Source organism: Ascaphus truei, chromosome 5 (genome assembly GCF_040206685.1).
Source record: "Ascaphus truei isolate aAscTru1 chromosome 5, aAscTru1.hap1, whole genome shotgun sequence".
Lineage (NCBI taxonomy): Eukaryota > Metazoa > Chordata > Amphibia > Anura > Ascaphidae > Ascaphus > Ascaphus truei.
Window position 1 is genome coordinate 19,374,412 of NC_134487.1, and position 72,089 is coordinate 19,446,500.

At 44.7% G+C, this 72,089-nt stretch overlaps 1 long non-coding RNA gene across 1 annotated transcript; it reads right to left on the minus strand.

Moving 5' to 3' along the window:
• Positions 1-8,371: 8,371 nt before the first annotated feature.
• On the minus strand, positions 8,372-35,264 carry LOC142494358 (uncharacterized). Its single transcript, XR_012801390.1, has 3 exons — positions 35,125-35,264; positions 22,751-22,806; positions 8,372-8,445 (listed from the first exon to the last, which is right to left on the minus strand). It is a non-coding gene; the product is annotated as an uncharacterized LOC142494358 (long non-coding RNA).
• Positions 35,265-72,089: the final 36,825 nt, after the last annotated feature.

Genomic DNA, 72,089 nt, shown 5'->3' on the forward strand with positions numbered 1-72,089 from the left:
TTGTGTGTTTAAAATTTTCTTGGATTTTTGTCACTTTTAATTACCTTTTAAACCTTAATTTAATAAAAACTATATGACACCATAGAAGCGTTTCTTGTGCTCTTTCCTATAGAATATATATATTCTATGTATACAATATATATATATTGGAGACGTTAAACCAATTAATACTTTAATATATATTGTAGGCAGTCACACCTTAATTTGGAGAAGTTTACACACACACACACACACACACACACACACACACACACACACACACACACACACACACACACACACACACACACACACACACACACACACACACACACACACACACACACACACACACACACACACACACACACACACACACACACACACACACACACACACACAGTTCGTTATACCATGTGGTTAAGGAAGTACTTGGTTACCTTTTTGTGAACTTGCAGAACTTGGGCAGTGGAACCACTTAGCAGCAATAGTGAGGCATACAGTAGATGACCTTGCTGTGACTGTTGAAAGACAGAGGTGATAAATTGTATTGTAGCCATGTTCTCACCCCTCTAGGCAGAATTCAAGAATCTCAGGTACGTGGAATTGAAGAATGATTCATGAAGCCTATCACAGTAAAGTCACACTGTTTGTCTTATAAATAAAACTGACAGTTTTCACATGGTGACCTCCAGACTGCTCGGAGAAAACTTTTTAGACTCCAGAGATAACCACGCTTTGTATTTCTGGTTGTGCATCATTTGAACTTATAAGGACACACTATTCTTTCACCCTTTTTCTGAAAGATGGTCTACACCAGTATAGTGGCCAACTGCAGTCCTCAAGGGGCCAACTGCAGTCCTCAAGGGGCCAACTGCAGTCCTCAAGGGGCCAACTTCAGTCCTCAAGGGGCCAACTTCAGTCCTCAAGGGGCCAACTGCAGTCCTCAAGGGGCCAACTGCAGTCCTCAAGGGGCCAACTCCAGTCCTCAAGGGGCCAACTCCAGTCCTCAAGGGGCCAACTCCAGTCTTCAAGGAACCAACTCCAGTCCTCAAGGGGCCAACTGCAGTCCTCAAGGGGCCAACTCCAGTCCTCAAGGGGCCAACTCCAGTCCTCAAGGGTCCAACTGCAGTCCTCAAGGGGCCAACTCCAGTCCTCGAGGGCCATCAACAGTTCAGATTTTCAGGATATCCACCAGTGATTATGACTGAGCCACTGATTGAGCCACCTGTGCTGAACCAGGGATATCCTGAAAACCTGTTCTGTTGGTGGCCCTTGAGGACTGGCGTTGGCCAACCCTGGTCTACACTGTAAGTTTTTAATGGGGATGTCTAAATATCTTCAAATGTGCTGGCTTTCCTCCCTTAAATTTCATGTTTTTTGCAAAAACGTTTGCAAAAGTTCACATAGCTCGGGATCTCACAAAAAGAGTATTAGGTGCAATTGTTTTTTTTCCACATTTCCCATCTCACGAAAAAGGTGATGCTGTGTGAGTGCTGAAATGATTGGCATCCAGATAAACGGGGTAAAGGATCCATAACATGGGAGGAGCGGCTCAGTGAGGAAAGACACTGACTGGCACTGAGTTTGAAGCAGGGGAACCTGGTTCAATTCCTGGTGTCGGCTCCTTGTGACCTTGGGCAAGTCACTTTATCTCCCTGTGCCTCAGGCACCAAAAAAAATAGATTGTAAGCTCCACAGGGCAGGGACCTGTGCCTGCAAAATGTCTCTGTAAAGCGCTACGTAAATCTAGTAGCGCTATACAAGAGCATGCTATTATTATTATAATATGAAGTTGGCAACTGCCACTGAAGATGATGGCAGAGGTGATGGCAGAGGTGATGGCAGAGGTGGTCGAGACTAGCAGGTGCTTATGGGGTAGTGATATGCTGTTGCCAGAATGGCACTGGGTGGCAGCACAGTCAGCTAGTTTCATATGTAACATTCCCCATCCAATTTCTCCCACTAGACCACGCAGTGGCAGCAGTCACAAAACACTAATCCTCTTCTCCCTCTACCACTTGCCCTCTTGATCCCATTCCCTCCCATCTCCTAAAACCTCTTGCTCCTTCTATAATCCCTTTGCTCACACAGATCTTTAACTCTTCCTTCTACTCTGGTACCTTACCATCCTCCTTCAAACATGCAACAGTCATACCATTACTCAAAAACAGCAAGCTTGACCCTACCTGTCCTTCTAACTATCAACCTGTCTCCCTCCTGCCTTTTGCCTCCAAACTCCTTGAACGTCTTGTATTCTCTCGATTGCTACACTTTCTCAACACCTATTCTGTCCTAGACCCTCTACAATCTGGCTTCCGCACTGCTCACTCTACTGAAACAGCCCTCACTAAAATAACTGACGACCTCCACGCTGCCAAAGACAGAGGTCATTACACTCTGCTCATATTACTCGACCTCTCTGCAGCATTCTACACCGTGGACCACCCTCTTCTCCTTCACATTCTCCATACTCTTGGTATTCGGAACAAAGCTTTATCCTGGATCTCCTCTTACCTCTCCCATCGTACCTTCAGTGTCTCTTTTGCTAACACCTCTTCCTCCTCTATTGATCTCTATGTGGGGGTACCCCAGGGCTCTGTCCTGGGACCCCTTCTCTTTTCTCTCTACACACTCTCTCTAGGTGACCTAATCACATCTCTTGGGTTTAAATATCACCTCTATGCTGACGACACACAAATTTACCTTTCAACCCTGACCTTACACCTGCTATACAGACCAAAGTTTCTGAATGCCTCTCTGGAATATCATCCTGGATGGCCATCCGCCGACTGAAACTTAACATGGCAAAACAGAGCTCCTTATACTTCCTCCCAAACCTGGCCCTACTACCTCCTTCCACATTGCTATTGGAAATACGATCATTCACCCAGTAGCCCACGCACGCTGCCTAGGGGTTACACTTGATTCCTCACTCTCATTCTCCTCTCATAATCAAAACGTTTCTAAAACTTGTCGCTTTTTCCTCCGCAATATCACAAAGATACGCCCTTTCCTCTGTTACTCAACTGCTAAAACTCTGACTCAGGCCCTCATTCTCTCACGTCTCGATTACTGCAACCTCCTGCTGTCCGGCCTTCCTACCTCTCACCTGTCTCCCCTACAATCTATACTAAACGCTGCTGCCAGAATCACTCTACTCTTTCCTAAATCTGTCTCCGCATTTCCCCTCCTGAAATCCCTCTCCTGGCTTCCAATTAAATCACGTATCTCACACTCAATTCTCCTGCTCACTTTTAAAGCTTTACATTCTTCTGCCCCTCCTTACATCTCAGCCATAATTTCTCGCTATGCACCATCCCGACTCTTGCGTTCTGCTCAAGGATGTCTTCTTTCTACCTCCTTTGTATCTAAAGCTCTCTCCCGCCTTAAACCTTTCTCACTTTCTGCCCCACACCTCTGGAATGCCCTTCCCCTCAATACCCGACTAGCTCCCTCTCTATCCACCTTTAAGACTCACCTTAAGACACATCTGCTTAAAGAAGCATTTGAGTAGCACTGGATAATCATGGACACATGACACATAAAGCTTGGCCCCCTGCAGACGCACTTACTAGTATTCCCTCTTACTGTCTCTGTACGTTCTCCCTACCTACCAATTAGATTGTAAGCTCCTCGGAGCAGGGACTCCTTCCTTAATGTTACTTTTACAGTATGTCTGAAGCACATATTCCCATGATCTGTTATTTATATTATTTGTTATTTATATGATATGTATTACTACTGTGAAGCGCTATGTACATTTATGGCGCTATATAAATAAAGACATACAATACAATGCAATACAATACTAATCCGTATATGTATTTTCATCATAAGGGAACAACATGAAACAAAAATGGAGTATGTGTTTGGTCCCTCCAGTTATTGACAAACATAGAATAAGCCAAGCAAGCACTGTGCCAACTGAAATATTATGTCTGTGGCTGGAAAAGCTGTATGGGTGCTGGCGTGTTAAGGCACACACAAAATGGTTAAAAAGAACTAAAACACAAAATAATGGCACTGGCACTGATGATTGTGGTGGTGGTGTACACTTGTGAGTGCTGCTGGTAGTGGGGATATGCCATGGGCAAGATGGTACAGTGGCAATATGAGTTCAATCAGCAGCAGGTTAGATTGTGAGTGTCAGGCTCTCACTCATTCAGTTTCTGTCACTGTACCCCGCTGCTATGCCAGCAGTCACAAAACACTGTTCGGTACATGTATCAGTTTGTCACAGGGGAAAAATTAAACTATAAGAGCACGGAGGGCCGGTCAGTTAGTCAACTCAGCTCCAAGCTATCCAGTCAGTAAGTAATCATTTCACTTGGAACGTAGTCAAAATAAACAATTCCACCCAATCTGTGATTTAATTCGATTCCGGTGACAGAAAGATCGATATAGTCTTGTGAAATTAGATGTTTATTAATTTTTTGACGATGGTCAGCCTGTCCACACTAGACAGATTTCTTCTGTAATCTGTTATGATGGACCCAGCTGTGTCACTGCTAAACACTCGTTCATTAACTTGAAATTGTTATGTTGTCACTTTTACTTTGTGTCCAGGACATACTTGAAAACGAGAAGTAGCTCTCAATGTATTTTTTTCCCCTGCTAAAATATTTGATAAATTAATAGATATCACACTGGCTGCTGGACAGCTATGGCCACATTTCTTTATTTACCACCTAGTTTCTTAGAGGGTCAGAATTGGGAGATAAAGAAGCTGTCATGTATGTATGCCTCCACCATGTAAGTGCCCATGTTTCTGTTTCTTTCTGCTTTTGTGACTGTGACCTCATACGGACTATAACATAATGTAACAGCTTTTCCTACAGAGAACTACCTCAGTGACTAGTAGTAACACTACAGCCACCACCATGCCACCCTTCTCCCATGCCTTGACCTGATGTTGAAGTACAACTGGAGGTAGATGAATAATAACTACTTGCTACTCCCAAGTTATGATTGTGCTCTTTTAGAAGCTACAGGTGCATTTGTGGATTCTCCATGCCTTCTTGAATTGTGATGAGTCTGCCATAGTCCTTCACTTCCTCATCCCTTTGTCTTTCCTCCTCCACGAACACTCGCATTCTAGATGCAAGTTTTTCCTTGCACCTTGTTACTATCTGCTTCTGCCTAGGTACAAATAAACACACAAATAAAATCATATTAATACACAATAAAATCACATTGATATTATAGTACCATACATGACACAGTAGCCAATAAACACATTGATTGTTACTGTTGTAACCTATGCCCACAATGGGAGCACGGATTGACACAATGGCTATGAATTGGCAAACTAAAACAAAAAGATACAATACAAATGAAAACAAATGGTCAAACGTGCTATTAGCCAAATTTGGCTACAAGTGCTCTTGTCCATTTGTATGTGGGTTGATGGGGATATTTACCATGGCTAGAGGGGGGGTTAGGCCTCCAGGGTGGGAAGCGAGGAGGGGAGTGGGGGTTAAGCCCTTAATTACCATAGCACTAATTAAGCGCTCAGGTGATTAAGGGGTTAGAGGCCTGTAGTTAGTTTTTTAGGGTTAGGATTTTAATGTTGCTGGTCGCAGAGGACGAGGAGTCTGACGATGAGGACGGCCTTCATTCTGGCAGGGATAAGTACAACTTTAATTTACCATATGCGTACTTTAATCATACTGTATGGGTAAATGCGCCATTATCCAGATGTGGATAACAGGGATTTTGCCCAATACTGTACTGTATGTGTTGGGGGTGGGGGGGTTGACTGTTGGCGGTAAAGGGATAAGTCTTTTGGAATTCTGTGATAAAACAAAAGTCAGACCATGCCAAAACGTTGGATTTGGCAGTGATTTTATCGAAGCTACTAGAATAGGCCCCATAGACGGGGGCAATGAAATTAGCATTACAATGAAAGGAAACAGGTTTTTGGGGGTGCTTAAAGACAATTCCATGGTAAAAATTATTGAGGGACCAACCAGGAGAGGGGCAATACTGAATTTGGTCATATCAAACAATGTGGAAGTAATAGCAAATATTCAAGTCATTTGGGAAACAGTGATCATAACATTGTCTCATTTGAAATAAATGATCAAAAAACAGATTACTTGGGTTCAACAAAAACTTTACATTTTAGAAAGGCAGATTGTAATAAATTGAGGACTAATCTACAAGGAATACATTGGGATGATGTTTTTGCAGGGAAAAATGTGGAAGATAGATGGGCAGTCTTTAAAACATTGTTAACAAAGCACACTTATCAGTGTATACCCTTCCGGTAATAAATATAACACAAACAAGTCTAAACCAATGTGGCTAAATAAACAGGTAGAGGAGGAAATGGAAAAGAAGAGGCAGGCGTTTAGATTCTTATAATCAGAAGGGATAGAGGCATCGTATCAGAATTATAAGCAATGTAACAAAAGTCACAAAAGTGCAATCAAGTTAGCAAAAATGGATAATGAAAAAAAGGATTGCAATAGAAAGTGAGATAAAAACGAAAAAGTTCTTTAAGTACCTTAATAATTAAAAAAAATTAGAAAAGAAAATATAGGACCCTTTTAGTGTTAGATGGGCAGGCAGATTTTTGAAGATAAGGAAACAGCTGAGGTATTAAACAAATTATTTTCCTCTGTATTTACCAGGGAAGAATCGATTGCAATACGAAGGAGTCACAACCTCTACATTAATGAACAATTGGTTAACTGAGGAAGACGTTCATAAGCGGCTTGAAAAAATTAAAGTAAATAAGGCACATGGCCCCGATGGCATATATCCAAGAGTTCTCAAGGCGTTAAGTTCAGTAATAGCCAAACCATTACATTTAATATTCAAGGACTCCATTTCCACAGGATCAGTACCACAAGATTGGCGTAAAGCAGACGTGGTGCCTATATTTAAAAAGGGCACTAGATCACAACGGGGAATTACAGACCGGTAAGCCTGACATCAATAGTGGAGAAGCTACTTGAAGGTTTAGTACCGGATAATATTCAGGGATACCTAATGGAAAACAAAATTATTAGTAATAGTCAGCATGGATTTATGAAGGATAGATCATGCTAAATTAACCTTATTTGTTTCTTTGAGGAGGTAAGTAAGAATTTAGACCAGGTAATGCAGTTGATGTGGTCTACTTAGATTTTGCTAAGGCTTTTGATACAGTGCCAGGATAGAGTACAAAATAAAGCAAATTGGACTCAGGAAAAATATTTGCACCTGGATTGAAAACTGTTTGAAGGATAGACAACAGAGGGTTATAATAAATTGAACTTTTTCAGGTTGGGTTAAAGTTGTGAGTGGAGTACCTGAAGGATTGGTACTGTTTTTTAACGTGTTTATTAATGACATTAAGGTTGGCATAGAGAGCAAAGTCTCCATCTTTGCTGATGACACTAAATTGTGTAAGGTAGTAGAATCAGAGTAGGATGTAATTTCTCTCCAGAAGGACTTGGATAGACTAGAAACTTGGACGGGCAAATGGCAGATGAGATTTAATATAGACACATGTAAGGTTATGCATTTGGGAAACAAGAATAAACATGCAACTTACAAATTAAATGGAGATATATTAGGGGAATCCTTGATGGAGAAGGATTTAGGAGTGCTTGTAGACAGCAGGCTTAGCAATAGTGCCCAATGTCATGCAGTAGCTGCAAAGGCAAACAAGATTTTATGTTGCATTAAATGGGCAATGGATGGAAGGGAAGTAAACATAATATGCCCCTTTATAAAGCATTAGTAAGACCACACCTGGAACATGGAGTACAATTTTGGGCCCCACTCCTTAGAAAAGACATTATGGAACTAGAGAGAGTGCAGAGAAGAGCCACCAAAATAATAAAAGGGGGTGGTTAATCTAACTTATGAGGAGAGGCTAGCTAAATTAGATTTGTTAACATTAGAAAAGAGGTGTCTAAGAGGGGATATGATAACTATATACAAATATATTCGGGACAATACAAGGAACTTTCAAAAGAACTATTCATCCCACGGGCAGTACAAAGGACTCGGGGCATCCCTTAAGGTTGGAGGTAAGGAGACTTCACAAGCAGCAAAGGAAAGGGTTCTTTACAGTAAGGGCAGTTAAAATGTGGAATTCATTACCACTGGAGACTGTGATGGCAGATACAATAGAAATGTTCAAAAAAAGTTGGACATCTTTTTAGAAAGGAAAGGTAGACAGGGATATACCAAATAAGTAAACATGGGAAGTATGTTGATCTAGGGAGTGTCACGGGAGATCAGGACTTTTAACACTTTTATACCTTTCTGGGATCATTCACTAGGCAAAACAAGGTAGTGGAATAAAATTAGGTTTATTCGTGTAAACCCACGTACACACAAATGAAATTCAAAATACAGACGAAATACACAGGCGTCTGGGGGTTAAAACTGTCCTCAAATAGGTGCAGAGCGCCTGCTTCAGCAAATTCTTACCCTGTCCTCCCACCGCTGCCACCAGTAAAAAGCCTATCACGGAAGACCAGGATTTTTAACACTTTTTTTTGTACAAATATTTTTTATTGAGTTTTTCATTGAAAGTAATACAAACAGTATTCATAACTTTCTATAAAACAGTCTTCATGGGCTCCGTCGGTCGTTTGTGTTGATTTACTGCTATTTCAGATGATTAAAACAACATAAAACACAATACAAAGAAAATAAAAATAAAGAAAATAAAAATAAAACATAGGCAGTTATGGTGGAAAGGGCGTTTGTTCCAACTCACTTCCTTTATCTATAATTAGTGACTTTTAACACTTTTATACCTTTCTGCGATCATTCACTAGGCAAAACAAGGTAGTGGAATAAAATTAGGTTTATTCGTTGAAACCTGCGTACACACAAATGAAATACAAAATACAGACGAAATATACACTTGCTGGGGGTGAAAACTAGCCTCAAATAGGTGCAGGGCATCTGCTTCATTAAAAGCTTACCCTGTCCGCTCCACGTCCAGGAACACACGGTACTCTTTTTCCTGGAGCAAGTAACATTGTTCCTCAGAACTTGTCCTCAGCTAGGCTAGGCTTCTCCTGGCACCTCAATGCTTAGTGCTTTGCTATTGCGAGAAAAGCACCTTGGAAAAGCCTGCCAGCGCTTCACTGGACCGAGTCCCATGATTGCCTGTAAGTCTGAGAGATTGAGAGAGAGAGGGCTCTCTGATTGGGCAGTCCCTTACATAGACCTCGGTGTTCTATGTTTAACATGGAACAGGGACCAGCAGCCAATCAGAGCGTGGGAACTTTTCCCACCAGACAATCAGAATGGGGAGCTCATCTGGTTGCTGATGTCAGAGGAGGGGACGTGTCAAGCCAGCTTAAAAAAACCGGATGGGCGGGAAATATGAATTAGCCAATGGAAACGCGCCTACAAGCAGCATCTTCCCCCAGCTAACCCATTGCCGGCTCCACCAGGTCTGGCAGTCACAAAGGGGCCCCAGTGGGGTGACCCCTGTTCTCTGGAACTGGCACTTATCCTTTCCCTGCTCACCAAACGGTTCTCACCTCTGGACCTCCTTTCTCCTTTGAACTTCAATGTCTATGCAGACATCCTGGCACCTCTGTAGATGTCCAGGCTGACTGCTTAGACATTTATACATTCAGTGTAAAACATTATAAAACATACTTTAATAAGGTATAGACCTTGGGGAACCTTATACCTGTGAGGGAAATGGGTCTGGGATACCTGGGCTCGAAAACCAGGATTCTGGGGGACACTTGAGAGCCCCGGTGTAATTCACTTCGTGTGAACGCAAATCATGCCTGCGCATCGGGAGGAATTACTGGACCTCCGGTAACTTTGTCCCCTGAATTCCTGCAAACAAAATGAATACATTTTGACCCAGATATCCCACCTAAAACTTACACTCCTGAAGTTTCATTTCTCCAGGACACCGAGAACACGAAAAGCCTCAAAACAGGTCACTTTTTTACTCTGCTTTAACATTGGGCTGGAAATACAACTTGGTCCCTAGAGCATGGTCGCAGAGCACAGATTCCTCATATATTTCCATTGGACTTCCATAGCCCGCCCCGTCCTTATGTACAGACGGAACACGCAGATTATACTCTATTTGCAGGTAACATAACAGTACTACCGGCTACCCCAGTCAGCAACACTTAATACACTTTGTAATCCTATTTGCTCCCTAATATCCACCCTTAATCTCCTGCTCCCAAAGTCCCCGTCCTCCAGCTATTTCCTAACGGGCATCCTAGCTATACCTGGCATCCCTAGCTTACATTCCTGCAGGAGACCGTAAAATGGGAACAGAGATACAGGGAAATACATCAAAGAGCACAACTAGACCCAAGAGCTGACACTTTAGCCCTTGACATACGTTTTTGGGGGCAGCCACCCGGGCTTTACCTTTATTAATGAAGGCTGGCTATCCCCTACCGTCATAGAGCGTAATCTGATTGCCAATTATTAGAGTCAGGAAGGAATGTATTTTTCTCCTTATGAGATTTCATTGGATGATATAACACTGGGGTTTTTTGTTTGCCTTTCTCTGGATCAATATACTGTAAGTGCGGCTATAGGTTAAATATCTGTCGTCTAAATTTAGCATAGGTTGAACTTTTTTCAACCTCATCTACTATGTAACTACAGTATGTAGCTATGTATCTCTTAAACTTCCTTCCAAACAGCATTACCTGCATTCTCCTCACCTGCAATGTGTGGCTGGAAACCCACCTTTTCAAGGAAACTAGGAACACAGGAATGAACAGTGACAGTGCCGCCTTCAGTAAACATGCGTATCACCTGTGCTATGCAGCAAGGTTTTGATTGCACTTCCCCTTACTCCGACTGTCTCTATTAGTCTCCCATTGTGTCAAACATATTGTAACCATAAGGAAAAGAAGAAAAGAAAGCCAGAAGTATAACAAACGCGCTCCCAAAAGCAAAACATCTATTTTTTTTAATAGTTATAAAATCTTTTAATTCATTATCAAACACATAATTAGTAATACAGTAATACCTTTGCCCACAGATTTCACGCAGTACATTTTTTAAAGAAGTACAGCTCCAGCTTATGGAGGTATTTAACCCCTTTATGTTTAGTTACACCTCTTTTGGTGTATTGTTTATAATATGCAAATAGCTGACACTATATATAGTAACAAGAATGTAAATTACTACTACTATTAATATTATAGTATTTTATATTTGTCCATTAGGATAGATACCATCACAGAGTAAGATGGTACCATTACAGAGTAACATGGTACCATCACAGAGTAACATGGTACCATCACAGAGTAAGGCCCATATATTACTAAGCAGTTTCACTCCAGAACACACCTTCTGCCACTGGAAGACAGCTTGCAGCTCATTTTCTTGAATAGACCATGAGTTACCTTCTGGCACTGTAAGGTGTCTAATGGGGTACCACTGGTCAGTAAATATGACCCTAAATGAATAGAACATATGTGCAAAGTTTATACTGTAATCTCAGATAGAAATGGAAATATTTTCTTGACTGGGGCGCCCAATTGGCCCCTACTGCCGAACAATGACAATTGGCAATGTACTGAAGGAATAAGGCTACAGTTTTATTAATAATACAGCATGATTTATACCTCATCCCAAACTGGCCCGTACCATGTGGAGAACCCCCAGCATTGTTGTGGCTCATGACCCCTCTTGCTGTCAGTCAACCGACATAGCAACCGTAAAATGGCTCACACCACGGAGGACTCTCACCAACATCAGCAGGCCGAACACTGAGTACTAACTTGGTGATATGTCCAAACCTATAACATATGGGCGCATTCTGTACCATCAAAACCCGTGGCTAGACAATGTAACATTTTAAATTGGCCTAGTCAATGCCCACCAGCTGAGCGTCTTCTCCAAACACTACTGCAACTAAAATGAAAGAGTCCACATCTGACATGTGAAATCCATCATGCCTAGACAAACCCGCATGAGCATCCTCTAAATCATGTGGCAGACTACCACACCACCAGACACAAATGTAGCCATGGCTTTATTACATTTCTTCCTGTACCGATCAACAGCAACTGGATACCTTGCTGTCCTCCAATGTAACCTCTGAACTATTTGGGACCAAACAAACAAAACGCCAGAGAAAGCCACTAACATTACAGCTATGTCCTTCTACATGCCCTTTAATAACTCTGGAATTCCCCCCTGACCCATATCATTCCCTCCGACGTGAAGCAACACAATATCAGGAGACAAGAACACGGACTTCAGGCACATTAATTCCAGCAGGACTTGCATCCATCTCATACCTCGTCTGCCAAACCACTTCACATTAGCACACTCTGTCAAAGCCCGCACAGGAGCACCGCTGCTCTCATATCTGGCCACCAAATCAGAGAGTTTCTGCAGATCCAGATGTCGACATCAAATTTGCTCAACAAAAGTATAACCAGGTACTCAACCTCTCCCATCGTGTTCGCTACGGCAGTCTGTACAAAATCACTCCACTCAAGACACACTCTACTGTATGCGCCCCACATACCCGGAACCACGATACATACTCCATGATTCACCTACCACAGGCCTGGTGTGAACAGACTAACCATCTCCACAACCTGAACAAAGGAAACTTAAAACGGGATGAGGTATCCGAAATTAGATTTTTGGCATCTGGGATAGTCTCGGCCCTAAAGCAAATGCTTCAACCTTAAACACTGAAATACTAAGTGCCTCATCAAGAAAATGGCTGATGGGGAACGAGATTACATGCGGTCAACTACCTCAACCACCCCCATGTTATCAGTCGGAAAAATCCCATTCTTGCCGGTGAGCTCGCTGCCCCGCAATTTAATGGCTACTACGAGTTTCAACAACTCAAGCAGCATGAGGTCACCGCACATCCCCAATGCCAGACAGTCACCCAACCACCTTTCCACACACCTGAGACCATATATTACTCTCTGAAATTGACAGCGCCCGCCGCATCTGTGAATAAGTCTTTATCACCAAGTGGACACTGAATCTTGCAACCACAAATACCTACTGTTAAATTCTGACAGGAAAACTTCCCCCACCTTTAAATCCTCCTTAACCTGCCTGGAGAAGTGGACAAAGTGTGATGGGAGTGGCAGACCCCAACCGTAGCAGACGAAAGCCTAAAATAAAAAGTCATCGAAATAATGGATAACACTATCCATGCCGGACTCCTCTTTAACAGCTCACTGTAAGGAACTGAACGCTTTGAAACACTCGAAGGACATTGGGAAACACATTGCTAAACATAAATCAACAATGGAAAACCCATTTAAAATGCAAACCAATGAATGAAACGACTACAGACGCACTGGCAACAGGCGAAAGGAAGATTTCATGTCGGGCTTAGTCAATAAACAACCCGTGCCACACCTCCTTACAAATGTTGCCGCATTGTCAAAAGATGCGTAATTCACTGTACACAGCTTGTGGCTCATCCCGTCATTGACTGAATCACCGTCTGGGAATGACAAGTGCTGTGTCAAGTGAAAAATGCCCCTGCTCGTCCTTAGGGAAAATGCCCAAATGAGAGACCCACAACCCAGCCAGCAGGTAGTCCCGAAACGGACTTGCCATCCTACCAAATAACACCTTTTCAATCTTAATCCTAAGACTGTGTTAGGTAGCTGACCTTAAACTCCCCCCGCAATCCATAACTTTGCCCTCTAAAAACAGGATCCTGAAACACAGAATAAAAACCTCATACAAGAGCTAGCATAGCCTCTTTGCTCCCCGGTGTCATTGCCCTTTGCACCAACTTCGCCTTCTGGCCCCTGACAGGAAGGTGAGAAACTAGGGTAACGGGTGGTAGATAGGAAAGCTCCCTACAGGCCCAGGGAATGCAGAGTGGGATGCAACAGAGAAGCAGGGCTGCATATGGGGAGATAAGGTCAAACCAAGCCAGGGCACCCCCACAGACTCCCAACACACAGTAGGGGCTCTCCTGACTCTCTCCAATGCCAACCCAACTCCAGACCCCCATTTACAACCTACCCCCCGGTGTGTAGGGGGTAGTGAGAGTGAGAGCTGCTGGTGGATTGGGCTCCAGGGCTCAGGCATTCTAAAGGTCTGGATCAGCGCCAAAGCTGCTGCACTCCTGGAGACCCCTCTGGGTAGTCTGAGGTTTCTCCCTTTGCACCAAAAAATTCTGCCAGGTTTAGGTGGCTATAGCCTTTGCTCCAAAGTTATCTGCACCCAATGTACAAAGCAACATCAAAACTATTCATAAATTAGTTCCTGCTCGCAAATTGACACAGGTGCTTTGTGATTGCTGCATGTTTTAGGGCAAATTGCACCATTTTTTATACATATCCCCAAATGATTTTGTATAGGTTGTGATCCCTGTAATACATTTGTTTGGTAAAAACATGTTAATACCACGTAACTTAATAATATATTTTCTTTTACTGTAGAAAATGCCTGAGGAATCCAAAGTCCAAATATCCCAAAATCGACCAGCTCATCACAGGATAACGATTTCCTGTTAAGTCAGACTCCCTACATCATTGTACAAAGATGGTGACATCCCATATGCTGCATGGAAGTAGAGACTCTTTAAAGCTGAGGCACCATATGCTGTGATCATATCAAATGATGTACAACACACATTACCGCTAAGAATGTACAATAATGTCCAGATGGGACAGCAGGGTACTAAGTGAGGTTGGATAACTGCTGACAATAGCTTTAATGTTCACTTGAGCAGATTTTGTGAGGACATAGAGCAAAACACTCGTCTTCTGCTGTGACTTGAAATCAACCAAAAAAAATAAATGACTAGTTTTAATGAAACACCCAAAAAAACAATAACAATAGCAGAATGCAGCACCGCAGTAGCCATTTATCATAAAAGCAAATGGAAATGAAAGCAATATGCCAACTGATAGTCTGTCTTCTACGCTTTAGGTTGAAGTTAATGGGTGATACTCATTAAAAAAAAAAGAAAAACGTTTCAGATTTTCAACAGTGGCAGTGGTAAGAATGCCCCCTTTGGGATGGGAGCCCCCCAACAAGAGTCTCCCAGCCATGAAGGGGTTAATGTAGGAGTTCAACAACAGGGTTCTTTGATCTTTGATGATGAGTCACGTCCCTGCTGCTTTGGCCACAAGAAGTTATTTTTTGTGTCTGTGAAGCTATTTGCTTAGCAGGAGACTTAAATTGAAATGCGTTGACAGAAAGAATCTCTCGGCTTATTTATAACTTGACTATATTCCTGCTTGCTTAACCTCTGTCTAGCAGGGGAGGGGCAACAAACTAGTTACTCAGCAATGCCTCGTTCTGTTACCCATTACATTGCTGGCGCCTTTCAGCAGAATAGAGGTTAAACACAGGGACTGGTGAATCCACATTCCCCCTCTTTCATTTCTCTTCAAAATAAGAGCATTCGGTGCTAGAATCCACTGGATGCTGAACCCTATACACTGTAATTCTTCAGTGGATCTGATACACAAATTATCTTTTGTTTAGGAATAGTCTATGTAAATAATCTTAGCCAGGGGTAGCCAACTACAGTCCTCAAGGGCCACCAACAGTCAGGTATCCCTGCTTCAGCACAGGGGGCTCAATCAGTGGCTCAGTCTAAGACCAAGCCACTGAATGAGCCACCTATGCTAAAGCTGTGACTGATTTGAGCCACCTGTGCTGAGGCTGTGACTGATTGAGCCACTTGTGCTGAAGCAGGGATTTCCTGAAAACCTAACCTGGAGTTGGCCACCCCTGCACTAAGACATCAGACTTTAGGGTAATAGAAGCAGAATTCAAGAAACAATTAGGCTATAGTTTACATTTTTCTTTTACAGCCTCCACCGTACACAAAAGATATTTATAGGGTTAAATAATGTGTTCTGGTGAATGCAGTTCTCTCAAAATTCCCGTTTTAGCAATGATAAAATAATTAATCACGGGGCCAGATCTTTTTGGACAATACATTAAAATGAAATGTAAAAATAAATAAATCATATTTACGCTGTGAGAACAGAAAGGGAGAGAGACTTTCCATATAAAAACAAAAAAGAGGCGTGGGTGTAAATAAAAAAGGTGTGTGGTACATTATGTATTTAAATTAAAAAAAGTGGTTATACCCAATACTCCATGGTACCATCTCGCTTCTCTCACTGGAGAATGGTAGTGTTGTGATTTTCCCCTTTCTTTCACAAATCTAAGTGTCTATATCTTCTCATATATTAAATATTGCATAACCCTTCACCATGGTGGGAGGCTGAATTTCCCATACTGTACCTTCCAACTTGGGCAAAACCTGTTTTTTAGTTCCAAGTGATAAACTTCTGCCATGTCCTTCAGCCTCCCAGTCAGTGTGAGTAATATCGTTGGTCACTCTGTCCTTGGTCTAACTTCTATTGATCCCTAAATGGTCAGTATCATACCAGAATCCCACTCTACAGAGAGAACACTGTAAAGCAATACTTAATCGAGATATTATTAAAGGGAGTTGGCTCACAAGTTGGCTTGTGAGTGGGATTTTGTCTTGTGTGCTGGGCCGCAGACAGCTTTCCTGGGGTCTAGGACTAGTGTTCCTCCACAACACACACACACCCTTACCTGGATGCCTCCAGTGCCACACAGATCTGGCCAACCATCTTCCGGCACAGAGGCGGGGTCCACACACAAGGCCGGTGGCAGCAGGGAAGAGATGCCCACTGCAGGGATGGCGAGCTAGGGTCTGGCAGTCTGACGCAGATGTTGGGCCCGTCTCTGCCCAGCTGCCAGTGCCGGACGAGACCTCTGCAGCTGTCGGGCCTGGAACAATTTTCCCGTCTCTCCCCCCCCTGTCGCTGACCCTGCTTGGGTCTGTGGGTTTTGAGAACTGTTGTAGGTTGTGCTAATTTTTAGTGGACCAACATCAGAGTTGTTTATAGATTAAATTATAGTGTACAGAGATTTTGAAGCACCATAGGTTTACTCTGGCACTGGCAGCACAGTTAGAAGGAAAACTATATCTGAAGTGATAAGAGATTTACAGTGAATTTGACAGTGAATGGTTATTTCTGCTGCCCTAGCCTTGCCTTTCTGGACTTATCATTTAGCAAAACACGCTCCCAATAACATGCTTTTCCTTCTAAAATCTCACTTACTTTTCTTTCCCCCCATATTTCATTTTCTAAAAGTTTCTGTTCTAGAGTAATATTGATGTCAAATATTTTACAGACCCCTAAAAATGCCCACAATTCCAAATGTTGTAAGAACGATGTCATAGTATCTTACCCGAATCAGTGGTATCTGCTGTTAAAGTCAATGGCAGGTATCGCTGATTCTGGTGTGATATGGAGTATCGCGCTTTGATGACTTCGGGGCAATGTGGTATATATTATATCATAATCTCCTGGCTGCAAAACTGGGACCAAGGTGGCGGGAATTTCAACCTTGGATTTAGAAATGAGCTAATTAAAAGCTTTTCTTTCATTGATAAACCCGATGCCTTCTTTTTGCACAGTTTTTTGGACCTATTTTGATAAATACATTGAAATGGACCAACATCCTTTCTTGATTGCCTTATTGTCTTGTTCAACAATGAGAGATTTGGGGAGTGTTTAGAAAAGTGTATAGAGTAGGGAAGTGCAAAATTAAGGCAAGAAGAAAACGTCCCTTTTTTACGACAGGTTTTCTTCAAAATTACCTTTTTGGGCTCTGTTGTCACTTTTGGGCATAAAATATATGTATATAGGAATATAAAAATGTAACTACAAAAAAAAAAAAGAGGAGGATTTAAAGTAGAAAATAATAATGAATGTAGTGTGTAATTTGTGACCACTTGGCAGAGTTGGTTTGCTAGACCGGGGCATAATTATTTGATTCATGGTAATGGTTGGTATACCATGGCACTCAATAACACATCTGCTGGTCCGGAGTTCCATCAGCAGCTGGAATCATGAGCTATGGCTATAGCTATGGATGGGCTCAAGGTGTAAGGATTCTGCTCGATCCGTGATGGGTTTTTACTACGGTCCAGGTTTTCTTTCTCTCCTGCCCTTTCTGCTCACTGTGGCCATTTTGGTTACTGGCAGTCTGCTTTATAAGGCTGCTGTTCCTGGTGGGAGTCGCCGAGCAAAGTTCTGTTTGCTGCAGCTCCGTTTGATCTTCGCTGTCACACATTACCCTCTCGCCTATTTGGAATCCCTGTTGCTGACCCCGGACCGTGACCCCGACCTCGCTGCTTCTGCCTGCCCTGACCTTTGCCTGTCGCCTGGACTCTGCACCACTGCCACCAGCCCTGACCCCTGCCTGCTTACCGACTACGAATACTCTTACAAGACTCTGTCCCCGGGCTCTGGTTGGTTATTCAACATTCCTACCTCAGCCCTGCGGGTCCGCCTCCTGATTCGAGACGAGCACCGTCACACAAGGTCACGGATAGGCAGCCTGGCAAGGTCATCTAGTTGTTGATATAACACAATAAATCTATGGCCGTGTTTCCCTAAAGAAGAGTTGTGTGTTTATTTTATTAAGAAGGAGGGTAGGAGCCTTTAAGACCTGCCCAGGTTAAGTCAATGAGTTCTCTGGAATCTTCCAGTGCCGGAAGGTTTTGTTTGATAGCATTGCTCAATAAATATGGGAAAATGTGTTTATGCGAATGCAACATGTCATTTATATGAAGAACTGTAAAGCTGAACTTAGAGAGTGATTTATATTTCGAAAGAAAATTAAATTTTAGAACATGTAAATGTCGCAACAATAATAAGGAAGTAAAAAAAAAAAAAATCCTATCTAGGAGTGACACTACTGTAGAAAAGTAATTATGGGTTTTTAGTTAGCTCATGTCATATAAATATTTTCCATCTCTGATCTACACACTTCTGCCTGATTGAATCCAGTGATGTGTAGAAACGAGTATAGCTGTATCATACAGATAACATTCTGTCATGCAAGTTATTTTCCAACAAAAAGCAGAGTTTAGTGAAGCTAAAAGTTTGCTATGTCGATTGATTAAAACAGTATCTGGCAAAACAGAATGCAGCATTAGATGCCACAGAGACACGAGTTCCTTAGTGGCAAACGGAAGTAGTTGTTGAGACTCCTGGGGAAGTGGCATGACGTGTGAAACGTATGGGTTTTGCACCTAAGGGCGGTATGTAGTATTAGCTTTACAGAAGGTGAAAGACACGTCACAGGATGCTGACGATGTCTGACAAGCTTTTCACTCAATGTGAAACACAACTGCCAAAGATTTATATACTGTTATGTTGGCTTCTTACGATAAGTATAACTGGATCACTATTGCATTGCAGCTGTAAGCTCTCACTATAGCATGCTCCCATCCTGCGCTCTTTTCAGAGCAAATTTCTTACTGCCATTCATGCTTGTTTTGAATTTACGAGCCTTTCTCCCTTACTGCACACCTCGACCCCTCCGAAACTCTCAGTCCATCCGTGTTCTCCGAGTTACCGCTCTCGGAATTTTTAACGCTCAATTGAAAACAAAATGTATCAGACGCTTGGATTGTATTTTTAAAGCATACACTTTGTTATGTTTATTTCATACAGTAACTAGTACAGATGTAGCAGGCGTTATTGTTCACACTGGTACGTTGTGTGTCCCCTGGTGAGCAATAACAGTCACTATATCTGTATATGTTCATTGGGTTTTTATACTTATGTCCATAAGCCTAAGGCCTGGGACATAGTGAATAAAACAGTGCCGAGGCACGCTGAGGCTCAGGGAAAGCGGTGCTTTCCCTGGCCTTACACAGCGCGCCGTCCGTGGGCGTGTCGAGGGCGGGTCTGGGGGCGGGCCAGTGACGTCACAGAGCTGGTTCGCCCTCATTGGGCGAACCGCTCACGTGACCGGCCCTGCGCTCCGGCGAGCGCCAAATTTGAAACCATCTTGAGACCCACGCTTCCCCAAGCGTGGGGGCGCGGGCGCGAGCCCCTGCTAAAGCCGCTCTCATTTCGGCTGCAGGGGCTCAGTGCCGAGTGGGAGCGTGGCTCAGCACGGCTCAGCCTTGCTCACACCACTATGTCCCAGGCCTAACACATATTGTTATGGGATCATCCCATAAAAAATTATTTAGTAATGTGATTAGACTTTTGTGGGATTCAATGTGTAATTATGCACACACTGTGCTCATGAGCATGTTATTACCCAGAATCCCTAGCTGCAGTGGAAGCACTGTTTGCTAAGCGATAATGGGGAAAAACAGGGTTGAAGACCCGTATTATGTATTTGCTGTACACATTATGAAATATAGAAGAGGGAAATGTAAGGTAATGTATAAATAAATATCATTCAGTAGGACTGAAGTTAGCCTCACACATGGCCAAATGTAACTAACCGGCAGTAATATGCGTGAGGAGGTAAATTCGGATGAGTGATTACTTTACTATTTTTAAATCACCTTTGTCTTACAAATGTTTATAAAACACAGCACATTGAGAAACTAAAGCAATCAACTACCCTCTGACCTCATTATTATGCTCGATAAGTAGCCCCCTTGATTATTATGTTATTGGATTGGAGGAAAGACGATAAACAATGATTCACTTTTCAAAATGAAATATTTCTCTCTTTGAAAATAATTTCTAATTGTTAGCTTACCATGGGCTTGTGGATGCAGAATAATACCGACGCCATTATTAGTCAGACAGATAGACATGAGTTGCTGATAAACATGAATCCAGTGTTCCCGACATCAAGTGATAGATATTCAGTTCCAAATAAATCAGTTACTTTAAGGGGGATTTAATCTTTTTAAGGACTGTGTTGTGAACGCAGTTGCATCATAGTCAAACACTATTTGTCAGGGGTTTGCTGTAGAAGTAGACTTGAAGTCAATTTACTTCTAGTGCCTACAGGCTCATAACTACAGGTCACAACCGTAATACACCTGAAACAAGCTTTTAAGGGAAATAGCTACTTCATAGGTGTGTGTAGGATAGATGTGCATAGATAATATCAACACTGACTTGACAAAACCACAGATTCTTGTCTTAAAGCTGCAGACCAAGCAATATCCTACATGTGTTTTTTTTTAAATAAATCAGTTCAGTGCTATGAGAAAATACTTTGTAGCATTTGTTTTCTTTAAAACAACTCTGAATTACATTTTTAATGTATTATAATGTAACAAGCTTTTTTTTTCTATAGCAACCATTTACAAAGTCACATCCCCTTACTCCTCTGAAACAGGCTCTGGCACACCCCTTTTTGACCTGATAGAGTGTAAAATGGTGCGCTCAAAATTATATTGTGATACTGTATGTGACAATGGTGTTAATGAGTTAAATGGATAACCTAATTGCTAAGAGCAAGTGCGCTGAAGTGAGAAGGTGCAGCTAGTTAATATGTTAGCTCAAGAACATAAAACAGAAGTGGTAGAAGAATATACCAGCGCAAACTTCATATAAAGGTACTTTAGTAAAACATAAAACATAAACACATAATAAAACCCACACATAAGCGAGTGCTACAGGGGGAGTTAACAGTGATACGTTGTTACCAGACTCCCATAGACATCACGAGATGGATATTGGTCTCTGCAGGAAACGCCAAGCTTTAACAGATGATTGTATGTCCACATATGGATAGATGGTGTACCCAGTAGGGAAGGCACCTGCTCCCAGCTGGGTAGTTCAAACAGTCCCATTGGAGGTGCAAATCCGGCCTCACATGACCCGCAATCACGATCCCTCCGTCGGGCAGACACTCACAGTGCGGCAGATGAAAATCAGCTCCGGTAGGGAATGTATCTGCTCCTGGTCCTCCGTAGTGAGCTCTGCACATCTCTGTCAGCTGAGCATGGGTGGGTGTGGACAAAATCACCTGCACTGCTAACACAGCTGTGATGGAATAGCTCAAAGCAGCAGTGTTGCTTGGAAAGCCGGTAGCCAATGAGGCGATTGATACTTGTGTAAAAGGTTTTCCCCCACCCTCTGGGAGATCACCTGCTGGTTACCTGCTGGCTCACAGAAGCGCTGAGTTTCCGCCGGTGTTAATGCGGAAGACAGGACAGGCTTTTGGGGTGATGGTTGGCTCTCTCTCACTGGTGCGGTGCCTCCATCTCTTGTAGGCTCCAGGAGTGCTGGAGGCAATCCCTGCAGGAAAATTCTCTTCTGCTAGTCCCCCTGATTAATTGCAGTCTCAGGCAGGGTATATAAAATGACTGGGACACTTTGGGGGCTATGCACTAAGCAGTGATAAGTCATTTTAAGAGCGCAAAGTGCTCTTAGAACGTGAAGTTCCGCCGAGCGCTATGCACTAAGCCGCGCTAACAGGCACTTTGCGCTCTAAAACTTAGAAATTTAGATAAAAATCTAAAAGCTTAGAAATTTTTTCTAAGTCCAACTTTTATCGTACGATCAGCTGTATGCGCTGAATCCTGCCCTTCTGCGGGATTCACTAAGCAACGCAAACTGATCGTACTTTAAAGTTGCGCTGAATAAAGCTCACCAGCTAAAGGCAGGTGATAAAAGAAGCTGGACTTAGAAAATATTATTTGTTTACCTTTTTGCATGCGCAAAACCCATACAACAGGCCGGCAGGTGTCCCCAACTGACCCCACAGGGGTTCCCGAGGAAGGCCGGGGGTCGCGCGGGTGTCCCCGGCTGACCCCGCGGCCGTCCCGGGTCCCCGCGGCAGTCCTGGGGTACCCGCGGGCCTGCGGTACCAATGTTACGCCAACAAAAATACTAAACAATATTTCTAACTAAATACACCCCCCTAACACATAAAGTACAATAATGTGCAAAATTACTATTATCCAAATATGGATAATAATGCTTTTGCCCATTAAATATAAATTAATACAATAAATACATTACATACATGTTGTACTCACCCTTGTTCGGCACCCACGATGAACCGCATCTTCCTCCTCATCCATACACTGGGGTGCTGAAAAATATACAAAATAAGAACAAGTGCCAAACTAATGTCCCCTAACCCCTTAATGACCTTAGCGGTTATTAACCGCTACAGTCATTAAGGGGTTAAGCCACCCTGACCCGATACCCACCCTTCACCCATTTATTTGTACAGTGGCTTCATCATGTATATATATATATAATAATATATATATATTCTAATATATGTATTCTAATATATATATATATATATATATATATATATATATATATATTAGAATATATATATGTAACGGGTTTTCCCCCACCCACTCGCAGATAATACTGTGGAGGTGTAGGAACATGCAAGGTTACTCAGGTGTGGTGCATTACCTGTTGGCTCACAGGAGGGCTGAGCTTCCGCCACGGGGACGCCTCCACCTGGGAGGGATCCCAACGGAGTGGGAGGAGGCCCTCACAGGAAACAACCACACAAAGCGAACAAATGTAAAACAGGACTGGCTTTACTGCATAACAAACCGCATCTACATACATCAACACAACCTTCATGCGCCACGGCAGACGCTAACCACACTGGGCATCACGGCGGACGCTACCACCTCTGGCGTCACGGCGGACGCTAATCACACTAGGCGTCACGGCGGACGCTACCACCTCTGGCGTCACGGCGGACGCTAACCTCCCACAGAGTGATCCCACCAGTAACCCCCACCCAAATGTCTCGCACCCCCAAAGTCAAATACCACTGTGCATGTGTATGTGTGACTGCGCAGCCACTATGTCTGGTGATAGGCCTGGTTGGTGCACGTGAGTTGCAGGTTACCTGCCCGGGCTCCAGCCACGGGTACCGCGATATCACTGGAGATCCGCCCGATCCGACGTTGTCCTCCACACCGCGTTGGGTGAATTCCAGCGCGGATAATATCACCTTAGTCCCAGGGTCTTTGATGGTGTTCTGAGCCCAGAACCCACCTCGCAGGGCCGCACGGCTTTAGCACTGTGTCCCTGACTAAGCTACCAATAAATGGGGCAGTGTCCCTATCTAGGGCCTGTCCCTATACTCCACAAGCTATTAAGTGGCTCAGGACCTAACTGGGGCCTGGGGGCTGCTGGCCTAATGCAGAGGGTCACTGACCCCTGCATCCACCTCTTACCCCTAGCTGGTCCGGATCCTGACTGCCTGCATGGCTGCAAACCCCGCGAAATGTATCCATCTGTTCCCAGGCAAATCCCTCAGCCCTATTGGCTCCCTGGCGTCAGGTGTCTCTGCCCCTAAGCACCCTGGGGGCTGGCAGATTCATCTCGCGCATGCGCGAGCTATCTGGGGCCTCCCGCGCTGTGCTCTACCACTGCGCATGTGCAACAGCCCTAACATGGCGGCGCCCTGCTCCCCGAGCCGCTGGGCCGGTGGCAACGCGATCGCGGCCTTAGCGACGGCCCGATCGCATCCCCGGCAACCGGCCTGCTCGCCGCTCGCGTCCCTAGCTACCAGGGATCTCTATGCTCGCGCTCCAGCCCTATCCACACGCGCGCTCGCAACTGGGAAGGAGGGGGTGAGTGCACGAGGGGGGACCTGGCTACACGCGAGGGGGGACCTGGCTACATCCTCCCCCTGGTGAAAACTCCAACGTCCTCGCTTGGACCACATAACTTCCCAACAATGTACACAAATTATATAATAAAAATGCAGTAACTATATAACTTAGCACAGGTAACTCTAAACGAGATTGCATAATTCGTTGAGCATCACAATCACAGACTGTATCTTACTACGAGAACACTGCTGAGTCTCATAATGGGGTGCCCCCATTTGATCGTAGGTGACCCGAGTTGGAGGGTACCGGATTCGTTGGCTCCGACGGAGTTGCTCTTCTGCGACTCCCTCAGGGGAGTAGTACACATAGTCCTGAGGCTCGGCCTCTTCCCTTGAGGGGAGAATTGTCTCTGTACAGTCTCTGTTAGGCACAAAGCTTGGGCTCTGTAGATCCAAAGGCTGGCCTGTTGGTGCCACCTTAGTAGGCATTGGCCTACGGGCCCTTTACCCGTAGCTCCTTCGGGAGATGCCCCTTCTGCGGGATGGTCCCTTTGAGAGGGTCCTTCCATAGGGTCTTCCGGAGTTTCAGAGTGAGTCTCGTTAGTTACAGTCTCTTGACCCACCTCTGACAGATCGAACACACCGTTGAGCGGTGTGGCCTGTAGTTCCTCCTCTTCGTCTCCCACTTGGGGAATGGGGAGAAGGTGATTACGATGCCAAACCTTTACCCTGCCATCGGTGTCTCTGATGCGATAGACCGGGAGGCCGGGCATCTGTGACTCTACCTCATATACGCCATCTCTCCACCGGTCCGCCAGTTTATGTTTTCCGGGGATTCCCAAATTACGAAGTAACACTGCATCCCCAGGACGTAACTCTCGATACTTGACTTTATTGTCATATCGTCTCTTGTTACCAGTATTCAGTTTGGCTGTAGACTTCTCAGCCTGTTGGTAAGCTTGTTGCAGACTGTCCTTTAGCCTTTGCACGTACTTGAAATGAGTGGTATTGGGTATCCCATCCGTTGATACTCGAAGACGCACATCTACTGGGAGTCTTGCCTCCCGCCCAAACATGAGGAAGTACGGGGAGAACCCAGTGGACTCATGGCGAGTACAGTTGTACGCGTGTACCAACGTTTCTACGTGATGACTCCATTCTGCTTTCTGCATTCCCTTCAGAGTTCCAAGCATGTCCAACAGGGTCCTGTTGAATCGTTCAGGCAAAGCATCTCCTTCGGGGTGGTACGGAGTTGTCCGGGATTTGGCGATGTTCAGCATTTTAAGTAATTCTCGGATCAGAGTACTCTCAAAATCTCGCCCTTTGTCGGAGTGAAGTCGGTTTGGAAGACCGTAATGAACGAAGAACTTTTCCCATAGAACTTTCGCGACCGTGATAGCCTTCTGGTCTTTTGTGGGGAAGGCCTGTGCATAGCGGGTGTAATGGTCCGTGATGACCAGTACATTACCGATTCCTCGACTATCAGGTTCGATACACAGGAAGTCCATACACACCAGGTCCATTGGACCAGAACTCTTAAGATGGGCCATGGGAGCTGCCCGGGTAGGCAACGTCTTGCGTTGAACACACCGGGAACAACGGCGGCAGTGTTGTTCCACCGCTTCCCGCATCTTGGGCCAGAAAAACCGGTCTCGGACTAGTCCAAAAGTCTTCTCTACACCGAGATGCCCGTGTTCGTCGTGTAGAGACTTCAACACCATATATCTCAAGTTTTGGGGTAGAACTAGTTGTCGCCTATCAGTGTGGTTATGATATTGGACTACCCTATAGAGCAAACAATTATCTATCTCGAACTTGTCCACCTCACGCATGAGTAACGCGACCAGATCTCGGGGAGCACTCTTCAACAGAGCTGGGTTCTTTCGCTGAACGGCTTGTCGGATGATGCTGATTACTGGGTCTCTTAATTGATAGTCCACTAAGTCTTTCCATCTTATGACTTTGTCCTGGGTTATGTTCATCCCTGCGGGGTCGCAGTAGGCAGCAGGGATCGCCTGCGACTGGCACCCTAACGAATTGGCAACTCTTAGTTCAGAGAATGCGACCTGATCATTGATGACAGCCGCTATACTACACATTGCTCGCATCCCAGGTCCAGGGATCTCTTCCCATTCATCATCATCAGGGGTAGCACTCAATCCTGGTCGTCGTGATAGAGCATCGGCCCCAATGTTCAGAGGCCCTGGCTTGTACTTCATGGAGAATCGGTAGTTGCATAGTGTCGCCAGCCATCGATGTCCGGCTGCATCCAATTTGGCGGAAGTATTGATGTACGTGAGGGGATTGTTATCGGTCCTTACCTCAAATGTAACACCATAGAGGTAATCATGAAGTTTCTCCGTGATTGCCCATTTAAGAGCCAGGAACTCTAACTTGTGTACCGGATATTTCTGCTTACTGGGTGTCAGACTGCGGCTGACGTAGGCTACAGGCCGAAGACCTTCGGGGTGCTTCTGATGCAGGACAGCACCCAGTCCATTGAGACTGGCATCCACATGCAGGACATACGGTTGTTCTGGGTCAGCATATGCAAGCACTGGTGCTTCAGTCAGACTTTTCTTCAAGTTCAGGAAGGCCCGTTCACACTCAGGCGTCCACTTATCGCCAAACGGTTGACGGGCCGACGTGGCCTTTCTCCCATTATCTTCAGGGTATATCTTCAGCAAATTGTTCAGGGGTTTAGCTCGACTAGAGTACCCTTCCACGAACCGACGGTAATACCCACAGAAACCGAGGAAGGACCGCAGTTCCGTGACATTATCGGGACGCGGCCAGTTCACCACAGCTTCTACCTTGGCTGGATCAGTAGCAATCCCCTGGGCAGACACGATGTGTCCCACGTAGGTCACCGAGGTGTGACAAAACCTACACTTGTCGAGTGATAGCTTCAATCCTTCTTGGCCAAGATGATCTATCACCTTCAGCAGCCTCTCCTTGTGTTCTTCTAAGGTCTTCCCGAAGACAATGATGTCGTCCAGGTAAACCAGACACTCCCGAGGGTTCATGTCCCCTATTGTCCTTTCCATCAGCCGCTGGAAGGTATCAGGGGCTCCACATATACCTTGGGGCATACGTGTAAACTGGTAGAAGCCCAGGGGACAGACGAAGGCAGTCTTTTCCTGATCCTCTTCACTCATGGGCACCTGGTAGTACCCAGATCGCAAATCGAGCACACTAAACCATCGGCTCCCGTTCAGAGCATTCAGGATCTCTTCAATACGAGGGAGATTGTATTGGTCAGGTACCGTACGATTATTCAGCGTTCGATAATCGACGCACAATCTTACAGATCCATTCTTCTTCCTTACTACCACTATGGGTGATGCATAAGGACTCCGCGACTCCGTCAGTATTCCAGCGGTCTTCATCTCCTCCAGGACATCCCTTACGTCGTCCACATCCCTGGGGGCGATACGACGAGAACGTTCACGGAACGGAGTGGCATCACTCAGCCTAATAGTGTGTTGGGCGCTGCGGCTGCGGCCCACATCCATCTCACGGGTAGAAAATACTGTTCTTCTTTCCCTCAGCTTGGCCGTCAGTCGACCCTTCCACTCAGTTGGCAGATTCGAGTCTCCGAAGTTGAAGTCCAGGTCGACTAACTGCTCACCTACGGCAGCGGCGTTCACCTGGGGCGCGGTTTCTACCGGGCTGACGGGATATTTACTGCCCAGACTTTGTCCTACATCGATGTCCATTGGAAATGGAGAGATGTTGTGAATATACACATGGGTTCGGAGAGGAATTCGGGTCGTCCACTCTCTTACTTCTGGTATTACCCTATATCCTCTCTGGATCTCTTCCTCAGGGTCACTTTCCAGAGAGAACAGATGATCGGTCTCTTCCCGATCCGGATAACAGCACCAGACGGCCAGGCGTTTCACTCCCCCTGGTGAAATGGTCGTCAGTCCGCGTTGATGATTGTAGAGGTCCCCATGACGCTCCAAGGCATATACCCGATGGCACTCCTCTCGTAAGACGGGGTCTAGGAGCGTATCGGCCAGCGGCAGCTCGTTGGTCTCTTTCAAGTAAGCTCGGATTATAGCTTGCACTATGTCCGCATTGGTTCCCAAGATGATGGGGTATTTGCAATGGTCGTGGGGCTCCGGGCATACCATGGCCGCTACCTGCATAGGGTGCTTCTTGCCGGTGTTCAGTTGGAGTATGTCCAGCTGGACCCTTGCAATCCCATCGATGGGGTAGTCTTCATTACTCAATCCCCTAACCTTCATATGTTCGGCCGGCCTCAGAGGGCAGTGTTGAAGGTGCTGGTCATAGAACTTGCGATATATTATGGTCACTTGTGACCCGGTGTCCAATAGAGCCGAGGCGTATATCCCTTCTATTACCACGGGCACGATGGCCGCGGGACCCACTTGACTGCAAGCTTCACCGGGTGAGGCATCCTCACTGGGGCCAGCGTCAGCAGGGGAATCCGTGGTTCCCTGAGGGGTGTTCACCTCAGGCTCGACGGTCTGGGCTCGGCATACCATCGATCGGGCTGTGCTTCTTCTGTCGGGAGGTTTTTCTTCCGGTTGGTCCTCCTTCTCCGGACAATAGTACGAGATGTGGCCCTTCTTCCCGCAGTTGTAGCAAGATACCTCACGGCGGTCCGGACCCTTATACGTGGATGAGGACCGCTCAGAACTACGACTTTCCCGAACAGACGACTTGGGGGTCGCTTCCTCCTCTGGTGTGGGAGGTTTCTTACTCTTTGGGGCCGAGGGGGCCACAGGGTCATTCTTGGGGTAGTTTTGGGTTTCTTTGATTCATGGAAATGGCGCTGCACTTCATGGTCTCTTATGTAATCCATTAGTTCCCCGTATTTAGGGGATACTGCCGCGACCGGGGCGGCCCGCATCATTATAGCTATGTTGTGGTCAGGCAACGACCCCTTGAGTAGCTGTTTGAACCGGTATCGGTCCGCTTCGGCCGCGGAAATGATATGCTTGTCCAGGAGGGTGCCCAGGGACAGCTGTAGGTCACAAACGAAGGCAGATAAATCTTGTCCTTCACGTTGTCGGAGGGCTTTGAATTGAGCCAGTAGCTCATCTTCGTCGTCTTTTCTGGCAAAGGATTTAATTAGCATTTCCACTAGTTCCTGGGCAGTAACTTCTCCTTCCACGCTCCGGTGCACCCGCACTAACCGAGCGGCGGGGCCTCGGAGGCACTAGACCAGTCTTTGTCTCTTGCTGGCTTCAGAACACGACCACTCCTCTATGATTTGAAGCGTATGGTCCCTCCATGCCTCGATCCCCTCTTCTCCCGTGGGCGTCGGCAGAATCCCAGAGAAGGCCTTGAGTTTCCGGTAGTTCTGTGCTTGCGTCGAAATGGTTACAGCTTCTACTAGTTGGGAGGCTATCGTGTTCACGTCAAGATTCCCACTAAGGGCCTGACTACTGCTCCCAGTTCCTATGTTAGGCATGGTTGGGGTCCCGCCAGACCGTTGATCAGGGTTGGGTGGGATGAGCGGGCTCATTGCCCAGCTGGCGGTACCTCCTAATCCGCTTGGGGTGAAAGAGACCCTAGGGGGGTCCACCCGGTGAGGCGTACTGGTCACTCGTTGGCTCGGGTGTAATCCAGTACTAGTGGACGCTTCTTCAGGAGATTGAGAGTCAGTGTAGATCATGCGGCAGTCCTCTGCGGAGGGCTCGGGTAGGTTTAATACATGGGGGGCCGTTTCTAAGCATATGTCACTCATGGTGAACAGGAGACAGGTGATCCCCCGGCCAGCAACATCCAGTTTATAGTCTATCACCCGGGCGGTGGCCAACCCCGGGCAACTTCTTACTTGCGTGCGCACTGTAGATAAGTCTGTATCAAGTGCTACCCTGGTCACTGCAACCGCGCGTCTTGGGGATACTTGGTGCGCTAAGGCCCAGGCATGGACATCCTGCGGTGACGGCACGGACATGATGAAAATGAATCAGGCAATTTAGAAAAAAAACGGAACAGGGCACCCCAGGACTTGATCTCAGCAGCGCCTCCAAATGTAACGGGTTTTCCCCCACCCACTCGCAGATAATACTGTGGAGGTGTAGGAACATGCAAGGTTACTCAGGTGTGGTGCATTACCTGTTGGCTCACAGGAGGGCTGAGCTTCCGCCACGGGGAACCTGGGGTACATACATCTTATACATCTCTAGGTGCAACGCCTCCACCTGGGAGGGATCCCAACGGAGTGGGAGGAGGCCCTCACAGGAAACAACCACACAAAGCGAACAAATGTAAAACAGGACTGGCTTTACTGCATAACAAACCGCATCTACATACATCAACACAACCTTCATGCGCCACGGCGGACGCTAACCACACTGGGCGTCACGGCGGACGCTACCACCTCTGGCGTCACGGCGGACGCTAATCACACTAGGCGTCACGGTGGACGCTACCACCTCTGGCGTCACGGCGGACGCTAACCTCCCACAGAGTGATCCCACCCCGTGTCCAGTAACCCCCACCCAAATGTCTCGCACCCCCAAAGTCAAATACCACTGTGCATGTGTATGTGTGACTGCGCAGCCACTATGTCTGGTGATAGGCCTGGTTGGTGCACGTGAGTTGCAGGTTACCTGCCCGGGCTCCAGCCACGGGTACCGCGATATCACTGGAGATCCGCCCGATCCGACGTTGTCCTCCACACCGCGTTGGGTGAATTCCAGCGCGGATAATATCACCTTAGTCCCAGGGTCTTTGATGGTGTTCTGAGCCCAGAACCCACCTCGCAGGGCCGCACGGCTTTAGCACTGTGTCCCTGACTAAGCTACCAATAAATGGGGCAGTGTCCCTATCTAGGGCCTGTCCCTATACTCCACAAGCTATTAAGTGGCTCAGGACCTAACTGGGGCTTGGGGGCTGCTGGCCTAATGCAGAGGGTCACTGACCCCTGCATCCACCTCTTACCCCTAGCTGGTCCGGATCCTGACTGCCTGCATGGCTGCAAACTCCGCGAAATGTATCCATCTGTTCCCAGGCAAATCCCTCAGCCCTATTGGCTCCCTGGCGTCAGGTGTCTCTGCCCCTAAGCACTCTGGGGGCTGGCAGAATCATCTCGCGCATGCGCAAGCTATCTGGGGCCTCCCGCGCTGTGCTCTACCACTGCGCATGCGCAACAGCCCTAACATGGCGGCGCCCTGCTCCCCGAGCCGCCGGGCCGGTGGCAACACGATCGCGGCCTTAGCGATGGCCCTATCGCGTCCCCGGCAACCGGCCTGCTCGCCGCTCGCGTCCCTAGCTACCAGGGATCTCTATGCTCGCGCTCCAGCCCTATCCACACGCGCGCTCGCAACTGGGAAGGAGGGGGTGAGTGCGCAATGGGGGACCTGGCTACACGCGAGGGGGGACCTGGCTACATATATATACTGTATATGCATGATTAACCAATATACAAATAAATACAGTACATGGCCAAATACAAATCTCTCCCAATATCAAACATCAGCAAGCACAATCAATATCTAATAAATTAAAATACAAACACTCAATTTGACAATGTGTACACAATACAAATAATCTTTGCATGATATATACTATGTCAAACAATGCTCCATATCAAAGACACTAATCCAAACAAGATACAGATACAATCATTAAAGAAAAACAAAGCATCAACACAATTAATTTACCATCAATTAATCCAATCACCAATCAATTACAATCCAATTCAATTACACACTTCAAATCCTACAATCAAACCATTGTGTAAATTAATCTATGACATAGTAACCATCAAACAACATCTATATGCCAAAAATAAGCCAATAAAATAATCTATAGAAACCAGCCTTTAACTAAACATTTGCAAACATTAAATGTACATTAGCAACACATTTTTACACAAAGCAGCACATTACCATGCAAAAAAACATCAAAACAAGGCAAGCCAACACGTTTTTATTATACCTGTATGTATGTCCATCTATAGTTTACAGACATAAATACAAGTGCAATAAAAGAGCATTAAAAACTATTTAATCACATTAAAAATGAACATACAATACAACCACTGATTTGTCCTGTACGTATCTATACCCATAGTAACATACATACATTCAGGACAAATAAATGGACATAAAAAAAAAATGGACGTCAGGGAAAAAAGTCCACAAATCCTGTAAAATAAAATTAAAATACATTTTCTTTTTTTACTTACCATTAGATGAACCAGTCACAGCAATCAAGGGGAACCGGAACCACTGGAGCAGCTAATCCAATAACAGCAACCAGGTAACCATAAAATAAAAAATCCATTACAATCCACGTGTCTTTATCTTCTTTTTTCTATTTGTAATCCATCGTGGGGTCTTCTCCGTTTTCTTCTGGGGTCTTCTTTCTTCTTCCGGGGTCTTCTTATCTTCGTCCGCCACGCCCTGGTCTTCTTTCTTCATAGGAGGTCCTTCCTCCTCGGCGTCAAGCCTGAAAATGAGACGACATAGGCTTTTAAAGGCCTATGACGTCACATGTTCGTCATATGGTTCTCACGGCCCTGATTGGGCCATGATAACCATGTGTTTTGGCCGACCAAAAAAAAAATGATGACGTCGTTTAAAGGCAATGAAAGCACAGCCAATCAGATTTGGCTGTGCTTCAATTGCCTTTAAGATGACGCCATGAACTGAAAGATGGCCGGCCTCACATGGTACGGTAGCCAATCAGAGCGTGGGAACTCCATCCCAACTCTGATTGGCTCAAGTAGACCATGTGACAGAGGCTTTGGGAGAACGGTTGTGACGTTCTTGAAAGCCTGTCACATGGTACTTGAGCCAATCAGAGTAGGGATAGACTTCCCACGCTCTGATTGGCTAACGTACCATATTAGGCCGGCCATCTTTCAGTTCATGACGTCATCTTAAAGGCAATTGAAGCACAGCCAAATCAGATTGGCTGTGCTTTAATTGCCTTTAAATGACGTCATGAATTTTTTTTTGTCGGGCAAAACACATGGTTTTCACGGCCCAATCAGGGCCGTGAGAACCATATGACGATAATGTGACATCATAGGCCTTTAAAAGCCTATGTCGTCTCATTTTCAGGCTTAACGCCTAGGAGGAAGGACCTCCTATGTAGAAAGAAGACCAGGGCGTGGCGGATGAAGATAAGAAGACCCCGGAAGAAGAAAGAAGACCCCAGAAGAAGACAGAAGAAGACGGAGCAGACAGAGAAGACACCACGATGGATTACAAATAGATAAAAGAAGATAAAGACACTTGTGGATTGTAATGGATTTTTTATTTTATGGTTACCTGGTTCCTGTTGTTGGATTAGCTGCTCCAGTGGTTCCGGTTCCCCTTGATTGCTGTGACTGGTTCATCTAATGGTAAGTAAAAAAAGAAAATGTATTTTAATTTTATTTTACAGGTTTTTTGGACTTTTTTCCCTGACGTCCATTTTTTTTTAATGTCCATTTATTTGTCCTGAATGTATGTATGTCACTATGGCTATACATACGTACAGGACAAATCAGTGGTTGTATTGTATGTTCATTTTTAATGTGAATAAATAGTTTTTAATGCTCTTTTATTGCACCTGTATTTATGTCTGTAAACTATAGATGGACATACATACAGGTATAATAAAAACGTGTTGGCTTGCCTTGTTTTGATGTTTTTTTGCATGGTAATGTGCTGCTTTGTGTAAAAATGTGTTGCTAATGTACATTTAATGTTTGCAAATGTTTAGTTAAAGGCTGGTTTCTATAGATTATTTTATTGGCTTATTTTTGGCATATAGATGTTGTTTGATGGTTACTTTGTCATAGATTAATTTACACAATGGTTTGATTGTAGGATCTGAAGTGTGTAATTGAATTGGATTGTAATTGATTGGTGATTGGATTAATTGATGGTAAATTAATTGTGTTGATGCTTTGTTTTTCTTTAATGATTGTATCTGTATCTTGTTTGGATTAGTGTCTTTGATTTGGAGCATTGTTTGACATAGTATATATCATGCAAAGATTATTTGTATTGTGTACACATTGTCAAATTGAGTGTTTGTATTTTGATTTATTAGATATTGATTGAGCTTGCTGGTGTTTGATATTGGGAGAGATTTGTATTTGGCCATGTACAGTATTTATTTGTATATTGGTTAATCATGCATATATACAGTATATATATATTCTAATATATATATATATATTAGAATATATATATTATAATATATATATATACTAGCTGATATACCCGGCATAACCCGTAATGTAATGTTCTGCCTCCCTCTCAACTCCCTTCCCCCCCTCTTCACAGCTGTTCAGGCTTCCCCCCTTCTCTCCTGACTCCCTCCCCCCTCTCTCCTGACTCCCTCTCTCCCCCTCTCTCCTGACTCCTTCTCTTCCCCCCTCTCTCCTGACTCCCTCTCTCCCTCCTCTCTCCTGACTCCCTCTCTACCCCCTCTCTCCTGACTCTCTCTCTCCCCCCCTCTCTCCTGACTCCCTCTCTCCCCCCCTCTCTCCTGATTCCCTCTCTCCCCCCTCTCTCCTGACTCCCTCTCTCTCCCCCCTCTCTCCTGACTCCCTCTCTCCCCCCCTCTCTCCCCCCCACTCTCCTGACTCCCTCTCTCCCCCTCCTCTCTCCTGACTCCCACTCCCTCTCCCCCCTCTCTCCTGACTCCCTCTCCCCTCTCTCCTGACTCCCTCTCCCCCCTCTCTCCTGACTACCTCTCCCCCCTCTCTTCTGACTCCCTCCCCCACCCTCTCTCCTGACTCCCTCTCCCCCCCTCTCTCCTGACTAACTCCCCCCCCTCTCTCCTGATTGAATACCACCCCCGTCTGTCCTCTGTGCTCCGCCATCTTACCGGGGACAGCTGCAGGAGGAAGGGGGTCCTTCCGGAGGCTGCCTGCCCACTGCCTGTCCCCCGCCAGAGAGGGAGGGAAGTGAGCGTTGGCAGCTGGGGCAGGAGGGCCGCGCCGCACTTCCCCTCCGTCCAGGAGCCGGTGGGGGGGAGGGAGAGAGAGAGAGTGAGTTGGGTGATGTCATAGAGCCGGGTGACGTCATAGAGCCACCAATCTGATTGGCCAGAGGCTGAGGACCAATCGGATTCACCACAGCTAGTACCAACCTTTCGATTTTATATATTAAGATTATAATATATATATATATATATATATATATATATATATATATATATATATATATACATACATGATGAAGCCACTGTACAAATAAATGGGTGAAGGGTGGGTATCGGGTCAGGGTGGCTTAACCCCTTAATGACTGTAGCGGTTAATAACCGCTAAGGTCATTAAGGGGTTAGGGGACATTAGTTTGGCGCTTGTTCTTATTTTGTATATTTTACAGCACCCCAGTGTATGGACGGGGAGGAAGATGCGGCTGGCCTTCATCGTGGGTGCAGGACAAGGGTGAGTACAACATGTATTTAATGTATTTATTGTATTAATGTATATTTAATGGGCAAATGGATTATTATCCATATGTGGATAATAGTAATTTTGCACATTAATGTAGTGTATGTGTTAAGGGGCAGGGGGAGGATGTGTGTGGTATATTCAGTGGTTGACAAATCACCAAAAAATCTACTCGCCACACAAAAAAATCTACTCGCCACCTAGTAGCAAACGTGTGCTGCTTGGGCCAATATTTACTCGCCCGGGGGTTAAATCCACTCGCCCGGGGCGAGCAAATGTATAGGTTTGTCGAACACTGGGTATATTGCTATGTTTATTCTGGGCAATTGTCCCCAATAAACATGCAATTATGCCTTAATCCCTTCATTGCCTTAGCGGATAGCCGCTAAGGTAATGAAGCTGCTTTAATGTATTTTTATTAATATTGTGTGGTAGCAGGGGACCCCCTGCTCCCACACACTATTATTAAAATGTACATTAATGCAGCTTCATTAGCATACTGCTGCGGCCAATTTTATTCGAGCATTTGCCCGTTCTTGGCCGCAGCAGTAGCCTGGCGCGCGCCCGAGGGTGACGGGCGCGCGCCGAAGCAGCGGAAGAGCGCCCTCCGATCGGGGCGCTCTCCCTACCGCTGCCGGGTCCGCCGGGTCCCCCGGAACCCCCTGCCGCCGTCCCGCGATCGCGGGACACCAGGGCTCCCTCGGAGAGCCTTGGACGCGCGTGCAGGGGGCGCAGGCTCCCGAAGACGCGTGAACGCGCGTCTATGACGCGCGGCACGCCGAGGGGCGGCCACTAGCAAGCCGGGAAATCTCCCGGCTTGCGGTACCGGCCACACTTTAATAAAGTGTGTCGGTAGTGTAGCGGATAGCCGCTATGGTAATGAATTATTATTTATTGTTAACAGTTTTTTAATACTAGTGTAGATGTGCAGGGGGTCTCCTGAGCTGAACCCCATTGGTTTCAGGTCCGAGGACCCCCTACCTCAGGAGATATAGGCCCCGTTATGGGGTGCCGGTATCCCCTGCACTTTAAAGCTCCCGCGTCACGTGACCGGGACATTGAAATTCTGCAGGGGATACCGGCACCCCATATCGGGGCCTGTATCTCCTGAAGTAGGGGGTCCTCGGACCTGAAACCAATGCGGGTCAGCTCGGGAGACCCCCTGCTCATGTACACTAGTATTAAAATGTATTTATTTATTGTACGATCGCCTGTAACAGCCTTGCATGGAGATAGCAAATCTCCATGCAAATGTTACAAGCGGCTTTTTTTTCAATCAGCTAGCGTACGGGAACTTTAAGTGCGATAGCAGGGGGGAAATACATTGCACGCACGATAAGCCAGTTTTGGGCACGTCCGATAAAAAATGGGCTGCGGGCCTTAGTGAATCGTGCCTCCGGCTTCATTTTTTATTCTACGTGCTAATTTTTTTCAGGCCAGCGTGAAAGCTCGGAGCTTAGTGCATAGCCCCCTTTATTCTTCAACAGCAAAGAATACAGCATAAAACTGATTCAATTCTCTTTCCTCCCCTGGATGGTTCCTGGAATCAACCCAGGTGGCTTGAGGCCCCAAGAGTCTATCCACTGCTCTTCCCTCACCCCCTCGTGAGATAGGGTAGCTGTCCCACTCCCCTAAGGGTGGGGATGGAATGTGCCCTCACTCCACACTCCCAGCAATCACTCTCTCTCATGGGAGAGAACCTCCTAAATTTGGCTGTGCAGCCCCTTATGTACCATGGGGGAGGGTCCCAAGTCTGAGCCCCTGATTGGGCAGAACAAAGACCCTAGGCCCACATCTCCCTTGTCACTCAGCTTACTGCAGGGGAAACCCCGGATTAATGCTAATACTGCCTGCGCTGGTACCAGGGCGTATGTGTTAGGCAGGGCAGATTAGTAGCCAAGGAGGATACCTGGCTACACCTGATAACAAGCAATATTATGGCAAAGATGTGTAGCTTGAAAATGGTCAATGGGCCCAATATAGAATAAGGAAATAGCACACAATCTCTTCCAACGCGTTTCGTAGCTGTTCATCAGCGAATGATTGCGAGTGAGAAAGTGTGCTATTTAAACCCAAGGAGGGTGATGCATTGAGCAAAAAAACAGGTGTAAACAATTAGACGTGAGAAGCACCATATTGGTGCATGCATCATGATTCATTTACATTTCAGGTGAGTTTACCAGAGAAAACCAGAGACAGAACATAAAACACAGACAGAGCTCAGTGCACATCCAGTGAAATGCATACACGGTACAGTGCCTAAATATATATGTATAAATATTTATTAAATAAAATGGTCTTTTAGTTTAACATTTTGGCCAAATTGTTGTAAGCCCCTGAGCCACTGCACGGCAGACCACATCGCAAGGGTCACTAACACTAATATAAATTCTTAATAACCTGTGCAATACCAGGAAGAATGATTTATAATAAATCTGTCAATATTAGTTGCAAAGTTCTTAGTCTGATTGAAGCTTTTATTAACCTGTATATTACCAGGAAAAGCACTCTGTATTAGATTTGTCACAATCATACTGCAAGTAAGCAAGTTCCCAAATATATATTGCCATGCTCAGTTGCACTCCTCTGTGAAACTCATATGCTTATATATATGTTGTGGTTATTTTGGGGGTTTAATCTGAGCTTGTTAGGTGTCCAGTATGTTTTACAATTCTTGTTCAGCTAGTCTTAGCTGATTGGAGGGTGGCAACCTCCTACCTAATTGAAGCTTACCCCCTCCCACATTTAAATGGTTTAAAGCTCACTCCATAGCATCTCCCACTCTCAGGGGAACTTGCTTGCTTGCAGTATGATTGTGACAAATCTAATACAGAGTGCTTTTCCTGGTAATATACAGGTTAATAAAAGCTTCAATCAGACTTAGAACTTTGCAACTAATATTGACAGATTTATTATAAATCATTCTCCCTGGTATTGCACAGGTTATTAAGAATTTAGATTAGGGTTAGGGACCCTCGAGATGTGGTCTGCTGTGCAGAGGCTCAGGGGCTTACAACAATTTGGCCAAAATGTTAAACTAAAAGACCATTTTATTTAATAGATATTTATACATATATATTTAGGCACTGTGCCGTGTATGAGTTTCACTGGATGTGCACTGAGCTCTGTCTGTGTTTTATGTTCTGTCTCTGGTTTTATATATATATATTGCCATTCTCAGTAGCACTCCTCTGTGACAATCATATGCTTATATATATGTTGTGATTATTTTGGGGGTTTAATAGGAGCTTGTTAGGTGTCCAGTAGCGTTTACCTGAGAGTAAGGTCAACATGATCCTACCCATCCAAAAAAGATTAATTGTTCCAAAGTTATATAATATTTATAAAATCCTAGCTATCATAACATTTGAATAAACTGATATAATCCTTATTATGCCTATGGTTGGAAAAGGTGAAGAACAGAAAGGACATAATGAATTAGTGAAAGTACAGTGGAACTGGTACGTGTCTAAACAACTTACAGAAATTTCCGTTACCAACATATTGTCATACTTAACCACAAAAAGACCAAGAAGGAGGGGAACAGGGTCACTTACATGGCTTGTGGGTAGGCCAAAATACTTGAAGTACGGCAAAATAATTTAAGCAAGGGGAAAGGATACACCACCATATTGACACCACAATTTGAGGTCTGTAAATAAAGATCTTACTAGTAAAAAGAAATAACATCCAAACCTTCATTCAACCTCATAGGGATCATAGTATTAAGTTGAAAGATCCAGTAGCTCTGTTGTTTAGAAAGTATTTTGATGTGATCACCTCCCCCCCCCCTTCTATCTACTGGAATAAATTTGATGCCCTTGTATTGAAGAAGAGATAGATTATGTTTGTGATGTGATTTGAAATGTCTGGAGACACTATGTTTTTCAAAACCAATGTTTATGTTATGCACATGCTCTAGTATATGTCTCCTCAAGTGTCTCTTGGCTCTAACCACATAGAGGAGGCTACAGGGACACTAGAGGTGATAGATGACATGTGTGGTAATGCATGTTATACAGTCTTTAATATCATACGATTTATTGGGATTTGTACTTGAGAAAGTTTTGCGGTTTTTATGTAAATAATTACAAGATAGACATTTACCGCATGTAAAATTACCCGATGGTTTAGTGGGTAGCCACATAGGGATTAGGGGTTTTGTTATCCTGGTCCTTATGTCACTGGGGGCGAGAGAATTTTTAAGGTTCATAGGTTTCCTAAAAAGTAGCATGGCTTGTCTGAAAGCTTGGAGCCTAAAATGGGGTCAGTGCCCAGAATATTCCAATGCTTCTGGATTATTTGTTGGACAGCAGAACCCTGGCAATTATATTAGTAATAAAAGGAACAGATATCACATCTGTAGTCGGTAAATTGGAAATAGAGCGATCCTTGAGTTCTAGTAGTTGGTCTCTGTCCATAATTCTAGCTCGTTGCCATGCAGCAGTTATTAGATCAGCTTGATATCCCCTAGCTAGAAATTTAGTATAGAGTTCACTGGCTTGTTCCTCAAAATCTGTATTCCTGCTACAGTTTCGTCGTAATCTTAGAAACTGTCCCAAGGGTATGTTCTTAATCCATGGTCTATTATGGTTGCTTGAAGCCATCAGAAAACTGTTGGCATCAACGTTTGTAAAGTGAGTAGTGGAAACAACTGACCCATTGCTCAGGGCTTCATGGTGGATGTCAAGAAAATCAATTTCTATATTGTGGTTAATAGAGGGGAATACTAAATTATTATCATTTTTATTAATGTATTTAAGAAATGATTGGAGGGATTCCTTATCGCCCCTCCACACCAAGAGGACATCATCGATAAAGCGCTTCCAAATTATAATTTGATCAGAATATGGATTATTTTGCCAGATACAGCGATGTTCTAATGCCCCCATATAAAGATTGGCATAGCTGGGGGCAAAGCGTGTGCCCATCGCTGTACCGCAAATTTGAAGGTAAAACTGATCGAGAAAAAGAAAATAATTGTGGGATAATAAGAATTTTATACAATTTATAATAAATTGAGAATTTAAAGGATGGAGAGTACAATCTTGTATAAGGAACTGCTCAATCGATTCTGTCCCCTAGGTGTGGGGGATGCTGGTATACAGCGACTGAACGTCGCATGTTACCCACCCATACTCGAGTTCCCATTTGAAGTTCTTAAATATATTCAGGATAGATGCTGAATCCCTAATATAGGAGGGCAGCACATTAAAAGACAGAAAATAATTTGCCTCATATAACTAACTAATCTTTCAGAGAGGCTATGGCATACAGGGTAGCTCATTTGGCTGGTACTATACATCTCATTTGCCTTGACTTTGACCCCTTGCAAATACACTTACAGATACAGAAGGAGGGTGTTCTGGTAAGTTCTCCCTACTTACCACTTAGATGTCATGTTACTACTGCTGTGAAGCACTATGTACATGCATGATGCTATATAAATAAAGATGAGATATACATACATACAGGCATGGAAGACCTTACAGAAGACAATCCAGTGGCAGAGCCATGTCACAATCTTTTCGGGACCCAAGAGAAAGTCCAGGGGCTAATAAAGATTTAATACCCAATGAAGGATTAAGGACCCTATCCTCAAACTAAATAGCAGTAGGGTGGATAATTATCAGCTTTGTGGAGGGTTGGGTCCATACCCCCACAGATTCATGGGTGTTGGAGATAATAAGACAAGGATGAGTCGTAGAATTCTTTTTTATTCCCAAACAACATTTTTTACCAAAATCCCCCACTCCCAGGAGCAGGCCAAAACTCATAGCTCTAAATCGAGAAATTACCCTTGTTTGCAAAAGTTGAGAAATGACTTAAGTTCCAATTGGTCAAACAAACTGGGGAATCTATTCAGGGTTGTTCCTTGTTCAAAAACCATCAGGAGATTTCAGGGCATTCCTAGATTTAAGGAGAGTAAACAGGTTCTTAAAAGTAAGGACATTAAGATGGAATCATCCGTGCTCCAAGCCATTCAACCAGGGGACTTCTTGACATCCATAGATTTAAAGGATGCATATCTCCACATCCATATTGTCGATTCACACCACAAATTTCTAGGGGTCTTCATCCAGGGTTTTCAATTCCAGTACAAGGCCCTACCAGTTACCAATATTCTTGTTGTAATTAAACCAACTTGAGGAAAAGAGGTATTGCGGTTTGGCCATATCTGGACGATCTGTTAATCAGAGCAAGTTCCAGTCAGATTGCACACCCCCACACTGAGAATATTATCGGAGCTATTAAAACATGGATGGTTAGTCAATTGGGAAAAATCTCAGCTGATTCCAGTCCAGTCAATGAAGGAAGCTTGAAAATAATGAAACTGGGAAAAAAATACCTGCCCCCAAATTTCAGCTCTTCATATTTCAGGAAAAGAAATGTAAAGGCCGACTTTCTCAGCAGAAACAAAATCCATCTAGGGGAATGGGCATTAAGAAATGAGATTTTCCAGCAGTTGGTCATGCCAGAAATATGCTGATGCCAGTAAGAGCAAATGCAATGCTTCCGAGTTTTTCTTTTCAAGGTTAAAAAATGAAGGAGGAGAGCAAATAGACGCAATAACAAGCCTCATAGACCTTGTCGCTGGCATAGGCCTTCCCACCAATACCAATAATTCCGAGACTTCTGAAAATAATCGCCTAGTGAAGAGCCAAAGATTGTAATTAGTCCAATTTGGCTGAGGAGGGCGTGTTATGCAGACCTAATAAATATGTAAATAGAGAAACTATTGACTCTTATACAAGTCCCAAATGTACCATTCCAAGGAACAATCCTATATCCAAATCTGACGGGATTAGCTTTAACAGCATAGAAATTGAGAGTAACATGCTAGTTGACAAGGGTCTCTCAAAGAAGGTATTGAACCACTTGTTAAGCGACAGAAAGCATTCTACGTAAAAATTGGGCTACAGAACCTTGTATAAGTTTATTTTGCGGTGTAAACCTGAAAAAAATTAAAAAAGGTCAAGTATCTATTATAGACAATACAAATGAATTCCTCCAATCTGGTTTTAGTACCCTAAATGTACAAATTGCAACATTAGGAGTTCTGTTTTAAAAAAACAAAACGATCCAATAATGATGTCATTATTACGTTCCTACAAGCAACCCAAAAAATTAGGCTTCGGATTAAGCCTTTTGTTGAGTCCTGGGTTTTAAATCTAGTGTTACAGTACATTAATTAATGGAGAAACCATTTGAACCTGCTGAAAGTATGTCTTTTAGCTACCGCACTTTAAACAAGGCTTTTTTGATTGCTATTACATCCGAAATAAGAGTTAGGGAAATTCATGCTTTATGAGTCATGGAACCATTTACAATTGTCCATTTAGGTATAACAGTAGTAAGGATAAACCCAGGATTTTTAACAAAAGTTATATCTAGGTTTCATTTAAATCAAGAGATAATTTTGCCAAAATTATGCCCATATCCAACTAATCCAAGGGAGAAAAAATTAAATAGCTTGGATTTGGTGTGCTTCACAAAAACATACTCGATAGAACAAAGAACATCAGAAAAAGTCAGACAACTGATAATTTCACAAGGTAAAAGGATAGGATGTTCTCTGCCTCAGAGGACACTATTGCTACATGGATTAAGGCAGCGGTGCCAAAGTGGGGAACACGGGGGGAGCACTGGATTTTTTGGGGGGTGCGGGCGGTTGCAGAGGTCTTGTGCTCTTCCCCGCGGCATTTAAATTAAATGCCGGGGGATCACGTGAGGCCTCTGCAACTCACTTACCGGAATGCTGAAGAACTGCTAAAACGGCGTCAAATGACGCCGTGGTGTCATGTGGAGTGACGTCACGCTTTTGACTCCATTGCAATGGGGTCACGTGACCCCACGGCGTCATTTGACGCCAGCAAACAAGGTGAGGGGGGCCCGAGGGGGAGCAGGCAGGGGGGCGCAGCTCCAAAAGTTTGTGCTCCCCTGGATTAAGGAATGTATTGAAAAAGCTTATGTCCAAAAAAGCTTAGAACCCCCAAGGATTGCGAAAGCTCATTCTACAAGGTCTATAGCGACATGACAGGCTCTCAAAGACAAATCTACATGCGAGGAGTTATGTAAGGCAGTAGTGTGTCATCGAGACACGCATTCACAAAATGTTATAATGTGGATGTACAAGCATCTACAGAAGTAAAATTTGTCTGCAAAGTATTGCAGGCTGTAATTAGTAAACTATAAAAAATAAATATATCTAACTCTCTAATAAAAACTCTCTAAATCCAGCAGTGGGCTGGTTAATTGCACAGGCAATCAACCAGACTTCATCTGGCTGATTAAGACTGTGTTGAAAAAGCCTGTTCTGAGAAACAGGAAGATTTACTTAGCCCACTGTTGACCAGAGGAACAGATGTCTTGAGCTGCAGAAGGACTGTATGCTGATAGCAAGACAAGGTGACCAGACCTTGGACACAGACATTGCCATAACACATTGCCATAACACACAAGGGTACTGACCCAGGAGAGCAGAGAGGCCTTCCCCTACAGCTACAACAAACATATAAGAGACTTTATTCTTGGACTGTTATATATCTATATGTATGGGGGTGGTAACTAGTTTATCTACCCACCCAGTTAGAGAGGGATGGAGTAAAGGTGTAGATATTCTCCAAAGCGGAGTAGGCCTTTATATTGTTTATTTTGAATGTTTTTGCTGTGCTAAAGGAACAGGCACAATAAAGCTCCTGTAACGGTGTTTCCCCCCCCCCCAATCTCACATTGGCCCCTTACGTGAGGAAATTGCCCCATGTTACATGTACTATAGTGTGGTGCACCTGCTGGCTTACAGAACTCCTGAGTCTTCCGCGGTGATATGGGGAAATACATCAGGACTGGCTCATGAGGTAATGCTGAGAACTACTCACTTCTGGTACAGCGCCTCCATCTCTTCCAGGTCCCCACGACAGCAGGGAGGAGCCTCTGAAAAAGAACCTCTGGGTGGAGCTTCTCCCTGAATGACTCCACTCTCAGGCAAGAAGGTTCTTTCATGTTGGACATTCTTTATTAACATCTTTAGTGGCAGACTGCCCATCATTGCGGCCAGTCTCTAGCCTCTCATCATAAAGGTTGCCCACCTCAAGGAAGTCCCTGGAAACCACTCCTAGTCAGGGCCATAGAAGCTGTCCTTGCTCTTCCCTTACTCTCTAATAGAGTAAGGGGAATAGTCTGCCCACCTCTCCCCTAGGGGAGGGCCACAATCCTTACCAGAGCCCTGGCAGTGTGTTTTGTCAGACAGTCTCATTCAGGTGGGATGAGACACTCACACACACTAAATTCAGGCAGTACTGCATACTATATAGCTCCAGTAGACACCACCCCTGTGTCACTGTAATTGGACACAGAGCATGATGCCACTTCCTTCACTACACAATACACATCACAGGGGATGAGGGCAAACCTCATGATTACTCCTGGCAAACCTGCCCTTTTAACAGGGATTATTGCACAGGAGGAGAGAGGCATGTAACCACAAAATTACATAGGGCTACACCTCATTTTAGTTTTACCTTAAAACAGTCTCCATTGCGTAGCTCTACACACGGCTCTTACAGTCCCGCAGTGGGGAAATGTAGATCCGCTATAGGTTATGATACCTTTTAAGGGTTATTCATAGATGAAATTATAGTGCGCAGAGATTTATAAAAATCTAGTAGGTTAACGGTACACTTGAAGAAGAAATCTATGAGGTTTTGAAAGTTCTGCCCACTGTACTTGGATCTGTGAAGAACTAATGTTTCTACCATAAAAGGTATCCCTATATTGGGAAACGTCTCAAATTGAATAGTATTTTCCAGAAATGAAAAAGGTTATGGTGGTTGTTTGGTTATACTCATGTACCAGTTTCACGTTACATGGCCAGAAACCAACCTAGCACATAGGAGACCCAAAATGTTGAAACAGCTGTCTGTGAGTAGGGTTACTGTCTATGCACTTCTTTAACCCAGGCTGTGCTGAAAAACGGCGTAATACGGCAGGCATGTGCCTATAGGATTCCATGTTAATATAGATTAAGAAGTAAAGAACGACGCACTGTGAGTGCTCATTTGCATGTCATTACCCATAATCCCTGGCTGCAGTGGAAGCACTGTATGCAAAGCGATAATGGGGAAAGACAGGGTTGCAAACCTACCTGAGATATGAATGTGCTAACAAAGTAGTATTTTTATTTACTACCTTTTAGCCCTCAGACATGATTATTACTCGGATGGAGGCCTGAGTCCCTATTTATTATAAATCGCCACCCATGGCCTATGTTCAGACAGCGGGAGAAATGCAGCTACAGTATGCAGATGGTAAGATGGGTTTGCTGTACTCTTAATAAACTGGGCAACCGGAACTTCCGGTGACGTCACCCGGTATGGACGGCTGCTAGAGGAGCTCCTGAAACCCGCGGGTTATACAGCGACAAAACCCCCACTTAAACTTCAAATTTATGGACGAAAATAGTCCTATCAGATAGACAAACAGAAGGGGAATGTCAAAAACAAAAAAAACGAATAACCAGGCTGTTACCAAATTGTTCTCACCGTCTCAGCGAGGGAAAGCAAGCGCTATGAATCCCCAAGATGGCGGCGGACCGCATGGCGCTACCTCCCAACCGGGGAAAAAGACCCAGCCGAGAGAGAGCCCCCCTACAAGCCCAGAACAGGCAATAACCAGGGCATATTTGGAAGACCTGATGGCGGGAATGGCTGCCACCCTCAAAACCTCCTTCCAAACGGAATTGCGGTCTGCGGTGAGCGACATAAGGAAGGAAATCTCAGGGCTAACGGAAAAGACCACTACCCTAGAGAACAAGCTATCCGAATCCCTACAAAGACAGGGAGAAGCGGAAGAAGAGATCAGCCGCCTGGGTGAAGAGATCTCCCTCCTCAAAGAGGGCATGGAAGAACAAGAAAACCGTGACCGAAGACAAAACATCCGTGTGAGAAATGTTCCAGAGTCAATCACACAAGAACAGATTAGGCCTTACCTTCTGGAGTTCTTCAATCTGGTCTGCGGGGAGATGGAGGAAAAGGAGATGGAAATGGACAGAGCCCATCGTGCGCTAGGACCCAAGTCTGACGACCCAAAACGCAGAAGGGACATTATAATAAAAATGCATAAATATACCTCAAAAGAAAGAATTATTTCAGCATGCCGGGACATGGGAGAAATAACTTTTCAAAATGAGACACTACAAGTGTTCAACGACTTGTCAAAAGCAACAAGAGACCGCAGACGGGAGCTAAAGCCACTGACTAACCTGCTCCGGGAGAAGGGAATACAGTACAGATGGGGCTTTCCGTTCAAAATCTCGGTGAACAGAAACGGAAAGTTCCTGTCCCTGAAATACCCCGCGGACATGGCCCCATTTGCAAAGGCCTTGGGCCTAACCCCTCCTCAGGCATGGCTATCGGGCAACCTACCATCTGAAGACACCGCAGGAGACCCGCCCCGGACATCGGAGAGGATTGCGGCCCAGCATTCCAAAGACAAGTAAGTAACAGCCGCCACCGCACCCAAACAACACCCCCCTTCACGATCCCGAGAGAGAGAGGAGACCCACAACTACACTGAGGGATATCCCATCGGGCCGGAGCTGTACCTGAAGAGAAGCCGCTGACCTCCCGATCAAGACGACACTGAAGACCGCTGCCCACGTTGGAACACGTGTCATCTGTTCCCGCGATGGCACCGAGGCGAATCCCGCCAACCGAGTCGAAATCCTGGTCCACACTCAACCCGACCGGATGGAGCGGGATCGTGGTTTCCCTGTTGCCGGTTCGCAATGAGGGTCTAGTTCCAGACCTTGTTCTGCCATGCCCCGATCCCCAGTCTTTCAGACGAGGCTGCAGGGGTGTTCGTTCCACCCCCCTCTTCAGCCGGTGGTCCCGATCTCACGGGATGTTTTTTTTTTTTTTGGCCCATGGGGGGGGAGGGGGGTGCGACCCATCAGCGGGCAATCAGCGGAACCTGAACCAGCGGAAACGCATTGACGCAAGAGACGGAGGACAACTGCGACCCTGAGGACCCAGTTCAGCCGACTTGTTTCAAAGGACACACAAACACAAGTTAAGGTTTTGTGCCCTGGAGGCCGTGAGTAGCATAATAAAAAAGGTTATACCATAGAAAGTACCCCGCGGCACCCCCCTCCACCCGTAGCAACCCCAACCCAAGCACATAGCCCCCCGCCCTTCCCCCCCCCCCCTCCTCCCCACCCTCCCCCCTCCACTCCACCACACGTCCCCCCCCCTTCCCCCCGCATCCCCCCTCCCCCCTCTCACCCCCCCCCCCACCCTGGTTTCCTTTCCCACTCAGCCCCCCCCCAGCCCCCACCCTCCCCCCCACTCCCAAAACCCAGGTCCACAGTACATGAGAATGATACACATAAACCCACGACCCACAACCGAAAAGTATATATAATGTGTGGAATGCCCCTATGCCTCTCCTTATACTTCCCCCTCTCTAGAACGACATTCAGAGGAAGTAAAAGTACATAGAAAAGCTATGAATACCCTCGCTGATCTCTAAACAGCACATAGCATACTGATGGGACAGAGTGATACAATAGATGTAACACACAAAAATGTGAAATGCCTGTACTGCATGAAATGTCCCGTCAACCTCCCCCCCTCCCCCCTCCCCTCCCTCCCCCCTCCCTCCCTCCCTTCCCCCCCCCCTCCCTCCCCCCTCCCTTCCCCCCACCCTCGACGCTAGATAAAGTTGAAAAATATACATAATGTATGATGTGCACCTGTGCCTCCCCTAATAGACCTGAGCTGACTCTCAGACAGTGTACAAGATTCCCATTACATAGAGTGGTATGAGAGTTACAACATATAAAAATGTGAAATGCCTGTACTGCCTGAAATGTTCCATTAACCTCCCCCCCCTCCCCTCCCTATCCCCTTCCCTTCCCTACCCCCTTCCCCTCACTACCCCTCCTCCCCCCATTTTCCCCCTCTCCTTTTCCCCCCCCTCTCTTCCCCCCCCATCCCCCCCTCTCCTTTCCCCCCCCTCCCTCCCCTCCCATTCCCCCCCCTCCCTTCCCCCCCCTCTCTCCCCCCCTCCCTTCCCCCCCTCCCCTCTCCCCCCCCCCTCCCCTCCTCTCCCCCCCACTCCCCCCCCTCCCCCCCTCCCCCCCCTCCCCCCCCCCCTCCCCCCCCCCTCCCCCCCCTCCCCCCCACTCCCCCCCTCCCTCCTCCCCACGGGTGCTATACAAAAGTTGAAAAATATATGCAAGAAGAGATATGTACCTATGACCTTCCTTGGAACAGAACCTAGAGGAAGCAAAGGTCCATAGGAAAATTGAATGTGCCTAGGCTGACTGCCAGATAGTGTATAGCATACTTATTGTACAGAGCGATACAACTGACGCAGCATATAAAAATGTGAAATGCCCACACTGTTGGAAAGGAACCGCAAACCCTCCCCCCACCCCCACATCCACCCTCCCACCCCTCCCGCCCCTCCCCTCACCCCTCCTGCCCCCCCCCTCCCCCCCACCCGCCCCCCTCCCCCCTAGCCCCTCCCCCACCCACCCCCCTCCCCCCCTGTAATATATAATAGTTGTGAATTAAACGGAATGTGGTTTATGCACCTATGCCTTTCTTTGGAATAGAACCCAGGGGACGCAAAGATTTATAAGAAAACAAAAGGTGCCTTGACTGATTCCCAGATAATATAATGCATACTAATAGCAAAAAGTGGTATAATGGATGCAACATAAAAAAATGTGAAAAGCCTATATTGTTGGAAAGGTTCTGTCAACCCCCCCCCCCATCCCAACCCACCCCCCCACTATCCCACCACCCCCCCACCCCACCCGCCCACCCCTCCACCCCACCACCCCCCACCCCCCCCATCCACTACCCCACCACCCCCCACCCCCCCCCACCAACCGCCCCAACCCCCACCCCCCCCACCACCCCACCCTCCACCCCCCCAACCCCTCCCTCACCCCCTACCCCATCCCCCCCCCCCACCCCCTTCCCACTCAGACGAAGCAAACTGACAAAAGAAAGTTGAAACTGCTTGGGTGGAAAATCAAAATGTGCAAAGTGAGGCTGTGGTGTAATACTAAGCAACAGATGTTGTATAAAAATGCAAAATGTTTAAACTGCCTGAATCACACCCTCACCTCCCCTATCTTCCCTCACCCGTGGATTGAGAATTTACATAAAAAAGGGGTTAAGTAATTTCTATAGAGGGTTTGGACCCCTCAGACGTCCAACGGTGGACTGACCCGGAACCACCCCAGAAGGGCTCTTATAGCCCAAATGCCGGCTGTTCTTAAAGCTGGCAAAAGTTTGTTGAGACCTTTTCAAGGCCTCGTTACAACCTATTTCTATCAGCTGACCCTGTCCCAGCTGATCTTCGCCCTACCCCCGTTGACCCTCCCCCACGCCGCCCCCCCTCAGCTTAAAATAGCTATCTTAGCCAAAAAAACTCACAACTCACACACCTACAGAGATATAAACTAGACTCAGACTTACTGAATCAGGGCCCCTCAGATGGGAAAGATGAGGCCTTACGACACCCTCTAAAAAAGAACCCAAATGGCTAGCCAAACCACAATTAAATTCACCTCTCTCAATGTGAAGGGCCTCCAGAATAACCGTAAAAGGAGGCTAGCACTCCAAGATATGAAAAGATCAGGGGGGGACATCATATTTCTACAGGAGACCCACTTCACATCACAAGACCCCCCAAATTTATTCAAAAAAGTGTTCCCAATGTGTTTTTTCGCATCATTTACTAGCAAAAAAAGGGGCGTAGCTGTCCTGATCAGACAGGGCACCCCATTCAATCACATCAAAACAACTGCGGACCCAGAGGGTAGATTCCTAGTGGTATATGGCTCCTTAGCGGGCTCAGCGATCGCTCTTATCAATGTATATGCCCCAAACGAGAACCAGACCGAATTCCTAAAGAAAGTACTCGAGGGCATAGACCCGGGATATCTATCATCGATGATAGTGGGAGGGGACCTAAACATGGTCCTCAACCCTACCGAGGACAGATCGACCACAATGGGTCCCCCCCGCACAACCCCCTCCCAGATCACAGGGAAAAGGTTTAGGGGAATCTTGAGCGAGTTTTCACTGGTGGACATCTGGAGAACCCAACACCAGGGCCAGAGAGACTATACTTTCTACTCAGCACCTCACCAGACCTACTCTCGAATAGACCACTTTCTGGCCACAAAAAATGTGGTGGCGGCAACAACTGACTCCGACATAGGACCGATCACATGGTCTGATCATGCCCCAATTACCATAACCTTGACAACACCCTTTGAAAAGACAATAAATTACTCATGGAGGCTAAATGACTCACTACTCAACCATCCTGAGATAGAAAGAGAGATTAGATCTGCCATTCGAGACTACTTTTTTTTAAACTCAGGATCCGTCTCCTCTCCAGCAATCCTGTGGGAAGCCCATAAGGCAACCATTAGAGGGAAATTCATCTCCATCGCATCCCACAGGAAAAAAGCCCGCCAAAAACTAATAAAGGAGCTCACGGATGATATCAAAATAATAGAACAAACTCATAAAGCTAACCCCTCAAAAAAAATATATAAAACATTGACAACAGCTAGAGCAAAACTTAGACAAATCCAGCTGGAGGATGTTGAGAAAGCCCTTAAATGGACCAACCAACAATATTATGATAAAGGGAACAAGGCAGACAGACTCCTAGCGACTAAATTAAGAGGGGTGCATAAACGGTCCCAAATCACGGCGATCAAGAGTAGGTCTGGTGAGATACAACATAGTGACAAAAAAATAGCAGCCGAATTTACAAAATTTTACACCGAACTTTATAACCTAAGATCCAAAAAGAGCCGCCCCGAATCAGCAGCATCTGAATTAATAGCACAATACTTAGATAAGTGTCAACTCCCCATACTAACGGAGGAGGAAAACACAGTCCTCAATGCTGAGATTTCAAAAGAGGAACTGGAAGAGGCGGTCAAATCATTAAAAATCACTAAGTCTCCTGGCCCAGATGGCTTCACTAATGTTTACTATAAGAGATTCTTGCCAGTATTATCCACGCATCTCCTAAGAATATTTAACGATTTTATGGAAGGAAATCAAATCCCTACGTCAATGTCCCTGGCCACCCTGGCCATAATACACAAAGAAGGCAGGGACCCGATGCAATGTGGAAGCTACCGTCCAATTTCCCTGCTTAACTGTGATCTCAAACTATATAGCAAAATACTCGCAAATAGATTGAATCCCATTTTACCAAGATTAATAGATAAAGACCAAGTGGGATTCGTAGCAGGCAGACAGGCCTCGGACAATACCCGAAAGATAATTGACATTATTGAACATGTCCATCTCACAGGGACCAAAGCATTACTCCTTAGCTTGGACGCAGAGAAGGCGTTTGATAGAATAGACTGGCTATTCATGGACCATGTTATGCGCAAATTCGGCTTCAAAGACGCATATCTAGAAGGAGTCCGTAGATTATATCAAAATCCATCTGCAACAGTAAAACTACCAGGGGGCAGTAACCAGAGATTTGAGATTACTAATGGAACTCGACAGGGATGCCCCCTATCTCCTCTCCTCTTTGCATTAACCATAGAACCCCTAGCAGCGGCAATAAGAACAAATAGAGACATCAAAGGAATAGAAATTGGACACAGGCAGCACAAAATATCACTATTCGCAGATGATGTCATTTTAACCCTGACGCAACCCCAAACATCCCTACCTAACCTCCAAAAAGAACTCCGAGATTTTGGAGATATATCAGGCTATAAAATCAATAACGATAAATCGGAAGCATTAAATCTAAGCCTGCCAGAGCCAGAGGTGAAACTCCTCAAATTAAACTTTAACTATCATTGGAGCTCCTCGAGTATCAAATATCTGGGAGTAAAGATAGCGAGGAACTACCAATCCCTATATCAACAAAATTACCCGACCTTATTCCAGAAAATTAAACAAGACCTAGCGAAATGGGGAGGATATCAAATATCATGGATCGGGAGAATGATCTCGGTTAAAATGAACATACTCCCCAGATTATTATATTATTTCCAGACGCTCCCGGTCCACATCCCTGGCTCAGAATTAAAGAATATACAAAAACTAATCTTCCACTTCATTTGGCAGGGTAAGAAACCCAGAACCGCTAGGACAGTTCTCATGGCATCAAGGGGAAGAGGAGGACTTGGGGTCCCAGACATCACAAAATACTACCTAGCCGCACAATTGCGACAGGTGGTAGTCTGGAATGCCAACCCAAACCAATACTGTTGGCTAGACATAGAATCATACTACGCCGGAACGCCTTCACTACCAGCTTACCTTTGGTCCCTGAGCAGGGAAGACATGCAGAATAGTAAACTCAAATTAGGTCCAATGAGACACACATGGGAGATCTGGACGAGATGCAAATATAAATTTAAGCTCACTTCGCCCCAATCCCAACTCATACCAATTCACAAAAATCCGAAATTTCCTCCTGGTTGTGAGCCCAGACAGCTGGATCAATTCAAAGTAAAAAATATTAGAACGATCGCTGACCTCGTGAGCATTGGAGAATTCCTGAGCTATCAAAATCTACAAACCAAATATGAAATAGCAAGGTTGGACGTATTTAAGTATCTACAAATTCGGCACTTTGTTCGAACCTTATCCCCAACGTTGAAATTTCCCCCTCTCACAGTTTTTGAGCGGCTCTGTCGAGAAACAGACCACCAGAAAGGTCTTATAACACAAATTTATGCAGTATTAGAAAGGGCTATAGAAGCCCCCACCCATGACTATATGCTGCATTGGGCAGCAGAATTGGGCATAGTTATAGACCGAGAGGACTGGGAAAGAATTTGGGAGAATGCCTCAGGAACCTCCATATGTACCACAATCAAAGAAAATATATATAAAATACTGTTCCGCTGGTATCTTACCCCAGTTAGAATAAACCAAATCTACCCCCAGGCGTCCGATCTATGCTGGAGAGGTTGCGGTCAAAAGGGGGACATGGCACACATTTGGTGGACATGTCCGGAAATTCAAAAATACTGGGGAACCACTCAAAAATTAATAGAAGAGGTCACCGGCCTCAAAATCCCTGTCGACCCGCTGACCTACCTGTTGGCCAGGCCCCTAGAAAATGTGGACCGACCAACAGGTAAATTAATCTCCTTCATCCTAACAGCGGCTAGATGTGCAGTGGCTGCCGCCTGGAAGAAAGTGTCTCCCCCCTCAAAACAAACGATAAAAAATAGGATACAAGAGGTAATGAACATGGAGAAACTATCGGCTTTTCTGAAAAGATCCACGGACTCCTTTAATAAAACATGGGACCCGTGGCTAACCCATATGGCACCCCCACGTCCCTAACCCAAAGATGAAAAGTAAAAAGAACGAGTCTAGAAACTCCAGTAGAAATACTCTGAGGACGTAATAAGCAACAAGTATCCCCCCCCCTCCCCCCTCCCCACCTTCCCTTCCCCCCCTTTTCATACTCTTACTCCCTGTTTCCATACTCGCGCCCCCCTCACAACCCCAGGAGGGCCAGGAGGGCGATGAGCTTTCCTTTTTCTCTCTGGTTTCTTTAACCAAAAAATGGAGAAAACTTGTATTAGGCTGTATTAACATATATGACATGTACATTGTGAAATAAGTATTTGCCTAATAAAAATTTTTGGAAAAAAAAAAAAAATAAACTGGGCAACCCGTGATCCTCGGTAGAGGATCACTACCCACAACATAGAATAATAACACAGTTCCCAATAACGCTGCACAGGTGTGTGTCAGTGGTGTGTTAGCTAATATACCCAGGATTGGGTGGCTATTTGTGATGATGCCGGCACACCGTGGGAGCTCGTTGTGTTCTAACAGCAGGCCTGTACTTCGAAATGGGTGCTGTGATACCGCTGTGCTGTGTTGCCGCTGAGGGTCCCCTCCGACGGTGCTTGAACGCTCGATCCCGTCAGGGCTGTAATTCTCTGTGTAGCCCTGATAAGAATTTGGGCTATATGTCTTTCCTCCTACTGGTGTAAGTCCTTCTAAGGGCAGGCTGCCAGTAGTTATCATGGGTTTCCCCCACCTCAAGCCCTGCCTTGAGTGGTGATGGTAGGCCACCTGACTCTGTGTCTAAGGCAAGAGACACAGGGGAGGGGTCTGCTGACATCATGAGGGACAGGGCTGTCTAAATTTAGTTGCCTTTTCCTGTCAGTGACAGTTAGTTGAGTTCTGTCCTGGGTTCAGAGAGGAGTGTGTTCCAGGAGAGTGATGTATTACAATTGGAGGAGCTCAGGCCAGACCTGAGTAGAGCTTATAGAACTGTGGTGGACCAATGCCCCTCACCCTGCTTAGGGGGTGAGGGAAGAGTTGGCCCCACCCTGAGTGCCTGTGACTTGGGGTGGTGGCAGGGAACAACTGGAAGCCCCCAGACCATCCTGAAGGGGTAAAGTCTGGAGAAAGGAGACCTGCTGAACCTGATTGCTGTTGCTGTGTGCTACTGTGTACAATAAAGGAAATATTGCTACTTTTATAAAGTCTTGAGTGAGACTGAAATCTCTCGCCCCATCGAGGGGTTCTCTGGAAGGATTTCACCCTATCCTGATAGGGCTTGCCAGAGATGGAGGCACTGTATCACCACTGAGAAATGAAGGCAAGAACCCCAGAAACCTGTCCCTGTTGTCGCCCATACCATCGCGGGAGACTCAGGCCCTCCTGTTCCTCACAGGTATGCACCACCAAGACACATGTAATCAGCCCTCAGTACACCCGAGGGGTCCGATCTGCGACCGGGGTGGGGGGTGGGGGGTAGATGGGTTACATCTGCTACTACTGCCACGTGCACACTTTGCAATCCTCAACCGGACCGGATAGCCCTTAGGACCGTGCAGATCTGAGTCAACATGGCTGTCCCACTTTTTAAAGGCTCCTCTCCCTCCATATCCCTCCTCTTCCACCGCCGTTATTATTGGCTGCTCTCATGTCCATTACAGTCATGTCCAGAGCACACTGGAGAGGAACCTGCCAGGGGGAAGTATGAGTGTGCAGAGCTCATACACACAGGGGGTTACAACTTAATTTTATACAGCATTGGTAAGTAATGTCCCAACTTAAATTGGTTTGGACAGCAAAATGTCCCGTGTATTGTCTTTTTTTGGAAGAGAGCTTGAATTTTTAAGGTCTAATCCTAATTTTGTGCATAGCAGACAACATGATTTCTTTGTCGCTTGCTGCAATTCCTCCCCGAGTTTCTCTGCCACATAAAACGGAACTGTCTGAGATAACATACTGTAAGCCTAACTTTCCAGAGATATGCACCTAGAGTGAGAAACTGGCTCGACAAGTTTCCTTTATCAAATGCAAACACGAACAGATGGAAAGTAAATCACTGACACGGCTTGTGCATAGCTTGATCCACAGATCCACTTGTGTCTTTTCCCCCCTTGTACATAAGCACCATTAACACCGAACGTAACTCATAAAAATGACATATGAAGCATGATTGAGAGATCCCCTCCCAAAGGTTGATAGCACAAAATTCTTTATAACAAACCATGGAGCCACAGAAAAATAGTTATACCTGCGCCTGCGGCTGATTTATGCTGAGGTTACCCGAGGGATATATTTACCCCAATAAATATCTCTAAATTGATACCTGACACTTTAACCTATTTTAAAATGTGACACAAGGCTTAAAAATAACTTTGATAACAAATAGCGCATACTTTAATAGTTTCTGTTCCTTCTGATTTCATATCACTGTTTCCTTGAAGGAAGAAGATAGAATAAATTCAATAGATAACAATGATTGCCCAGTATGGAATGTTAATCCTTTTTGCCCCTTTGTGTTTTCCCATTATATATTAAAGCAGCATTCCCCTCCCACTTGTTTTTTTCCACCAACCCGTTCCTCCCCAAAATATAGTTTGTGTTACAGAATGGGATGCGGCGTCCTCCGGAGCTGAAATGCTCTATTTTCAGATCTGGGGACTCCTGGATTCCCAAAATATTTTCTTAGTGTCTTTATGTTTTCCGCCAAAGTTACCATTATCCCAGGAACCAAGGGATCCCCCGGAGCAGAAAATAGTGCGCCTCGACTTCCGAAGGTCACTAAGGGGATGATTTTATCATTTCTGACTACCATTGATGTGGTCAGCCTGATCAGCCCCTAAAAAACTAGCAAGTGCCCATGATGAACGTGGCCCATTATAAGGGCCACTGCCATGCCAGGGCCCATGCTATACGTGGCATGTCTGTAGGGCTTTTGGCATGCCAGGGTCTGTGCTATACATGGCATGTCATTAGGGCCTTTGGCATGCAAGGGCTGTGCTATACGTGGCATGTCATTAGGGCCTTTGCCATGGCAGGGTCCATGCTAAACGTGGCATGTCATTAGGGCCTTTGGAATGCCAGGGTCCGTGCTATACGTGGCATGTCTTTAGGGCCTTTGGCATGCCTGGGTCCATGCTATATGTGGCATGTAATTAGGGCCTTTGGCATGCCAGGGTCCATGCTATACGTGGCATGTCATTAGGGCCTTTGGCATGCAAGGGCTGTGCTATACGTGGCATGTCTTTAGGGCCTTTGCCATGCCAGGGTCCGTGCTATTACAGGGCATGTCTGTAGGGCCTTTGGCATGCCAGGGTCTGTGCCATACATGTCATGTCTTCAGGCCACTGTAAAAGGTTAATGGTATCTTAAAAACAAGTACTTTCCTTTAAGCCTATTGCTATCAGAGAAGCTTTCAATACAATGCAATGCACTCTGTTTATTGTGCTATTTCTGTTTATACAGCATAATTGCTATATGCATTTTTCTAATATGCGACCCAAAGAGATTTTCTGCAATGTTTAATACATTTACAGTAGAATGTTATCTACTGTCCGGCTGTCCTCATACTGACCCTCCCTCCCTATTTATGAGGGAGACTCCCTGATTGCTATCTACAAATGTTTCCTGACAATAATCCCCTCTTCTCCATGAAAGTCAATGGAAGTTTTTATAAAACTCCTGAATTTTCATCCCAAATCTCCCTGAAAGTAGCTTTTCAAATGTTGGCCAGTTGAATTGGAATTCCTGATTGAACGAACAGCCCCACTCACTACCAGTACTGCAATGTGGGGTATGTTGACGCCTTGCAAATAAGTGATATCTATAAATGATAAGAACTAAAAATAGCAATAAAAATAAATATGATAAATTTAGACTCTTAGGGGCCTATTCTTGTAGCTCCGAAGTTGTCACCCAGTTTGGCAAGTTCAGAAGTAGCGGAATGAAATGTGAGAAAATACTCTGTTCTCTATTGCAAACCGCTTCTTCTAAACCGCTTCTATAGAAAGTGACAAGGCGTAGATTCTAACATGCAAAACACTAGAATTGTACTTGCTTTAAAAGCGGAAATGACCTGAGGTGGTGCTAACTTATGGGTTTTGCTCTAACAGCCAAACCCATATTTCAGGCTCTGGATGTAACTCGCAAGAAAGAAATACTGCCCTGTGCTTTCAAGAGAGCCGAGTCAGGCCCAGTGGAGCTAAATATGTAGAGCACATGTCAATGATAGACATATAAACATCCGCAGTGTGAGGCTACTACATAGGAAATACTCTGTATGGAGGGCAAATAAACTATGCATACCTCCTGTATTATTGCTTGGGTCTCCAGTGCAAGTAGTACTCCCAGGTGAGTGCTAGCAATCATAATGACATCTGCATAGGTGCAGCTGGAGTCCATCAATGTAGATCCGGCGCTGACAGCGTGCTTTCGAGTGAATAGGTGGACAAAACAAGTGGAAAATATGGTGCATTGCGGGAAATTCAGAAAAAGGAGGCACGGGAAACTCGACTTGATGAAAAATTATTAATTGGTATTATTCAATCATAGACATGTTAAAAACAGACAAATGTCCAATGCTGGATCTCCCGCGCGTTTCACACCACTAGGATGCTTTCTCAAGCAGTGTTAAAAAATTAGGTCTGGCGATTTAGTTATAAAGCCCATACCTATGGCATCACAATTGGTTAATTGCAATAAAAAGCATGTGTGTTTGAAACTTGTCTATCGTAATCATGGATCCAACACATCATAGAATTATAATAAGTAATTCATATGCAACATGTGTAGTATATCTGGATATAACTCACAATACCACTCTCAACACCTCTGAGGCGACCTGAAAAAAATTAGAGTTTTTAAAAGCGATTTTTATAACGGAGCTACTAGAATTGCAGTTGGGGGCTTTTTTGACAAACCGATCAGATTGGCAGAGCTAGAATGAACGTGAAAGGATATTCACCTGGCGCTCTTTGGGTAAAGTGAAATCAATCATCGTGATTTAAATTCAAATCAGTGCCAAAAATACACAATAAAATATTATTATATCTATACTGGATATAAATCGTGAAACAAAAAACGGTGCCTAGCATACTGTAAGTTCAATTAAGTTAGTGCAGTGCAATGTGAAAAGTCTATAATATATTCAAACAACTGGTTTTGCAGCTCTGACCCTGGTTGAACCGTCCTCTGGGGTTCTTAGATATATAAATAGCAGTCTTAGATATGTGGGGAGCGCGAGGAACTGGAAAATAAATAAAAGAATATATATGGTAACACAGTAAGAACACCTTCCTACTGTCTCCCTATGTTCTTCTTACCTACCAATTAGATTGTAAGCTCTTCGGAGCAGGTACTCCTTTTCCTAAATGTTATTTTATGTCTGAAGCACTTCTTCCCATCATGTGTTATTTGTATTATTTGTTATGCATATGATTGCCACGTGTATTACTACTGTGAAGCGCTATGTACTATGAGACAATGCTTGCAGCATTTTTTTTTAAACAACTTTGAATTACATTTTTTATGTATTATAATGTGACAACCATTTACAAAGGCACATCCCCTTCCTCTTCTGAAACACCCCTTTTTGAGCCTGCCCTCTCTCTAGCAGTGCACCAATTGTAGCTAGTTACTGTCTGGTCACATGATCTTCCCCACAGAAGTTTGCATCATTGGTCCTCTTGTGCTGCACTGACAGCCATTTAGTGAACCCCAATCCAAATCTTTTCCAATCAATCACAGGAGAACAGATCAAACATTAACTTAGCTAATTACTAATCATTGTGTGAATTGTATTGATGTAAATATTAAAGGGAAATAAGATCATTTAAAAAAATGGCAGCTTGAACTGCTGCTTTAAGAAGTGACATCAATTTAGTGATTAAGAGTGCAAAAATAAATACACAAAATAAGTGAAAAATAATAAAACCAGAACTATATCTTTCCTGTTGGTTAAAAAAAATCGATAACCCGTCCTGGTCTGCTGCTCGTACACAATGATGGCTCCACACCTTACATCTACAGGATAAAAACAAGAAAGGGGAAAGTGCACAACCCCTCATAGTGTCATATATATTCAGATATTTGGCCCAAAAGAGGTAGTAATGCCAGCACAAAAAAGAGCAATAAAAATAGGCTTATTGCAAGTGTGCCGAAGACTCTGCGTTTTCGGGGATAGCCGGCGGAACTTCACCCTCATGCGGCCGATCGGTCATAATATTGGGCGGGATGTTTCACCGCAGGCACAGAGACCTGGGGCATATACTCAAGAGCACCCCAGGTTTACCCCGCCAGCTATCCCCGAAAAAGGCACACTGGCGACAAGCCTACTTTTCGTGCTCGTTTCTTGCTTGCAATACTTGCCTCTTTTGTGCCAAATATTTGAACATAAATGACACTATCAGGGGTTGGGCGCTTTTCTTCTTTTATGGGTTTTTTTATTTACCAGAAGGAGCCGAAGGGGTTAACATCTCCACCTTTTGACTCAACGTTTCCAGAGAAACTGTTAATCAGCTTATTCAGAAATGCTAGGGAAGAAAAAGACGTGCAATACCAGCAGAACTTGATTGTTTGGAAGTTACTGTTGCCTTAGGACTGTTCCAGCCCCTTTTGCAACTAGTCAGCCTGGTGACGGGGTAATTACTGGTTTGCTTCTCCTTTTGTTGGGTAAGGGTCCTTTGCAATGGGTTGAAGCCTATGCAACTATGGATGTGATTTATGTTTGATTCCTGTGCGAAGGGTGGTCACTCGCGTTGCTGTTTTAGTTTTGTTACTAAAGAATGTTGTGTTTAATTTTGCGGGAACGCCATAGGTTTTGGTTTGGGGATTTTTTTTCCCTCAAATGTATTGGGAAAAATGTTTAAAATGTACAGTTTCTTTCCCCAATAGTTCTCTGTTTTTGACAGTGTTGTTGGCAAACTCCAAAGTATAACATGCCCAGTTTATTACAAATCAACAGCAAACAAATGGAGAAATATGAATCTGGAGGCTGAGCCTCTCGTGTTTTGGCTCGAATTTCTCTTGGACTCATTAGTTCTGAAATATGAACCCGCAAACCAGCACACAAGAACTCGCAAACCTGCACACATGAACACGCAAACCAGCACACACGAACACGCAAACCTGCACACACGAACCCGGAAACCAGCTCACACGAACCCGCAAACCTGTACACACAAAAACGCAAACCTCTACACACGAACCCGCAAACCAGCACACACAAACACGCAAACCAGCACACACGAACATGCAAACCTTTATACACGAACATGCAAACCAGCACACATGAACCCGCCTCAACTATCTACTACTACAAAGCCTGTAAATGTTTAATGACACAGCTCCAGTACAAGGAATGCTACTAATTCTTGTTCTTCTTTATTTATTTGATCACTTGAAGCTTTGTTTTTTTAACCCTTTGAACTCAATTTTTGGCAAGAGAAGCCAGTGACGTCAGGCAGGTGCTTCTTGTAACGAAGAGTTAATCGTTTTTATATTATTGTGGATTAGCACAAAATATTGCAGACAATTAAATGGATCCTAATTAACATCGTAATCCTGAATTGCGGTAGAAGCGTTGTTGTGTTTTCAAAACGTCTTTCTCCCCCCCACCCCCCCAGCCCCCCCCCAGCCCCCCTATGTAAAGACAAAAACAGAAATAGAACGTTAATGAGTGTTTTAGTTCACAGGTCAGTAATGTTATGTAACTCTATGAGATCAATGTTCCCATCAATCACAGTATATACTGCAGACTTCCATGATGATATACAGGTAAGCATTCATGATGGATATACAGGTAAGCATTCCATGATGGATATACAGGTAAGCATATACAGGTAAGCATGGATATACAGGTAAATTCCATGATGGATATACAGGTAAGCATTCCATGATGGATATACAGGTAAATTCCATGATGGACATACAGGTAAGCATTCCATGACGGATATACAGGTAAATTCCATGATGGATATACAGGTAAGCATTCCATGACAGATATACAGGTAAATTCCATGATGGATATACAGGTAAGCATTCCATGATGGATATACAGGTAAGCATTCCATGATGGATATTCAGGTAAGCATTCCATGATGGATATTCAGGTAAGCATTCCATGATGGATATACAGGTAAGCATTCCATGATGGATATACAGGTAAGCATTCCATGACAGATATACAGGTAAATTCCATGATGGACATACAGGTAAGCATTCCATGACGGATATACAGGTAAATTCCATGATGGATATACAGGTAAGCATTCCATGACAGATATACAGGTAAATTCCATGATGGACATACAGGTAAGCATTCCATGACGGATATACAGGTAAATTCCATGATGGATATACAGGTAAGCATTCCATGACAGATATACAGGTAAATTCCATGATGGATATACAGGTAAGCATTCCATGATGGATATACAGGTAAGCATTCCATGATGGATATTCAGGTAAGCATTCCATGATGGATATTCAGGAAAGCATTCCATGATGGATATACAGGTAAGCATTCCATGATGGATATACAGGTAAGCATTCCATGATGGACATACAGGTAAGCATTCCATGATGGATATACAGGTAAATTCCATGATGGATATACAGGTAAGCATTTGGAACATGGTGTCATGCTCTGCTGACCTCTTCTCATAGGTCAACAAAGCAGGTTTGGTCAGCTCAAGAAAGCCCATTTAGCAACACCACGTCCACCCCTTCCAACCTCTCCCATTTTAACCCCTATGCTGCCAAAGATAACTACTGCAGCCAATACCCAGTGCAAAAACCTGCATCTGTCCCTCTCTGCAACCCCATTAAAGAAAGATACAGTCCTACCTCTGACCAATGTAAAGTAAAGTCATGGTGATGATCGGTTTAATGATTGCATCTTGATGATTGACACTTTTAATACAATCAGATAAAATATATCTAAACATTTCTAAGTCGCTTAGAAAAACTGAAAACGTCTTCCGTCTGCAATTACAATGGGACCCGGAATAGGGGGGGGGGGAGGCAGGGAGGACGGCATGTCTGGGCGGCTATATCGCAGCGATAATGTAAACAGGCACCCCCCTTCATGTCTGGGCACCTATCAGAAAAGGGCACGATGATGAAGGAAAGATAAGCACTGGTCAAAGGGACTGAAAGTAATGGTGCTGGCTGTCATTCACAAAACATCTACATTTATTAAAAGGTCTACAGCAGGAGGTGGCCAACTCTAGTCCTCAAGGGCAACAGATCATGTTTTCAGTATAACCCTGCTTCAGCACAAGTGGCTCAATCAGTGGCTCAGTCTCAGTCAGTCTCTGACTGAGCCACTGATTGAGCCACCTGTGCTGAAGCAGGGACATCATGAACACCTGATCTGTTGGTGGCCCTTGAAGACTGGAGTTGGCTACCACCTGGTCTAGATTTATTAAACTGGACCTTGGACCCTTCCAGGTCATGTGATCACTCCATGAGCAATCACATGACCAGGCCACAGATGCTAGAACCAATTAGAGGGCGTTTCACCATTTGATCCAGTCACCCCCGAAGAACGAGGGCTTATGACCCACCTGGCACATTATATTGGCTACTGGTGGGCCAAAATGAGCCAGTTTCTATTTTCCACGCATCTGTTAAATTAAAAAATTATCTGGGAATTATTATTTTTTCCCGGTATCTCTTTAAACTAATTATGTTGTCATCATGAACCAACCAAAGCAACACAGGGGACACCATCTAGGTAATTAATTTACTGGTATATTACAGCAGGTTACAAACAGTATTATTACAAAAGAGATTAGATAAAGATGGTAAAACACTCCAAAGCATTTGATTACTATGGAAACATTAAACGTTTCAAAAAATACCTATTTTATTATTATTAATATTTTTAAATGGTGTTAATTACCGACAATGAACTTTTTAAAGATCGGCTTGTTGTTTACTCCGAGACTAAAGTATATTTTATGTAGGTTAAGTTGGTAATATTATGTTTTTGTTATGCTACTTATTTTAAATATTAATAAAATAATTAACGAGTAAAGATACTACTCATTGTAGCAGCCACTCCTAGGACCAAAGTGAGCGCAGTTCCCCCGCCGCCACAACTCACTGCCGGGCAGGTCGCCACTATACAATTCACCACTCCGAAAATGAACTTCGGCCGCCCGACGTCCCTAGCCCCATGGCAGCCGCTCCTAGCCCCATGGCTGCTGCCCCATTGGCGCTCCGAGTCCCGTGGCTGCATCTCCAACAATGGTACGTGCTGCCTGACACGCCATCTTTAAATCTCCCGCGAGACAAGATGGTTCGTTGAAGCCGCGGACCTCGGAGCGTTGGGTGGCCTAACTGGATTTTCGGAGGGGCGAATTGTACAGCGGCGGCCTGCCCGGCGGTGAATTGTAGCGGCGGCGGACCGCCAGTGGTGCTTTGTTCGTGGCCAAAGTTCCTAGACAGTGGCAGCGACATGTTTAATAGACTAAATAAGGAGCATTGTCACCATATTTACAGAAATCTTTACAAACATATTTTTAAGCATTTAGTGTTAACTGAAGTTAGCATAATATTATTTAAAAGGATTGTAGAAATTTTTAATTGTTTTTATTTCGTTAAACTGTGATTTATCCCCCACCTTGCTTTGTATAACTTTGTATAACACACCTTTGTAACGAAGCACATGGGTTGATCCACTGGCTGATACTACACATCCAAGATGCACTGACCCCTCGCAGACGCACTTACCAGAACACCCCGGCTACTGTCTCTGTAAGTTCTCCCCACTTACCAGTTAGATTGTAAGCTCTTCAGGGCAGGGACTTCCTTTCCTATTGTTTTATGTCTGAAGCGCTTATTCCCATTATGTGTTATAATATTATGTCACGTGTATTGTAAAGCGCGATGTTTCTGGATGGCGCTATATAAATAAAGATATACATATGTAGCCCCCTTTCCCTATGCCTAAGGGAACTGCGCGGGTAACTACGCATGCTGCTGTACCTGTCTGCTCACAGGAGGCCTAAGCATCTGCCTATGGGAGCCCGGGGTGAGTTCTTTCTCCTTGCGTGCAGCGTTAGGATCCCAGCGTTGGCGAGTTAACCCCTCATAGGAACCAATACACAGTAAAGAATAATACACCACACAATGTATATAACTAAGGTTTACTGTATACACATACTAACACATATAATAACGGCAATAACGGTACCCACAGTACACACCCAATGACCCAACACATGGTGGCTCCCCCAAAGTACTGAGTGTGCTGTGGCACCAATACCCCTGGTGTCCTGTGCCAGCAATTCCCACCCAAGTGTGAAGTAGCGCTACCCCCTGTGGATGTAGGTGCACATTGGGTACCTGCCTGGGTACTCCAGTACCCAGGGGATGCTTGGCGTAGTGAGTTGGAGCGGGTCCCATGCAGCATGGCCTCCAACACAAATCCCCTTTCTTCTAAAGGGCCCTGATCCTTCTTGCCGTGTGAGATCCAGCCGGAAGGTCTCACAAAATGTCTATGGAGCCAGTAACCTGGTCCCAAGCCGCAGGGCACCGCATGGCCATCTGGTCAACGGTGCAACAATACTTTTAAGGGGAAGAGTACCGATCTGGGGCCTTCCCTACAATACTACTTTGCTAGTGTCTCAGGGCCTCTCTGGGGCCTAGGGGTAGTGTTCCGGCCTAGTCCAGGGGCTACTGGCACCCTGGACTCATCCGTCCTCTCTGCCACACCTGGAAGACTGACTCGCGGGCTTTCAGCATGCAGAGGATATCCTGTTCCTCCTCTCTTCGGAGCCCTATTGGCTGGGACAGCCCCATGTGGTGTTTCCCTCCCCCCCCGGAGGATTCTGGGACATGTAGTCCCACGGCTGCATGTGCGGAGCATTCCTAAGATGGCTGTCGCCCCTGTACTGCGCACAGCTGGAGGGGTGCAGATTGGTCAGTTTTGCCTAGGTGATTAATGTTGGGAAATGGGAAGGGTCCCAGCAATCCGCTCCTGAGTCGGGGCCAGGTGCGACGGGCCGAAGTGTGTACGCCTAAGAGGGACCCCAGGTGTTACGAACCAGGAGCGCTCACTGGGTCATGTAGCAGCGGTGGCATAATCAGGTTCAAGAGGTGGGGCTACTTGCTGACCAGGTACAGGAGTGTTGGTTTATGTTTAATATAAGGCTGTGGCCTCTTGTTACCAACCAAGGTGTCTGTATCTATTTGGGTTGGTTAGCAAACGGTATGGGCAAGAGTCGAAGGTACAAGGGTCAAGGGTTCATTTCTCGCAAGCAGTCCCACTATATTTGATGATGTGGTTTCATCTCATTATGGCCCCTAATTCAATATGCTGTGGAACTGCTAACCTGTACTGGAGAAGATTTGGGTACCATTCATTTAGAAAGAGCTGATCTCTTCTCCAGCGCTGGGAAGAGTTTCCTATCATATTTCCTTCTAAAAGAGATTCACAAAGAGTCCTATTTGGGAGCAATACAAAACATCCCTATTAAGTTCTACACAATATGATATGTATTGGGTGCATATTTCCACATGCAGATACGGGATAGAGTGCTCGTGGCTAGAGATTTCATGCAAACCTGAGGATTCAGCTTATTTTAACAACACAGCACATGAGCTGAGTAGGAAGATAAACTCCAGTGATATCAGCTGCAGGAACGTGTTTTGCAGAATACAAAGTGAATTCCCTTTTGAGAAATCTTCATCCTTTTCCATCTTTGTTATTATGGTATCAGAGGAAGGAAAGGCAGAATCCAAAACATTCAATGTACCAAATATACATAATAACCATATTAAAGAAATATTATGTAATTGTCTGCAGCACCCTTTCAACAAACAACCAAACAGGAGACAATCATTGCTTGTTGCTTTGTGCTATTTACATCCCGTTTAAACCTACAAAAGATTTTTTGCACTGCCGTAAGCTGTGACAGGGCTGTAACATTAAACACTGCAGGTAGTGAATGATTTTTTTGTTTTATTCACTATTACACTAATCTACGTATGCTGATTTAAGGACTAATTACTTTTTGAAACACAACCGTAAACTTTCTCTCCTATTTTGTTAAAAAAATAACGGGTGTTTTAAAGCGGCAAAATATGTGAAACCTTCAAAAATAAAATAAAAATCAGTTCTCTAGGATTAGATATTTTTTATTCAACTCAGTGCCATTTTTAACGAGTTTTTATTATGCTGAGCATTCTTTGATTTGTATAGCAGGCTTTAGCCCACCTCCCCAGCAGTGCAAGATCTTTGTAACACTTTCCTGTTTGTGATCATTTGTTGCCAATGTCCCCCAGCAGTTTGAGCTGCAAACTGTAAAAAATAGTCAATGTTATCTTAGTAATATCAGGATAGATTGTAGCTGCTGAGTTACACTGACTGAAGGATTGATTGGCACACAATCAGGATTATTACAGATGTATTACACGAGCACCAAACGATTGCCAGCTTAGGTAAGAATGTAGAATGATACATTATCACGTGCTTCACATACACAAATAAGAATAACAAAGGAAAAAAAAAAATGGAATGTAGTTTTGCTGCTTTAAAGTTAAGTTCTCAGTAAATGAAGACTTCCAGAACTGGAGGTAACATTGTGCTACAGTTGGGATCTTAGTTCAAAAACAGGGTTAAAAAAAAAAAAAGAAGTATTTTAGGAAGAGAGAAGCTGATTTACCCTCTGCGTGCCAGATAACACAGCAATACATTGCACAGGAACACATTGCTGGTCCCTTTGTCGGCTAATGGGTTAAACGGTGTAGCATATAAAAAGGGTAGACAAACGAGCTAGTACCAAAAGGTTAAGGAAACCCAATAAACTTTAATCAGAACAACAACCTTCTTTTTGAACTGCTTTCACTAAGTATGTTGCTCGGCCTTCTGGGATCTGACCTGCCATGTCACAATACCGATAGTAATGGAGCTCCAGGAATCAGTTAAATGAAAGAGCTCCGTTGGCCCCAGAGGCCTGGGGCAATATGTGCAGTCTTATCAAACAACAACTGCGTTTCATGTAGGTCAACTGACCTTATCTGTTAATTGTTGAGGCCTCAATTGAGAGAGAGAGAGAGAGAGACGTCTCCTGTTTTGTGCTTTTTGAAACATACCTCATTGAATAAAGCCCCCTCAGTAAATGATTTGCGTCTGCTTTGACTTGGGTGGGATATAGTGCTGCTGGCAATATGGAGACTTCTCCCAATGCTGCTACTTTTTACAACCAGGAATGGGGAACACCTACCCGTGGAATTGAAATTCAGGGATTACCTGCAGGCTCCCCCCCATCTCCAGAACTCAAGATAACATAACGAAATAAACATGTTTTGTTGTGTTTTCCATTTGGTTTGTCAGGCGAATGTTGTGTTACTCATTGGGAACGGAAGATTGCAGCGAATGTAAAACTACAGCAGATAAACGGCACCATATTTTAATAGCAGAAGTACAGTAAATATCGTGTCTGGGCTATCTTCAAATGGGTAGCACTTTGAAGCATGTGCTGTTGCCTTGGGCATAGAAGTGACTCCAGCTTTTTTTAATAGCTTTCTAGCCACTTATATCCTTATATGGCGTAAAGATTTCTACTGGAAAGGGAGGAGACAGTGCGACTTTGTAAATGCTAGCATGGAATAAGTGCTGTTAATGGAAACAATGTGTTTTGATGGCGTTGGAGTTGGACTGAGTAATTGTTTGAGTTTGAGCTGAAAGCCGTGCATTCCATTCCAGTCCCTCCGAAAAATGTTATTAGGGGCAAAAGTTCTGAGAACTTCTGCTTTTTTTTGGTGCACCAACCTAAACTTCCCTATCTTTCATACATAAAAAGGAATCCATTACATTAATGGCTTCCTCCTTTCATTCCTTGCAAATATAAAATAGATCGAGGAAGAGTGCAGAAATCTGTTTTAACCCTTCGCTGCCAGAGGAGACTTGCCATGCGCAATGGCAGCAAATGAATTAAAGCGGGGGTTCTCAACTCCAGTCCTCAAATCCCCCCCCCCCAAACAGGTCAGGTTTTAAGGATATCTGTGCTTCCGCACAGGTGACTCAAATCAGTAGCTTAGTTGAAGAGTGAGCCCGTTTTGCGGAAGCAGGCTCTTCGGCTGAGCCACATGATTGAGCCACCTCTGCTGAAGCAGGGATAGCCTTAAAGCCCGAATTGTTGGGTGGGGGTTTGAGGGCTGGAGCATAGAACCCTTGGATTACCAGATTCTGCAAATAGAAATAGTCACATACAGTATACATAGACATATACACATAGCTGCCACTCTCTCTACTAATATCTTCTATGCACGACCAATAATCCCGGACTAAAACTTAGAATTAGACCAATGACGGTGCAGTTTAAACAATTTTTTTTTAAATCAAGTTTTTTGTAACAACGCAGAATGATGTTTTGTGTTATTACAGCACGTTTTTTTTTTAATTGACTTCCCCAGAACAGAATGCGGGCGAGTCAGCGGAAATAACCGGGGAGCCTTTAATGAGATGAGGAATGATCTGCGGTCCAGTCTTTCTTCATTTACCTCTATTATCCGTCTTCTGTTACACATTACAAATGTAAGGCAAATATTGGTAACATTGAAAACTGTTGCCATCTCTAGAGAGTTAAAAGAGAACTTGGACAATAGTCAATTGCAAAGGCAAATGTACGTAACCTCTGTGCGTTGATGTGGATTCCCCTGGCCAACCAAAGTTAGGGGTTGCCTATATACTTTTGTGAACATACCTTAGTGCAGGGGTGCTCAACTCCAGTCCTCAAACTCCCCGAACAGGTCAGGTTTTCAGGATAGCCCAGCTGCAGCACAGGTGGCTCAATCAATCCCTGCTTAAGCACAGGTGGCTCACAGTCAACTGAGCCTCTTATTGAGCCACCTTTGCTGAAGCTGGGATATCCTGAAAACCTGACCTGTTGGGGAGGGCTTGAGGACTGGAGTTGAGCCCCCTGTCTGTGTGCTCTATTGGAAATCACTTATTTGCAAGTGTTTTGGAACATCTGCAGCAGAGATAAGAGGAGCTACTGGATGTACCAAGAGAATTCCAGAGACAAATGGAAACAAATAGTGCAATTGTCATTGATTGTCATCAATGTACCGAACCCGTAGCTCCACGTTTTGCCCCATATACGCCAGTGTGTGATCTGGGCAGTGTGGGAATGAGGAGTTGGGGAGCAGTTACATTATGCACAGATTATAATGAGATGAATCAAAGTGTGGGTCTCTGTGTGTTACCTTTTCTCCCTTCAGTCTTTGTCAAAAAAATCACCAAGATTAAGGTGGCGTCAATGTCTGGCAAATAATCAGCCCCAGATGTACAAAATCATTTTTCCCATTTTGATGCAACAGTGCTCCCTTCCACATTGCAATGCATCAAAACACACTTTCTTTGCTGTAAAAGCACCCCAAGAACTCAATATGGAGAACTCTACTGTTGGTCATATCTTGCACACACACTCTGCATACAAACCTATTCTGTACATAAATAAGGCTTGCTTCTGGAGTCACATCTCTATAAACATTGAATTATTTTGCCTTGTGAGGGTCTGGGCTTTATGCACACACAGAAACACACACACACACAGAAACACACACACACACACCCTGCTGCAACACCAAACAAATAGTTCTGCAAGATGTTCACAACATAAGCGCCATTGGTAGGGTCCATCCGCAGAAAACCTGGAGAGATGGTCATTCGATTTGGACACTTATACCTTGTTGTATCAAAGTTCAGCACTGGAAAGTCTGGTCACCCAAAATGATTGTGCTTCTCTTCTATCTGGAGCTCTAAAGACCAGTGGGACTTTTAAGTGCATTTCTTCTCCATTCCCTCACTATTCCTAAATGTCCAGATTCTATTTGTGTTCTTTATTGGGACCTTTAGAAGATTAAAAAATTATATTTTAATTTTTTTATATACTTTTCATATTCATAATAGTTTTTTTTCACAGGTATCTTCAGCGTGTTCACATGTATTTTTCCCTGTGTTGGAGCACTTAACTAAATAGGACTTTAAGAATAGATTGTTCTGAGGCGAAATTTGACAATTTTGTGCCCAAATATTTGGGCAATTTTGTTTGACTTTTTCAAGAGTTTGAGTGAAACAAGGAACTTTGGGCACATTTGCACATCTCGATTTAGCATTAATTTGCCCAGCGTAACATTCCAGAAACTTGGTAATCAACTTATATATGTCGAAATTGATGCCACCTAACACAAGTTGGAAACAAAGTGATATGTAGAAAGAGTGCATTGACTGTACATAAATTATTTTTAACTATCCACAAGTACAGTACTAAAATACTGCATTTCTCATGTGAAAGCTGATTGTGTGCCTATTCTTCCTGGTGAACCAGAAGTCTCTTTGTGTGAAATATAAAGATACCGTAGGATATGTCTTGATGCTAAACAAATGCAGTTTTTTTGCTTACTTCAGCGTCACATGTGAGAAGATTGTTACATGTTACTAAATTCTGAAGCAAATCATTAGCCAACAATTTTTATGAGAGCCAAATCATAACCGCCAAATTATTTTTTGATTCATGATCATGGATTCGAAGAAAAAAAATGTTGGACGCAACAAATCAAGATGCTATTATAGTCAAATTGATGTTAAATACCTTAGATTGGTGGTTCTTACCTATCCTGGTGGCTCTGTGAGACCAGATATTTGGGTCAATCATCCAATACCCTATTTATATCCAGATCAGGTGCTTACACCTTTGTGCAAATGTATTAGATACTCCTAAAAACTGGTGTGACCTGTAGTTTCTAAGGAGAATCCCTCCTTAGATTTCTTGTAGGTGGTGATATCTTTTAATGGACCAACTGGGGAGTTCTTTATAGATGAAGCTATAGTATTTAGGGCTTTATTTGTCCAGGATACAGTGCAGAGAGATTCCATGTGTACACATGAGAGAAACCTTCTTCTTCTTGATATGTGAGATTTAATCTTATGCTTTGACTTAGCACCACATTTATACAATTCAAAAAACACACACAAGTATTTATATTGGTAGCATGAACGAGACAAAATGACTGCCTTTGGTGTAATTGCTGTCTTCATTTGAAGGATATTCATTAAA